We start from the raw sequence: 72,089 nt of genomic DNA, 5'->3' as shown, positions 1-72,089 counted from the left end.
GTGTATGGTTACAATAGACAGGATGTGTAGAAATCATGTTTCTATTTGTGAAGGGTGATAACAGTAACACAAGTTTTACAGGATACATGCTTGTTATGTAAGTACTCCAAGCTTCTATAATCAAGCTTAGATCAGACCAAACATATTTTATGTCAGTCTTACGCTTGGAAGGCCACAAGGTTCATATGATTGTTCTGAGTGTCTACAGAGATTACTTAACCATTCTTGGTTCCTATAGGTCTGCCATAACCTGTAATTTTTCTCTTAAGCAGGAATAAATTTTATAATAATGAGGGTATTACTCAAGGAGTATTTTTTTAAAGATATTATTTTGTCTTTGAGCAAATAATAATAGTGATAAGGAGAATAGTTAATTTTTACTGAGCAGTTCTATTTTCTAAATGATTGCCTGGAATAAGATTACATATTTCAATAAATATAGAAGTCAGATACTGTTATTATTGCTATATTAAAGATGTGAAAAGTGAGTGTTAGATAAGTTAAATGATTTGTCAGTTGTTACAGAAAAACTGTGGTGCTGGATTGAAAGAAAGGCTTTCCTCAGATATCTATATTTTTTTAAAAAATTATATTATCTTACTTCCACTATAACAGGTGATTACTAATAAATTTAATTAAAAATCTTGTTCAAAAATCAACTTTATTTCCAAAACAATTAGGGACTATTGGGTGATTTTTAATTCCTTTATATACTGGATGCAAGAAGCCAGTATAAATTATATTCATGCATATACTGGATCCACTTTCCAGGAAATTTAAATTGTACAGTAACTCAATTTATTTTTCAGTTATGCTTTTACAGATGAGATGGTTACTAACTGGAAATCAGAATTTTTTCATTTAAAAGTCTCAGTCAGTCATTCATTTGAATAACTAACATAGACTCTACTGTTATTATTAATTATATCTTTATTATAAAATAGGTAAATGAGACATTTTAATTTTTTAATTCAGAAATGGAGAAAAGTAGTTGAATTTAACTTGTCAGCAGCTTCTGCTATTTCTTTAAACTTAAGAGAGAATGATCAATGTTTTTTCTAAATCAAGTCAAATTTCAAAAGCATTATTTAAAAGCACTCATTTGCAAATTAGAGCTAATTCACTACATTCATTAAAGCTACACTTACCTAAAATTATTTTACTTGATCATGAATATTATAATTAAGTGAGTTAGTATGCAAATATCACTTAAGTTCATTTACATATGTTACTTAAATCATAAAGTCTTATAATCACAGTAAAGTAACTCAAAATACAAAGACTTCTACTATATTTAGACTAGAAATTACCATCCTGCAAAATGTATAAACAGAAGTCATTTTTACATAACTTACTTATCTGCCTTACCTTAAAATATAAACATACAATAAAACTTTTAAAAAATTATTCCCTCAAAATTGTAATAAGACATATAAAATATATGTGTCTGTGGAATTAAAAATATATATGTATATTTATGTAGTCTAACAGAAAAATTATAATAAAACAATATATTTAAAAACTAAAATAATGATGATAATAATAAGACAGTAGAGTTTTTCAAGCTCATGGTGGTTATAATCCTATTCTTCTTAAGGTCATATAGAATAATACTAATAGCTACCATTTTATATCATTTAATATATAGCAGGTTTGATAATAGGCACCTATCTGAACATGTCTAAATCCTCACAAAACTTCTATCAGTCTGATGTTATTGTTGTCCTACAATAAACAAATGAGTAAACTCAGGTTTCAGAAACAAGTAATTTTTGCAGGATTACATGTGTGAGAAGGGGATAAGTAGGAGTCTGACTCTAAAGTCCATGCTTATAATCTCTGTGCATTATTTGCTTCTATCACAGAAAATAGTAACTGGCAAATTTAGAAACTGAACTTCTTTATTCATGTCTATATTTAAAATTGTTTATGTGAAAATTCAAGTGTATGCTCATTCTGACACCCAATTAAAAACCATGGAGATTCTGATATATGAGTAAATGTGTAAAAATGAAAACATAAATCTTATTAATAGTTTATCTCTTTTTTACTTTTGTGTGCTTTGCTCAACAGAATACTCATAAGAACGGGTGTCACCATATGGGAAATGGACATCAAATATCTGTTTAATTTTATCAGTGATGTAATCACAACAAAGTTTTAACTATTGTCTAGTTTTAAGTCTATGTGAGGCTTACCAGGTATTCTGCAATTGTGTACAATAGAATAATGTGATTGTCCAAAGGCACAAAACAAATAAGTTACGATGTGAGTATATAAAATCTCAAACTGTTTCCCAATTCATCACAATATTTACTAAAGTGTTCATGTAAACGGTAAGTTCTGTTATAGACATTGAAAATATATTATGATTTATTGAATACAATCAATTTAAAACCATTTTTTCAAGTATGCATCTATTGCTTCAACTTACGTAAACTTGATTTCTGAAGAAGCCATGACAATGGCTTGAAAAAAGCACCAATGCCTGACACATGTACAATAAAGCCTGTGATTTCATGTACAATAAAGCCTGTGATTTCATGTTGCTAATGGAAAAGAGATGACACTCTCTGTTTTCCAGAGGACCCAACCCTGCCCCATCACAGCACTTCCAAACTCTTAGACGAGTATCCTTGTAAAACTGAAACAGCACTTAATGCATTAAAGTGCATTTGATGGGTTCACCTCTTATAAAGCCTTTTTCAGAGAACAAGAAAATTGCAAGTTTTGAAATGGTGTTATTTAAAAATAGTTTTCAAATTGCTTTTTGATCACTTCCTGTACTTCCATCCTCCTCCTCTCTGTAATAGACTTCTATTTGAAAATAAGATAACGTTTGAAAGTGTCATTTTACAGATTTACTCCACATCCTCTTGATTTCTTTCATCCATAATTTTTCATGCCTTCCTAAATGAAGAAAGGAAAACATATTTTATTTCTTTGAAAAACATAAGAATATTGTAAAACTCGAGCTGGACTTAATTGGCACTTAATATTTCTTTCAGAAGCAAAGTAACTATTTTTGAGCTTAATCCTAGGAAAAGTTGTCATGACACTCTTCACATCAAAAACGTCAAGATTTTCAGAGTTCTTCACCTGAATATCTGGGTTTCCTTCTTGGGATTAATACAATCAATAATAACTATAATGATAGCAAATGCAAAACAATGAATAATCAACTACTTACCGCCTTGCTATGTACTGTCCAAAGTGATTTATGTAAGCTATTTATTTTAAACCTCACCACAACCTTGTAAGTAGATATTTATGTCGTAATGTTACAAGTAACAAAAACTAAATGAAAAAGTCAAGCAACTTAATTCACTCTTAAATATGTACTATAGAGCACCTTTGTTTACTTGTTCACCTCTACAGCAGCCAACAAATCAATAAAAAATATCTAAGAGAGATTACAATGTAATGGGGGAGACACACACACACACACATACACACACACTAGGGTGGCAAGAAATATCTTAAAACATACAAAATTCCTAGTTAAATTTAAATTTCAGATGACATAAATTTTACTGTCTCAGATACTGCATGTTTAAAGGATGTCACTACATGTCATTTTTTAAAGTATATCCCGTATATCACATATTAAAATGTATAATTAAATATAAATTTCCGATAAATGACAATGTTTTTATGATACATATGTTGCAGGCTGTGTTTGGTCATACTTATATTTAATTTCTAACTTAACTGAAATTTCACACACACACACATACACACACAAATCTATATATATTGGACCATGACAAATGCTATGGAGAAAAAATGTGCTTGATAATTAGAATAAAAAATATCAGGGTGAGAGGACTGAAATTTTATATAGGATAGGTTAGATAGGGAGAGTTTACTGGGAAGATTTGAGCAAAGAGCTAAATGAAGTAAGTGAGAAAGCAAGTCAAGGTTAATGTAGAAAAAACTTTCTTGGCAGAGGAGATGGCAAGTACAAAAGACTAAACCAGGACTAGGTCAATTTACATGGAGCTCAAAGAGTGAAACAAAGAGCTGTGTCAGATGAGGTTACAAGAATAATAACTGCTAAAGCAAGAATATAACTCAAGTGGATTTTTGCTAGAATTCTTAAGCACTGTGATGGATAACAGATACATAGATATATATCTACTAGTTTCTAATGAAAGTTTAATAACTTTCTAAGAGCGAGATTCAATCCATGTTCATATCCAGAAACACAGATAATATCTGTAGGTAGAAACCAAGACACAAATAATTCATGTAAGTATCCCTATATTTCATTTAGTTTTAATATCATATGTATATATATACACACACACATACAATTTAATGTTCTAGAAAAATCATTAGAAAGATCAACAGATAAATCATATCCATGAATTATTTACTTCTAAAAACAACTAAAATATTGCACAGCACATGTATACACTAAGTGCCTCACCATACCTTAAAGTACAAATGGGTTTATAATATGAGACACTCTGTTTATTAATGTAATTTCCTTTCTCCTTTTCAGAAACCTTCTAGTTGAATGTAGCAAACATCTTCATGGAAAAATTAGACCTCTGATTAAATTATGTTGTGTACAAGTACTGTACATTATATAAGAAGTGCAATTTGTAATTATCTGGTGGGGTGGCATGAAGGAGATCTTCTGAACTTCAGAATGAAAACCAAAACACCAAAGAATAACTGATTGAAAAATTATGGGAAAAATTATGTCCTTCATAGTTCATGGTCACATTGAGAGAAAGAATCAAAACACAGGGGAAGAAGATCCTACTCGAGTAGAAGAGGCATAGACAGTGATGGTTTACTCCTAAAGGAACTATATTAATCCTTATAATAAACATGTTGAGCAGAATAGGAACTTCTCATGAAATGAAATAACTAGAGGGCTGGCCAAAGTGACTTACTGTAAGCTTTCAATTATTTACTGGAGAATTTAGCCGATTGAATCATTTGAAATTTTAAACCTCAGTTTTAGTAATGTTAGTGCATTGATATATCAGTCATCCACTGTAATTTTTAACATGGAACTCTCTAAGCAAGAAAATTAGTCTACATATTACAGACATATGTAACACTGCTAAATGATGTAAATTATAGAAAGCTTTCTAAAAGTACCCTACTCTATGAATAAACAGATAGAATAAAGGTTATTCACCATATATGTTGAGCTGTCTAATGAAATCTTGAAGTGTTTTTAATTCTATGTATATAGTTTTAATATGATTGAACTTCTTCCAAGTATCAAACTAATAATTATTACTCTGTTGAAAACACCAACTCCCATTTTAAGGGTACATAGCATGGGAGATGGGAGAAGTAGTAGTTCATGGACAGATGTAGATTATGGTCATTTCTTGTGGATGCCAAATATGAGTCTTCTGTATATAGGAGTGATTACAATTCTGATAAAACAATCTTATCATCCTGAAAAACTTAAATGATAGAAAAGGTGACACTAAGTAGATAATAAAGTTTATATCACTGATTTACTTAATATTTCAAATGTAATTATAAATAAAAGTATTTTAAAGGGAAATATTACTTGTTACAATTATAAAGCAAGAATTGTAAAAAAAAAATAACAAAAATATACCAATTTAAAATGGTTTTAGTTGCCTTTAATTCTGAAAAAAATCAAATAATAAATTTAATAGCTTCGCAAAGAGATAGTAACATAATCTAGATGTATATACAAGTGAATATCTGCTAGATATATAAGTGTTTTGACTGAAAATAGCCAATAAGATCATAAAAGCACAAGAGGCAACTAAACGGATACACTTTTAAAATGCATGGTAATTTGGCCTATTTACCACTTCGTTTTTCCTAGGTACTTTAAGTGTGTGCACGTAGCTATGGGACTCAAAACAATCTTTTTTAAAACAATATTCTTTTGAAGAAAATTGTACAATGTTATGGAGGATGAACAAGGGAAGAATAAACTTAGGACATTAATTACTTTTTTTGAATTTATTAATATGTTTAGTTTTAGCACAGTTCTTCAAAAAGTCAACGAGGAAATACAACTTTTCTCCAGTAATTTTTATCTTTTCTTATGGCTTCTAGATGATGGGCTCAGGCTACACAGAGTTCCGTGGTCCATTACGTATTCTTCCCACAAATACGTGTTGAGTGCTCTTTGTGAAGATTGAAAAGTAAGAAAGAGAGAATCTAGAATTTTTGAAAGTATACAATAGAATAAATGTCTGTGTTTAAACAGATACTGATATCAGACAAGATATTTGCTCCAAAGCCATGGAAACTCATTAGTATGCCTAGCATGTAGATGCTACCCTTGGAATGAAGGAGAGGGAGGACAAATGTATGGGAAAAAAACCCCTATATTTTAAATGTAAACAAATGCCTCAGATACTCTCATTTGACAAGTTACACTTATCTGTCCTATATGAATTGAGAGTTCTAGTACTCCGAGTACAATCAAGAGAGAGAAGCCACACAGTAGGCTTACCAGAGGAAATTTAATATAAAGAATTATTAACTATGATTTAGTAAGTAATTGTCATTTAGAGGGAAACTCCAGAGTAATACATTTATTTGTAAATAATGTGTTCAGAGAATCAGTCTTTGGTGGTTATTATTTTTTAAGAAGTATTGCTTGTTAAAAGAAACAAGGTGTTATCATGGAAAATTATTTCAAAAGGAGTCAAAAGAACTAGATTAATGTTTTTCTTTTGTTAGTATTTCTTCGAGAGCTTTTGCAAATCTAAAAGGCTGATTCCCTTCCACATTTAAAATAAATTTTCTTTATTTTCTTAGGGATATGATGAAAACCTAATGAAATAATGTGGGGAAAAACACTTGGAAAGAATAAAATGTTAACAAAAGTGAGATTTCATTAATGTCATTGACCAAATTGGTCACTTACATACTATCCCCAAATAAGTAAACGTCCCAAATCCCTCTGCCTGTGAAGTGACAATGAGAAGACATATACCAAAAGTAACCATTTCATAAGAACTCTTGCTTTAGTATGTGGTAAGCATTCTCTTACTAACGTTGTATGGCAGTTTCATAAAAGAGGCACAGATGCAACTCCAACAAGGAGGATAAAGAACAATTCGGGAAGAAAGGAGATCCATGTGGGAGCAGTGCTCAGTTTACATGTTGTATCTGGCTCTGGTCTGCTAAAGCTTGTAAGAGTTGAAGAAAAAAGAAAGAAACACAAAAATCTGCTCAACAGTCAAAGACAGGTTTCTTTTGGAGAGTAAACCTGAGAGGGGCTTCTGGCCAATTTTGGTCAGGAGCATTCTTTCTTACAGACTAAGGATATTTAAGGGTTTAGGGAGGGAGAGCTTATCGCAGGCTTGGAATGTTTCTGGGTGGAGGAGGGTTTTATTGGAGGGTTGGAGTGTCTCTTGTTGGAGGGGAGGTTATCTAGGGGTTGGCATGTCCCTTGTTGGAGGGGGGTTTATCTCAAGTTTGGAATCTTTCTGGTCAGTGGTGTCATTTGCGGTTTATGGTCATGCTGACATTAGCCATTATGCTGTTGTTTTTTGGGCTGGAGTTAGGCGATTTTTAATCAAGGGGAACTTAAAATGGAGGTGTTTATCCAAGATGGCGATGCTCCTGCTCTGTCAAAGCTGCACATCTGAACTTTAACTAACAAGTCTGCAAATGTTTTATTTTGCTTTGTTAAATAAAAAAGAAAAACAACTTTCATTTCAGTGTGAATTAGCCATTAATATAATACTGTGGGATTAATTTGATATTTAGTTCTGGCAATAATCAACGATAATTTTTCCCAATTGCTACGGAACCTGTTAGAAGCAATCAGTGGGTCATCCACATGTAATCAGTGCAGAAAGTAGGAGAAAAAGTCATTTTATTACAACCTGTCGTGCTCTTCCTGCTTGCCAGATTTCAGGTTGTATTAAAATTTAATATTATCAATTGCTGTTGAGTGTATCATCCAAAGGAAAAACTTACTTTTAGCTTTTTGTTATTTGCAATACTTAAAGTTGTATGTTAATCTCAACCTTCTGCACATTTGCATATTTAGAACTCAAATTTTTTCCATACTATCACAGTTACCTCAGCTTTTGTTGTAGTAGAGTTGTTTGTTTTTTGTTTTTTGTTTTTGTTTTTTTCTAGAGGCAGAGACTAGTTCTGTTGCTCAGGCTGGTCTCAAACTTCTGGCCTCAAGTGATCTTTTCCCATTGGCTTCCCAAAGTGCTGGGATTACAGGCATGAGCTTGGCCTAGTTTAGTTTTAATTCATTTTAACCAAGAGTCCCTAATTATTACAGAAAAAAATAAACAATAAGTTTAACAGGTAAGTTATAAAAATTATTCACAAGTTATTTGATTGTTTTAAATTTCAAATAACTTTTCTTTGAAATGGTCATTATTAGTTTAACTTCATATGCCAATGCCATACTTTAAAAAATATTTTGTCATTTTAGTCTACAATTCTGTGTGGATATGCATATGTATAAGTAAATGTGTGTATAGACAGAGAGTAACAAAGGGAGAAATACAAAGAAAGTTCTGATGTTTTCATTTAAAATATTCTGGAATATTGTATCAATTCTATAGATGCTGCAAATATGCAGCATTTTTATCTATTCATTTGCTGTTTCAGTTTTTTATAATAAGTACAAATTTAATTTAAAAGTTTCTTCAATAAATATCTTGAGGTCATGTGATAGACTTTTCCTAGAATAACTATTGTTTAATATGGTCTCCACTGGCTCTCTGTGTTTCCTTGATTCCCTTTCCAGAGAATAACAACATCAAAACTATTTTAATAATAATATTAATACATCATTTACCTGTTTCACCATGTCGATGTATCAGTAATGCAAAAGCAATTATGATTTAAACTCTTGATGCCTTAGTATGAATCAAGACAGTGGCATTACATATAGGAAAAGTCATCATATTTTTCACTGCTGCACACTTACAAAATAAGCCAATGCCACTTAGCAATAATTATGGCTAATAATTAATAAATAAATTTTATCAAATCTTGACTTGGATATCCTTTTGAAAATTTATGTGAGAAAATGGAAAAAGTGCTAAAACACTTCTATTCCAAACTAAAGTATAATAATTGTCTTGGCTGGGCATGGTGGCTCACGCCTGTAATCCCAGCACTTTGGGAGGCGGAGGTGGGTGGATCACGATCACCTGAGGTCGGGAGTTTGAGACCAGCCTGACTAACATGAAAATGTGACTGAATTGCTGTAATCTAATGATAAAACTTGAACAGATGACAAGTTGCTTCTTGTGGATGAGCCAAGGAATTTATTTCTTGAGACAAAATATACTCCTGGTGAGGATGCTGGGAATATTGAAATGACAACAAAGGATTTAAAATATTACATAAATGTATTTGATAAAGCTGCAGCAGGTTTTTAGAGGACTGACTCAAATTGCCAAAGAAATTCTGAATGTAAAATGCTGTCAAATAGTATCACATGCTATGGAGAAATCTTTAGTGAAAAAAAAAAGTTGGTCAATGCAAAAAAACATCATTGTTGTCCTATTTTAAGAAATTGTCACAACCACCCAACCTTCAGCAACCAGTACCCTGATCAGTCAGTAACCAACAGCATTGAGGCAAGACTCTCCGCTAGTAAAAAGATTACCACTTGCTGAAGGGTAACCAATGCTCAAATGATTGTTAGCATTATTTAATAAAAAAGTATTTTTTACTGAAGATATGTACAATGTCTTTATAGACAGAATACTATTTACCACTTAACAGACTACCATATAGAGTAAACACAATTTATATGCACTGGGAAACCAAAAATTTGTGTGGCTTGCTTTATTGCAATGTTTACTTTATTGCTGTAGTGTGGAACAGAAGCCACAATACTTCTGAAGTACACTTGTATTTCTTCAATCATTTTCTTAATGATTATTATTATTACATTATTTACAAGAAAAAATTAAAGCAAAAGCAAGTGAAGCCTTCTTCACATAGATCTTAAAGAATCAGAGATTTCAAACCAGAAGGGTGGGTAGAGAAACGATCTTCTTAAATTATTTCTATATACTCTTAATTCTGTGGGGTAGAATGAAGGACCTGGCAGAGATGCCTTACTTGTCTGCCATGAAAAAAAGTTTATCCTAATTATTATGTTTTCTTAGTTCTTGGTTTGCGGTGTTGTTTCCCATTTCAGTAGGATCTCAGCTATGTGTTCTTTACATATTTTCCTAACAAGTTTAATTTCTATAATTTTCTTTCCAGGGTTCCAAAAACTCCCATTTTAGATCTTTAAACAAAAATAATTAAAAAGAACCACAAAAATCTTCTCATTTTTTCGTTCATTCAAACAATATTTATTCAACATATACTCTGTGTGAGATTCCTGGTTTATTTCAAGGGACCAGACAGACCAAAAGCTCAACTATCAGAAAGCTTTTATTATGGAAGTGGAATACATAAATATTAGGATAATAAATAAGGCAAATAGTATGATAAAAGTTTATAACTGTTATACAAAAGCAATACAAGTATGGAAAGAGGATTGGGATTACAGGGTGGTGAACTGGAGTTGTGAAATAAGTGAGGTGAATCTAGACCTTATTTTGAAAGTAATATTTGAACAAAGATTTAAAGAAGGTATAGAAATAGGTGGTGTAGATACATTGGCAAAGTTTGTTCCAGGCAGAGAAAACAGCAGTAAAATATTTCTCAGGTACGAGTATACCTGTTTAGATTCAAAAATGTGTAGCAGTCAATATAGATAAAACAAAAGAAGTGAGAGGGAGGATGGTAGTCATACCTTTATCAAGAAACACTGTCCATTAGGCCTTCTAGGCACTTGTAAGAATTTTGACTTCCATCCTGGATCCTCCAAGGGTCCATTGATGGTTTGAGTAGAGATGTGACATGATCTGACTGATATGTTAATAATTTTAGCTACTATATTGAACATAGATTCTAGGAAGCAAACATGGAAATAGGAAGGCCCCTTAGAGGGCTTTTACAAGATACCGCATGATGAATGAGACTGGCTTGGTCAGGGAGTTACCATTGTAATTATTTTTCAGCCAACGCTTTCTGTAAGATAGAAGCTATAAATCTCATAAATCATTTTAAACTTCCTGATCAGCTACTTTTGGCATAATTGAATGAAGTGTTTTATTTCAAGACTATATTTCTCCTTGATAAAATTTCTTGATTATTTTTATCCAGAGCATTTATATTTTCAACTTTAAAGTTTTTACTTGTAAAAGTTTGTCCTTAGATTCTACATTGTTTTGCATTTCCTTAGATTCTACATTGTTTTACATAATAATGTTTCTCTATTTGTTAAGATCTTATGGCAAAACTCGTGACTTTTTGTCAACTTTTCTGGAAAACATACTATACAATTGTATCGTTTTAATACTATTACTGATATGTACTAACACATTGATTAATAGTGTCAATATGAAAGTAAGCTCAAATACTCTACTTAGTCACAGAAACCCACCACAAAAAATAAGGATAAGACATAATTTCAATAGTAGCACAGTTTTCTACAAGTGGCTGATGATTAAAGAAATCAAGTAAAAAACTGACAAAATATTCATGTATATATAAATGTATGTATGTATTCATGTACAAATGGGGGGTGTGTGTGTGTGTGTGTGTGTCTGTAGCTTCAGAGTTATTGTCTGGAAGGCCCTTTAGAAGGCTTTGACAATTATACTAAATACATTTTACGTTAAAAGTTAACACATCTTCTGTATTTCAGTTTTAAGACTATTACTAATAAATGAATATGCCCATTGCTGTTAATACATTAGTGAATTATTGTTTGAAAATGCTTAAATCTTTTTAATAAATCCAGGACAAGTGATGAAATTTGTGTGCTTATAACTCATGGTACTTTGAACTCTCCATTTTTGAATCTGTTTCTATGGAGTGATGGTTCTAGCGATATGCTTTATTATTATTAAGTAATATAATAATTGGCAAGCAATCTAAATGGGATGAATAACTGCAGGATCAGAGAAGGCTGTGCAGCTGCACCTACAATGTCAACTTTTGGGAATAGCTAAATTTTTAACAATTGTACATAGTAATTCTTGTATGTGAATAGTTTTAAACAATATTTAAGGTATTTAATATAATTTTAATATTATCCTAAGTTTTCAAAAATTACCTGAAGTTCACACTTTATTCAGATTTCCTTAGTTTTTACTTTACAAACTTTTCCTGCCCCAGTATTGAATCCAAGATAACACATTACATGTAGTTGTCAGCATCTCCTTAGGCTCCTCTTGGTTTTGACAGTTTCTTAGACTTTTATTGTTTCAGACAGCCATGGCAGTTTGAGAAGCACTAGTCTGGCATTTTTATGGAATGTACATACCACAATTGAAACTTGTTTGTTGTTTTTCCAGAATTATACTATGATTATGAGTTTTTAGAAGGAAAACCACAGAAGTAAAATGTCATTCTCATCACATCCTATCAAGAGCACATACTATCAACATGACTGATCACTGATGATGTTGAATTCAATTGTCTGACTGAAGTAATGTTTCTCGGTTTCTCCAATGCCACATAACTTTTCTTTTCCTCTATTTGACACTCTTCTCTTTGGAAGGAAGTCACTATGCTCAGGCCGTACTTAATGGAGACAGGCTTATGCCTCACATCCTTGAATACGAATATCTAAATAAATTATTTGAAAATTTTCCTCAGAGGAGATGTGCGTTTTCTCACCCATTTATTTATTTACTCAATAATTGATCCATGTAAATATGGACTCTTGCTGCTGAGGTTTTTCTTTAAGTATGATTGAGTTTCTGTGGATATGGATATTTTCTGATATAATTTAATCATAAAGTAGAAAAATAAATATAGGGTAATGAATTCTATACTCGATTACCCAGATCAGTATGTAGAGTAATATACAGTAGTTTGCTATCACAAGGAACTCATAAATTAAAATATCTGTGCTCTACTTGGTCTCTATGATCCCTGGGCCTTAGGATCAGAGATGCATTAATTGATTTGCTGACCACTATTCAATAGCTTGTCCTTGGCCTGGGACCTATTAGATTTCAAATTTAGGATTTTATTCCTTTACCTCAAGGTTTAAATTCTCTTATTACTCAGGGAAATATCTTATTTCCTTTTTAAAAAAAATTTTGTCATTTATTCCTTACTCTGAATGATTTCTAGAATCTTTCTTTCTTGATAATATATTGATAAATGGGTTGAAGGCTATTTTTCCATTATCATCTTTTAATATGAATTCTGAACACTTATGTCTGGATGGATTTTATTGCTGTTTCAAAAGAGTCTCCTCTACCACTTTGAAAGTTTTTGATTTGATGTTGGCCACTTTTATTCCTTTAATTTTCTAATAGTAATTATGAGGTTTAAGTTTTATCTCTCTGATCCCCTTCAGCAGCTGTTTCAAGATTGACCTTCTTTGACATCTTTATGCTTATGAGACCTTTGAAGTCCTTTTCTTTCTAATTATTTCTGAATGGCATTGAACTTAAATGGTAAAAGTGAATTGCTTATTGTGATAGTCACCTTGATTTCTCCTTTGAACTTTCAAAGCTCTATTTTTTCAATCTTTTGACTAATAACATATTTTAAATGATTTTTTTCTATCCCAATTACCACTTAACTAATACAAGCACATTAAATGTTGATTATTTGCTTGAAACAGAAGATGACTTTTTCTATTGCAATATTGTCTTCAGCAAGATTACAAATCAGCATCGGTCATATTGAATTTGTTGCTTTCACAGTCTACACATAATAGTATAGTGTATGATATTATACACGTCTAAAAGAGAAAAAGAAAACATTGTATTTAGAATATACATCATAATTAAAGTATGCATTGTATAAATGCTATGTTATTTATGCATATATTTAAAAACTTCATTTATATATGCACTAAAATATATACAATATTTTATAATACTTTTTACATTGAGAGATACGTGTTTTTCCACTTTGATTCCAGAAACACTCTCATTGTCTACAAAGAATTGTACTTACTAGTTATGCTGAATTGCCTTTTCTCTGTGCTATACTAATGGTTATATTTTATATTACTTTTTTTCCAATTATGCAGAATAGTTAGAAAAATAACTATTTTTAAAGTAAAATTAACTGGCTCACACAATTGTAAATGTTTTCAATATGAAATATTAATATTAGCATGAATTCTGGGTTGTTTAGCAATATGTTGTAAATATTGGAAGTTAAATTTATACTATTTTTTATGCCTAGCTATATTATCTTTTACATATTTGTTGAATAAATTTTAACATTTTTCTTATTGTCATTCTATACATGCTGTTCAAGAAACTAAAGCAACAAACGATTCTATCACATATCCCTCTCCCCTAGCTAAAAAAATGATCAAGGAAGCCAAAATCCATGGAGCATTACTATTTTTTCAAAAAGTAGTGTTAAGCATATTAGGGAAAGCTATACCATTTTAATGATATGGAAACTTCAAACATGTCTTTAAAGGCAACAGATGTAAATTTATTTTTGCTTATTTGTCATGTTTAAAGGAAGTGAGTTGGTAGGTGAATGTGTACTTTCAATATGCCTTAGGAACTCCCATCAATGCTAATGATCTGTTAATGGTCACAAGAGTGCTGAGGAGAGCAAAAAAAAAAAAAAAAAAAAAAAAAAGAAGGAAAAAAACTGCAGCAGCTCTGTGGTAGAATTATTTTATCTCTGAATCATATAAACATTAAAACATAAAACATGGATTGATATATCAAAAAAATTCTTTCTACCAGAAAAAAAAATTGCATTACTTTTTTTTCCAGGGGTGTCATTGAAATAATGTATATTTTTAAATGTATTATATTCCTTTAATGATTACTTATTTAGCTAAATATTCATCTTCTTATGATTTCATTACTGAAGCCCTACTGAGTATATAACAATCTCCATAGTGCTATAAAAAATAAAGATACATAAATAAAAAGACAAAAAACCTTTAAAAGTGTTTACCATATTCCATGCATTGATTGTTGTATAACATAACGAAAACTATATTATTGAAATAAAATAACAAGCTTAGAAGCGTAAATTATTAAACCAGCATCAGACAAGTTAACTTAGGTCATGAAATTAGTGGTACAATAAAAATTTGAATCAATATATACTGTCAAGGAAAATGTTATCATAATGATGATAATAACAGTTATTGTTATTATTCACATTTATTAACTTTTCTATATGCTAGATACGCCACTTGTTTCACATGTGTTCCTTTATTTACTAACTTCAAAAAATCTTAGATTTAAGGCCATTATTTCCATTTTATAGGTGAAATAATTGGGCCTGAACAAATTAGCTAAATTATTAGGTAATAAAATTTGAGTTGGGATTTAAATCAAGATTCGCCTGAGTCCAAACCATGTGCTATTAACTTTCATGACCAACATCTCAAATCTATTATATTTTTGCAGGAGAAAAATTCCATATGAGAAGATAGTTTGTTCCATGCAGTTAAGAGGAGTGCTTGCTGTTTTCAGGCAACCCATCCTCTTAACTTACGCTATTAGGTGATAGTATAACTAAATTACTTTGAAGGTACTGCAACATTAAAATCAAAATGTAGCAAATGTACAGTGACCTGACATAAGGGAATTCCCTGTGTGAGGTGGGTTTTCAAAGTAATCACATATTATGAAACTGTGCAAGATGCTCTATAGAGCTTAGGCACCTACCTAGAAAAGTTAGCTGATATTATCCTGCTTAATTTCAATGGTGTAGATGCATGGGTGGGTCAGCCTCATGCATTAAACAGCACATTTTCAACAGAAAGAAATGTGTATAATTGTGATTGAAATACTTGGATAAATGTAGGTTCCAATGATTTATGTGGAATGTTATATATTGCTATTATCACTTAATGTCTTCCGGGTTTCTGTTTTTGTTTTGTTTTGTTGTTTGGAAAGTAACTTGGTTGTTGTGGAAATTTAACATCATGTTAAAGATAAATATAGCCTGGGTGAAATAAAGAAAACTTTTTTGCTGGAGTTTTCATAATTGAATAGCTCATAAATTAGAAAAGTAGTATCTATCACATATACCTCTGAACCCACATTTTTCCACCATCCAATCACACCTGTATTTTCATGGGCACCTTTGTAAAATATCTTCAAGGATCCAAGGACATGGTGCACTTCTTCTGGGTATATAATTATTTATATTTCAAGTGTCTATGTTTGCATTTTTAGGAAGCATTTTATGGGTATAAAGAATTGAAAGAATTGAGAACTAAAGTAACAGTTTCTTAATTAACAGAGTTGGAGAAAAGGGATTCAGGTATTTTGAGTATTCTCTCCAAGAAGAATATACAATTTAATCAGTATAATTATGGCATTTCCAAGGTAATGTAGATAGAAATTTTAGGTTAAGGAATAAGACTTTATGAAACATATTATTTATAAAGGAGAGAACAAGGGTTTAGTCACAGTAAGTTGAAATAAGTCAGATTTTAGTAGACAAGGGATACAACTCAGCAAAAAAAGAGAATACCAAGAGCTACCAGGTACACTACATGCAGGAGCTCCTTAAAACTCACTTAAAACCCACTGAAAATCCTGGATAACCCTGTATAACCCAAACCACTTAAAACCCAGGCTACTGATGCAGATACCCAGCTACAAGAGCAGAGTAGGTTGGATAAATTATACATATTGAAGTATGGCCAAGATACAAAACACTTAGATGTGAAAACATGCCATCTGGACATTACAGAAGATCGTTGATTAACTATAACTTAAATCTGATGGACTTCAGCTGCTTCTTGTTATACTTCACAACCTACCTTTGCATCAACTCCTCTCTGACTGAAATGAGTTAAACTCAACAGAATAAGATACCCACTTCAAAATTGTGGCTAATTCTAAAGTTTGGACAACCCAGTAGAGATGCTAGTGCCATGCTCAGAGGCTGGCCATGCAAATGAAGTCATAAATAGTGCCATTCAGCCTGGTGCTTGACATTATACAACTCTCAAATTCTCAGACCCTAATTTCGTTATTTGTGGATAGAAATTGGTAATAGTACACAACCTTCAGATTTGTTCAAATTTGTTGTCAGGACTGAATTAATTTTTGCAGGTAGAACCCTAAGATGTAACTGGTGTTTATCATTATTCTTACTATTGTGAACAAGGAGGCCTGTGGGCATCCATAAATCATCTAAAATTTTGGTCATGGAAGATCTGCTCCTTTTTGCCTTGTCTAAAGAAAATAATTATTTTAGAAGGATTGTTAAATGCACCATGTTTGAGGCAGCATTAGTACTTAGTATTCTAGATGAGTTTAAGTAACTTGGCTTAAGTTACACAGCCAGTAAAATGGAAGAGATATTTAAAAGTTAGACTACCAGGGAAAGGCTCTGAGTTCAGAATAAAGAAATCATTGAAATCAATGAAAACTAGCCAGGAGTAGAGGCACTTTTGTTGGTCAGTGGGGTGTGTGAGAATATTCACATCTTATACTTACATTGAACCAAAGGCATTTATAATTTATTACAATGCCTTTTAAACAAATACTTTTTTATTTCAACAGGTTTTAAGGAAGCAGGTCATGCTTGGTTACATGAATAAGTTCTTTAATTATGATTTCTGAGATTTTGGTGTACCCATCACCTGAGCAGTTTATACTGTACCTAATGTGCGTAGTCTTTTATCCCTCACCCCCTCCCACCATTTCCCCTGGGTCCCCAAAGTCCATGTATCATTCTTATGCCTTTGTGTCCTCATAGCTTAGCTCCCATATATGAATGAGAAAAATAGATGTTTAGTTTTCCATTACTGAGTTACTTCATTTAGAATAAGAGTCTCCCATTCCACCCAGGTTGCTGTGAATGCCATTATTTCATTCATTTTATGACTGAGTAGCATTCCATTTTTTTTTATATATATATATATAAAAGTGTGATATATATATCACACTTTATCCACTCATTGACTGATGGGCATTTGGGTTGTTTCCACATTTTTTGCTATTGCAAATTATGCTGCTATAAACAGGCATGTGCGAGTATATTTTTCGTATAATGACGTCTGTTTTTCTGGGTAGATACGCAGTAGTGAGATTGCTGGGTGAAATGGTAGATCTACTTTAGTTCTTTAAGGAATCTCCACATTGTTGTCCCTAGTGGTTGTACTAGTTTACATTCCCACCAGGAGTATAAAAGTGTTTCCTTTTCACCACATCCACACCAACATCTATTATTTTTAGATTTTTTTATTATGACCATTCTTGCAGCAATAAAGTGGTATTGCATTGTGGTTTCAATTTGCATTTCCTTGATAATGTTGAGCATTTTTCAATATGCCTGTTGGCCACTTGCATATCTACCTTTGAGAATTGTCTATTCATGCCCTTAGCCCACTTTTTTTTTTTTTTTTTTTTGAGACGGAGTCTTGCTCTGTCACCAGGCTGAGTACAGTGGCGTGATCTCAGCTCACTGCAACATCTGCCTCCCAGGTTCAAGTGATTCTCCTGCCTCAGTCTCCTGAGTAACTGGGACTACAGGTGCACAGCATCACCCCCAGCTTATTTTTGTATTTTTAGTAGAGACAGGGTTTCATCATATTGGTCAGGATGGTCTTGATCTCTTGACCTCGTGATTCGCCCCCCTCAGCCTACCAAAGTGCTGGGATTATAGGCATGAGCAACCATGTCCAACCCTTAGCCCACTTTTTAATGGGATTCTTTGTTTGCTTGTTTTGCTGATTTGAGTTATTTGTAGATTCTGGATATTAGTGCTTTGTTGAAGATATAGATTGTGAAGATTTTCTCCTACTCTGTGGGTTGTCTGTTAACTCTGCTGGTTATTTCTTTTGCTGTGCAGCAGCTTTTTAGTTTAATTAAGTCCCATATATTTACCATTGTTTTCACTGCATTTGCTTTTGGGTTCTTGGTCATGAAGTCTTTGCCTAACCCAACGTCTAGAAGGGATTTTCTGATGTTATCTTCTAAAACTCTTATGGTTTCAGGTCTTACATTTAAGTTTTTGACCTATCTTGAGTTGATTTTCATATAAGGTGAGAGATAAGGATCCAGTTTCATTCTTCCTACATGTGGTTTGGCAATTATCCCAGCACTATTTGTTGAATAGGGCATCCTTTCCTCACTTTATGTTTTTGTTTGCTTTTTTGAAGATCAGTTGACTGTAGACACATAACAAACACCGAGACTGAAATGGCAATAAAGAAAATTGCCAAGAAAAAAAATGTCCAGGATCAGATGGATTTAAAGCTGAATTCTGTCAGACATTGAAAGAAGAATTTGTACCAATCCTATTGACACTATTCAAAATGATGAAGAGGCAATCCTCCCTAAATCATTATATAAAACCAGTATTAACCTAATATGAAAAACAGGGAAGGACATAACAAAAAAAAAGAAAACTACACCAATATCCCTGATGAACATTGATGCAAAAATCCTCAACAAAATACTATCAAACCAAATCCAACAGCATATCTAAAAGATATTCCACTGTGATCAAGTGGGTTTCATACCAGGGATACAGAGATGGTTTAAGATACGTAAGTCAATAAATGTGATACAACACATAAACAGAATTAAAAACAAAAATCACATCATCATTTCAATAGACACATGAAAAGTATTTGACAAAATCTAGCATTTCTTTATGATTAAAATCCTCAGAAAAATTGCTATAGAAGGGACATACCTTAAGGTAATAAAAGCCATCTATGACAGACTCACAGCCAACATTATACTGAACTGGGAAAAGTTTAAAACATTCCACCTGAGAAATGGAACAAGACAAGGATGCCCACTTTCACCACTCCTGTTCAACATAATACTGGGAGTCCTAGCCAGAGCAATCAGACAAGAGAAAAAATAAATGGCATCCAAATCGGTAAAGGGAAGTCAAACTCTGTTTGCTGATCATATGGTTGTATACCTAGAAAGCCCTAAAGAGTCATACAAAAAGCTCCTAGAACTGGTAAATGAAACAATGTTTCTGGACACAAAATTACTGTACACAAATCAGTAGCTCTGCTATACACCAACAGCAACCAAACTGAGAATGAAATCGATAACTCAGCCCCTTTTACAATAGCTGCAAAAAAATAAAATAAAATACTTAGGAAGATATCTAACCAAGGAAGTGAAAGACCTCTACAAGAAAAACTACAAAACACTGCTGAAAGAAATTATAGACAACACAAACAAATGGAAACACATCCCATGCTCATGGATAAGTGAAATAGTGAAATCAATATTGTGAAAATGACCATACTGCCAAAAGCAATCTACAAATTCAATGCAATTCCCATCAAAATACCATCACCATTCTTCACATAACTAAAAAAAGAAATCCTAAGATTCATATGGAACTGAAAAAGAACCTGCATAGCCAAACCAAGATTAAGCAAAAATAACACATCTGGAGGCACCGCATTACCTGACTTCAAACTACACTACAAGGCCATAGTCACCAAAACAGCATGGTACTGATATAATAGGCACATAGACCAATGGAACAGAACCAAGAACCCAGAAATACACTGCCTTTTTCCAACATACTATAGTTAAACTTTTGAGCCAGTGGTTTAAATTCTCTTAAAAGTATAAGAAAAGTGCCTCGTTTTTAGTAAATAAGTGTATTTTGACCCTCTTTGTACTTGTTACTTCTCTTATGAATAGGGAACAGAGGGCAAAGGCTCTCTACCTCAGAAATGATGAGGAGATAAAGGAATACTTTTTGCTGTTGATAGAAGGCAAATGCGCTCTGTTAAGTATACTCTGCTAAATCACTCTTTACATGATCTTAAAGAGTGTTTTAAAATCCATAAAATGCCTCAAAAACTACTGTATGAAACATACAAAATATTGTTATCATATGTTCTGCACATTTGAAATAATATTTTCTTAAGATGGAACATAAAAAAATTGCTATTCTAAGAAACTTTTCAAAGTAATTCCAGAGTCCCCAAGGGCAAAAAAAGTTATTTTCTCACATGAGAAAACTTTGACCAATTATGTATGACCTTTTCTCATAATATGACCCTTTTGGCATCACCAACTTCTCTTCACTGAACCGCTTTATTTTATGGTTTCTATTAGGTTGGTGCAAACGTAATTGTGGTTTTTTTCTATTACTTAATGGCTGGTGCAAACGTAATTGCGGTTTTTTTCATTAAAGTAATGGAAAAAACCGCAATTACGTTTGCACTAACCTAATATATAGTTTCAAATTATTTTCTTGTTTAAGCAGTTTATAGACACTTTAAACATTTTGCTAAAGGAAATATATTGAGAGGAATAAGAAGACAACATGAATAAATGTATATATGGATGCTAAATAAAAAATAACATAAATGGGGTATACAAACATTTTAATTAAGAACTTTGTCAGGCATCGTTATGTCAGGCACTGTAATATATCTGTATTTTATCTGTCTATCTACAGATGTTTATGTGTGTATGTGTATATGTATAAAATGTGTGTACACACTTATATAATTTTATCTCCAAACAATCATACAACATTATCTCTAAATTTAGGAAGATTAAGTAACTTTCTCAAGATCTCAAAGCTATTAATTTTGGAATAAAGATGTGTAATCCAGATGTCTCTGATTCCAAAGATCATTAGGCTCCAAAGCCTGTACTATTTTATGAACTTCCTAAATGATATATTCTAGTTCTAGCCACTTTTTTCTCCAAAATACCTTACTTACTACTACCAGAATAAAACATAAAATATCTTAAAATAATTATACACAAATTTATTTCTCAAACATCTTTTGTGCCTCTTATTTCATCTAAATAAGACTACATTCCTTCACTATAATTTAAAGATTGCATATCATCTGGCCTCTCTGTACTTCCCTATTTAACTATATTTTCTTTGCATGGACTGTGTGTTTTATTCAAACTGGTGTATTTATCAGCCACAGCTCATGCCTTGCATGTATGTGCCTCTCTGCTTTACTTCCAACATATCATCTCTCATGCATCATTTAATTTTACTTACCCATTTAGATCTAGCTCATGTTCCACCTTCTCCAATCCAGATTAGTTTTTTGTTTGTTTATTTGTTTGTTTGTTTTTGCGATGAAGTTTCACTCTTGTTGCCCAGGCTGGAGCACAATGGTGCAATCTCAGCTCACTGCAACCTCTGCCTCCTGGGTTCAAGCGATTCTCCTGCCTCAGGCTCCCGAGTAGCTGGGATTACAGGCGCCTGCTACCACGCTTGGGTAATTTTTGTATATTTAGTAGAAACGGGGTTTCACCATGTTGACCAGGCTGGTCTTGAACTTCTGACCGCAGGTGATCCTACCGCCTCGGCCTCCCAAATTGCTGGGATTATAGGCGTGAACCACTGCTTCCGGCCTGTTTTGCATTTATATCTTATTTTTAGGGTCTACACTGCAGGCTCCAGAAACTGATTAATTTTTTTTCTCTTGACTAGCTAACTACTATCTCACTTGATGTTTCCTCCTGCTTGGGATATGAAACAGTGTCTCCCAAGACATAGCTATTTATCTATCCCCAATATTTAGGAACCTCCAGAGGAATATGCTTGGGTTCCTTTGATTTTAAACATTTTATATAATTTTTCATAGAAAAAGTATTTAACAACAAAGTGGCATTTTTGTAGACTCCTGATTTGTGAAAAGTTTTTTGTAAGACCTAATAAAAATTCTCACACTTGCATCCACAGACTAGCATGTAAATTCTCACTCCTAACTCCTCTTTAGGACGGAAGTGCAATACAGAACAACTGATGGATCCTGCAGCGTTACACCATCATCATATTCAACATTTGAAGTTTTGCTTGAACAGAAACGATTGCTTTCTTATATCATGATGAACTATAATAGCTGGTTTTCTTTTACCAGTAATTTTCTCTTCAGGAAACTAACATTTACATACCCTAACATTTATCACTTCATTAATTATAAAAAAAATGGTGAATCGAGACAATGTCTGGGCTAGGAAACCATGCTGAGCAATAGGTTGTTCAAAAGTCAAGCAACAAACATGACTGCAAAGAAAACCATCCCAAGACAGCAAATATAATCACATTTCTACTTTGATTTTCTGTTTACTTCAAGCTCAAAATAAAGCTGAATGCATGATCCTTAAACAAAACCAAGCTACCATATATCAAGTCATGAAAGTTTATAACATTTACATAATATTTATATATCTGCTTTCGTCTGTATAAATGATCAATCTTGAAGTGTTTTATGTTCACTTTTCCTAATATAATCTACACCTAAAATTTCCTTTCTATCCACATGGAAACCACTGTGGTGCAAGACCTATCAATTCCATTCTAACCACCTAAGTAGTTTATTCATTCACTGAAATCCTGCGTTTTGCAGACAGATTAAACCACAATAAAACATTACTTTCTTCATTTCATTCTCTCTCTCACATACACACACACACACACTCACACACACACATACATATCGATAGCAATCCAATGTTTTGACAGGAAAGGTCATGTTACTCAGTTTAGAATTCAAGATAACTTTTAACATGTTCCCAAATTTTCCAAATTCTCTCTTTTGTTTTCCTACCTGAATGCTCCAATGATCACATTCAATAAGATCTATTTGTAGATTTCTGTATATGCAAAATCCATTTTCATTTATCCACACTTGCTTGTAATGTGCCTCCAGTCTGTAATGTCATTCCCTTACCCTCTATGTATATTTACCTTACTGATTCCTTTGTACTCAGTTCACCACCACACCACCACCGCCAACAACAACAACCCCCATTGCCCTCACATCCTTCATGGGTTTCCCCTCTGCTCTCTGTGCTATTGTCTGTAACTTTAATATTTCCTACTGATATTTAGTTATAATTGTATGGATATGTGTATAATTCCCTTTCTACTTAAAATTATAACCAAATATCTCTGTAAGAAGAAATGGTGTATTTATTTTATGCTCTTACTGAATTTTATATCTAATACATCTTTGATTTCCCCTTTACAGCGTCTGAACAAAAAGCCACATTAATATAAGAAAATCTACCTTGAATTATTGACAAAGGAAAATTATGTTTTCAACTACTCTGAATGACAAAATTCTTCCAGGATTTATCATATTTCTTGTATATCAATGTTGTTAAGTGAATTAAATATATACTTGAATCAAATGTCAGCATTCAAATGATTATAGTGGCTAGCATTCAATACTGTATATGGCCAATAATTAATAACTACAGTTAAAATTTTATCACTGTATGAAACTTTTGATTTATGTGATATATTACATTTTAATGTAATTTATTAAAATTATAGATGATGAAATATTTTGTATTATCAGGTAAAAAAATCTTGAAATATATACACATATTTGCACTATTAAAAGTTGTCACATTTTTATTTATCATTATATTTTAAAGTAACTAAGACTGGAGAGAATTTATATACATACATACTTTCATATGTATGTATGTATGTATATGATAAGCCTTGTATTTATTATGCTGTGAATGAGGATCCAAGTGACAATGCCAGAGTTCTTCAATTTAGTTTTGATGGTCTTGAATCTGTGCAAAAAGTTTATTAAGAATGAGGAATTGTAAAGAGAGATTTTAAAAGACTTCTAGGTGTGCACACTGTATTTTTTTTTTTTTTTTTCTATCTTCATGACGAAGGATGTCTTGACCTAGCTTTTCTGGAAAGGTCTGCGTCTAATACCCATTTGCATCCGGCCCTTTTATCAGTGTCTATCTCTAAGGATTTCTTTTTAAGTTGCTGCACAGCAATGTCTCAGTGGTGCCACATCGTTCTCTCCTTGAACTGTGTGAAGGACGGTAATCATACAATATTCATAGAGATACCAACAATGAGAACTGTGCTGAAAATAAGGGATAATGTTTTAAAGATACAATATATCTATTTTATGTTCATTTGGTGCCAAGATTCCTGAAGCCTACTTACAAATGCTTTTCTTTGTCACTATACTGACGCTCAAAGTACCTATTTTCAGAAAAGCAGAAATAAGACAGTGAATGTATTATGCAATGGTCTGACCTCCTGTTTTTAGAATGGGCTATATATGACCAATAAATAACTCTCATCCTGCTGCCTAAACAAAAGGCCTTCAGGGGTACCACCATTTAATTGAAAGCAATCTATTGTCAGTATTCTCAAGTCACCTGAAGTTTATTGCTGTTATTATTCAAAATAAAGTGGTTCCTACAATGTCATAGCATTTATTTGGGTCACAATTAAATGTTCAGGAGCAATAGTCCAGAGGGTGAAATGGTGCTTCAGGTTATACAGAATTACATTTTAAATGTGTAAAATTTGAAGAATTTTATCATTTGAAATTGAGGTTATTTTTGTTTTGAAATGCTTGAAGAAGGAATAAAGCTTCTTGGTAGTGTTTTTGGCATTATTTTTTCTTCTGACTTCAGAGTAAACTTTCCAAAATTAACTATTTTTTTAATAGGTGAGAAATTTCATCTAAAGGTAGTAATAGGTATTTTTTAATTCATTAAGATAATAATTTCCATTAAAAAAGATTTTATTTTTTGTGATATCAAATCAAAAAAATGTGGAAAATCACCCTATTGATTCATTTGACTTTCAGTATTCATAGAGCTTCATAAAATGATTTTTTTATACTATATGCCCAAAGGATTATAAATCATTCTACTATAAAGACACATGCACGTATATGTTTATTGCAGCACTATTCACAACAGCAAAGACTTGGAACCAACCCAAATGCCTATCAATGATAGACTGGATGAAGAAAATGTGGCACATATACACCATGGAATACTATGCAGCCATAAAAAAGAATGAGTTCATGTCCTTTGCTGGGACATGGATGAAGCTGGAAACCATCATTCTTAGCAAACTATCACAAGATCAGAAACCAAATACCACATGTTCTCATTCATAAGTAGGCGTTGAACAATGAGAACACATGGACACAGGGAGGGCACATCACACACCGGGGCCTGTTGGGGGGTGGGGGGCTAGGAGAGTGATAGTGAGAGGTGACACCGTGCTGGCAGTCCTCACAGCCCTCCCTCGCTCTTGGCGCCTCTTCTGCCTGGGCTTCCACTTTGGCGGGACTTGAGGAGGCCTTCAGCCCACCGCTGCACTGTGGGAGCCCCTTTCTGGGCTGGCCAAGGCCGGAGCCCACTCCCTCAGCTTGCAGGGAGGTGTGGTGGGAGAGGCGTGAGCAGGAACCGGGTTTGCATGCGGGGCTTGCGGGCCAGCTGGAGTTCCGGGTGGGCATGAGCTTGGCAGGCCCGGCACTTGGAGCAGCCGACTGGCCCTGCGGCCCCGCGGGCCCTGGCAATGAGGGACTTAGCACCTGGGCCAGCGGCTGTGGAGGGTATACTGGGTCCCCCAGCAGTGCCAGCCCACCTGCGCTGCGCTCGATTTCGCACCGGGCCTTAGCTGCTTTCCCGCAGGGCAGGCCTCGGGACTGCAGCCTGCCATGCCTGAACCTTCCCCGGCCTCCGTGGGTTCCTGTGCAGCCCGAGCCTCCCAGACGAGCGCCACCCCCTGCTCCATGGCGCCCAGTCCCATCGACCACCCAAGGGCTGAGGAGTGCCAGCACACGGCACAGGACTGGCAGACAGCTCCACCTGCAGCCCTGGTGCACGATCCACTGGGTGAAGCCAGCTGGGCTCCTGAGTCTGGTGAGGACATGGAGAGTCTTTATATCTAGCTCAGGGATTGTAAACACACCAACCGGCACTCTGTATTTAGCTCAAGGTCTGTGAGTGCACCAATCGACACTCTGTAGCTAGCTGCTCTGGTGGGGCCTTGGAGAACTTTTATGTCTAGCTCAGGGATTGTAAACACACCAATTGGCACTCTGTATCTAGCTCAAGGTTTGTAAACACAGCAATCGGCACCCTGTGTTTAGCTCAAGGTTTGTGAGTGGACCAATCGATACTCTGTATCTAGCTGCTCTGGTGGGGCCTTAGAGAACCTGTGTGTGGAAACTCTGTATCTAACTAATCTGATGGGGACATGGAGAACCTTTGTATCTAGCTCAGGGATTGTAAACGCACCAATCAGCGCCCTGTCAAAACAGGCCACTTGGCTCTACCAATCAGCAGGATATGGGTGGGGCCAGATAAGAGAATAAAAGCAGGCTGCCCGAGCCAGCATTGGCAACCCGCTCGGGTCCCCTTCCACACTGTGGAAGCTTTGTTCTTTCGCTCTTCGCAATAAATCTTGCTACTGCTCACTCTTTGGGTCCATGCTGCTTGTATGAGCTGTAACACTCACCGCAAAGATCTGCAGCCTTCACTCCTGAACCCAGCGAGACCACGAGCCCACCGGGAGGAACGAACAACTCCAGACGCACTGCCTTAAGAGCTGTAACACTCACCGCGAAGGTCTGCAGCTTCACTCCTGAGCCAGCAAGACTACGAACCCACCAGAAGGAAGAAACTCCAAACACATCCGAACACCAGAAGGAACAAACTGCAGACGTGCCACCTTAAGAGCTGTAACACTCACCGCGAGGGTCCACGGCTTCATTCTTGAAGTCAGTGAGACCAAGAACCCACCAATTCCGGACACAATAGCATTAGGAGGAATAAAATGAATTATTTATAAATTATTTTTGATAACGAGATATGCAACTTGGAATAAACAAATCACTAGTTAGAATTAAATTACCATTGTAGTTATCCAAAGGCATTTTATTTGTCATCTATTTCTTTACCTTTAAAGTTTTTCTACAGAATCTAAAATATTGTAACCTCACAGAAAATGGACTCCCCCCAACCGTAACGAATTTGTTTACAGACACATTTTATAAAATTTGTTCTTTACCTGATTATTCCATCAGCACAGTCTTAATGAAAATATAAAATGAACTTATGCTGCTCAAATATCTATCCGTAAAAAAACATAGACCATATATATTGTATTAATTAAGTATCTGGTCTCAGGATGGGTCTGAGTTCAGCAGTGCTATTTCCTCACGAGGTAAGTTTTGGCAAATCACTTAATCTCTTAGGGTTTGAGGCTTCTGATCTATTAAATGGCTGTCATAATATTTAAATAAGGTTATGCCCTGAAAAATGATAAGCAATATATAAAGCGACTATTAATGTTATAATGCTCTGTGGGTAAATTGGTTAAAATATGTATGAGGCTACATTCCATTTCTTGGGATACATAATTGGCAGTGAATTGTTTTCATTTTAGATATTTTCATTATTTTTAACTCCATGAGTAAGTATAGTCATTCCCAGTTTAAAAAATAATATTGGCCCATGGATGATTGAAAAGGGATTAAATATAATACACCTTTAAGTTGAATAAAGTGTTTTATATATTTAGTATATCCATATTTATATTAAAATTGTCATAAAACATAATTTCTAGTATTTCTAGGAAGACAGAGTTCCAGGAAGTTAAAGTGCCTATGAGTAACCAAAGTCAAAATGCAGCTTCCATTGCCAGATTTGTAAAGCAAACTAAGATTTTCCAAATGGTTAGGTGGATAAGTTTACTCTATAAATCCAACATCAGGTCTTAATATTCAGATTTTGGAGTAAACAGCAGACAACTTCATTTTGGCCTTAGACCCTAAATAATATTTCTAACAAAGTATCCAAAATCTTTCTATTTGCAAGGCAATAGGCACAATATGACCGCTAATAAAACCAATGCTATTATTTGACCCTTTTCTATTTTGTTGTGACATAAGCCTGAGGGAGAGAATTAATAAATGATTAAGTCCTCCACGCTTTCATAATTACCATGATGTGGTAACTGTAAATTCTTGAACCACTGTAGCCGATGATTAAGTATATACTGTGACACTAAAAAGTATTATGATATTGTCATTTCTGCCACATCAGAGATATGATGATTAATTTTATCTGTCAACTTGAGTGGGTTAAGGGATGCCCAGATCACTGGTAAAACATTATTTCTGGGCGTGTCTGTGAGGGTGTTTCTGATGGAAATTAGCACTTGGATTAGTAGATTGAATAAAGGAAATCTGCCCTTTCCAATGTGGACAAACTCCATCCAGTCCATGGAAGGCCTGCCTGAATAAACAAAAATGATGAGGAAGAGTCAATTTCCTGCTTCCTTGTGCTAGGACATTTATCCTCTTCTGCCCTGGTGATCCTGGTTTTTGGAACTTTGTCCTGGGACTGGGACTTAGATCAGCACCCACTCTCCCCACTGTAAGTAACACCATTGGTTCTCTTGGTCCTCAGGTCACTGGACTCAGACTGAATTAAATATTGGCTTCCCTAGTTCTCCTGCTTGCGGAAGGGATATCATGGAACTTTTTGGACTCTATAATTGTGTGAGCCAATTCCCATAATAGATCTTCTTTTTATACCTCTCTATATCTTAATGGTTCAGTTTCTTTGGAGAATGCTGACTAATACAGAGATTTATATTCATTGTGAACACATTCTAGATCTATTTATATTTTCTTCTAGGAACCAGGATAAACCAGATTAATCCATAATAGAACAGTGTTCTTTCTCTTCATGACACCCTACACAAATATGTACAAATATGTGTGCTTCATACTATAGCAAGGGAATAGAGAGACAAAATTCCAAAGCAGCTAGGAAAAGGTAAGACTCTAATGAAATATAGAGAGAGTAGCAGGTTAATCACAAAGAAAAATAAAATATTTCCCTCATAAAATACGGTAAGCAAGACAGCAAGACATGGCAGGTGTTGAACAGGATAACTGAGAGAGCAAAGCCTTCTAAAAAATGCAATTGATTAAAAAATAAAATAATTAAGAGTGTGAAGTCTTAACGCACACAAGATTTTAAAAATAATACTGTGATTAGTAATAATGGTCCTGCAATAACAACAAGAGCAAAACAACAACATCTATTTTTGCATAGAGTAATATGTAAAAAGGAACTCAGAACCTAAAGGAAAGGCAGAGCAAACATAGCCTGAATGGTACAAGAAAATAAATCTAACCCAGATAGATAATGCTTTTAACTATATCTGATTTCATGTCTAGAAGTATGAAATTAGAAATTGGTACATACTACTTGCAAAGTGGAGGTGGCAGGATGACTTGAGCCCGGGAGTTGGAGACCAGCGTGGGCAACACAGTAAGATCCTGTGTCAAAAAGATAAATGGAAAGAAATTGACATAAGCAACTGAGGAATACTTAGAGTCTGTGATAAAATAACTATACTTATGTTAGTAGAGGACAAAACAATTATATTAATTATTTGGTTGTTTCTGTGAAGTCCAAAATTAAATAATTTGAGAAGTTGAATTTTGATACATGGAATGTTGCTACTCATACAGAAAATATCCATAATAGGAATTACTTTAGAAAAAATTTTAAAACCTCCTAAAATGATTTCTATTTTTAAAGCAAATTGACCACAGAAAAATATTACAAATACGGTATTTTTTCCTAGATATATAATCTCACTTTGAATGTCCTTGAAAGATACTTTAAAATAGGGAACAAATTCATCCCCATTCACTTTATTTCTTCAGTTCCTCATTAGAAAATGTATAACGTGAGCTGTTCTCAATGACTATCACACACACACAAACACACACACATGAACACACACAAGCACAAACACATAAATAATAAAACTAGTTCCATTTGGATCTCAGAACATATATCTATGCATAGTGGCAGCTGATCTTTGGCTTTTGACGTCGGTGACTAATTTCTGCTTATTTATTACTTGCTGTTCTGCAAATGCACAAAGACAAAATAAACATTCAGTAAACACTTGGTAAGTAGCTAAGTATTGAGTAACCACCATAATCTAATGTACTCATGAGATTTTGCTAAAAAAGTAACACAAAATATTTTGCCTTGTGTATCCAGAGTTTTTTTCCAGGTATAGCTCTCTCACTAATACAGAGTTCAGACCTGTAAACCAGCATCTTATAGAACTCACTGAGTAATTCCAGTAGTTTGTCAGTGATCTTCATTAGCATATAGTTTTTTGAGAAAATTATTATATTATCTGCCAATAGTGACACCTGTAATGCTTCCTTTAAAAAATATCCATGTCTCTGATATACAAATGCAACTCTAGGGTCACGTGTCACATTTTTGCTCATGGAAGATTTTTAAATTTTTGTGACAAATTTTAAGCAAGTGACGGTAGGTGTTTTGAGGAAGGGGCTGATTTTCCTTATCTATCCAATTTGTTTGAGGCTGGTCTGAATGATTGGGTGGGTTTAATCTCTTTTTCTTATTTCCCTCTACATTTTATTTGTACTATTTCATAGCTTTTATATTCTTTGAGTGATATTTATTTGTGAACTTTTGATTTTTACTTATAAACTGGAAGTTTGAGTGTAGAGTTTGTGTTTTACTTTCCTCTATATTCCGTGAAATCTTAGTGACATCAATTTTACATTTTGCAGGTAAAAAATTTGGATAAGCATAATTGAGTGCATTTCAGTTGAAATGGATGTTGGTTGAGAGAAAGCAATGCATCCTATTAGCTACAGCCAAACCATTTTCTCAGATCAGATTTGTTTCCAAAGCTCCCTCATTATTCCCTTTTCCTCTCTCTGCAAGATAAAGAGAGGAGCTAATGAACCCTTAGCAGTCAAAAGACAAATTTCCTCCTCAAAAAGGATAGCCCTGCTTATTCACAGGGGCACACTGTGTGAACCAACCCTACTCAACCCACCAACAACTTTGTGGACTGGAAATACCTCTGTTCATTAACACATAGGGAGACTTGGGCCAGTGCTGTTACTGGCACAAGCATTCCCATAATGATGAACTTTCTTATTCTCACAGCATCTTTTCAGTAAAGCTTGTTATTTCATATATTTTTTTTATTTTCAAATTAGTTTGTTGGTCAAAGCCTCAGAACACATGAGTGTTCCAACAGTGGCTGGCAGAGATAGTTTTGGATTAGAAATAAGTGAGGTATTTTTTATGTGCAAAAAATGTTTATTTTCAATTCCAGCAAGTACACATGCTGTAGTCTATTTTATACTCACATTTATTTCAGATCAAAGTGTTATCTGATGTAGAGCAGTTCAGTGGGCTGTGCTCTTTTCAGCCTGACAAACAGCAATTTGGTGCAGAAGGAAGTTCTTATTAAGCTGTGGTGGGTTAGGGACTCCAGGGATAAGAGAATTTTCCTAAAAGATTGGCTGAAGCATTTGTGTTAGCTTTATTGTACATTTGCCCTTTGACTAAAATTAGGGATTAAGTCCCCTGCCTGGGAACTGCATCTTAAGTTAGTAAGAAGCTAGATGGCACATTCTAATTAGATCTTTTATATTTCATACTGCCATGAGGTTTTTACCTTGACAACAGCACACCGTTCCATTATGCTCCGTTTTAGAAAAGATTTTCCCTTCATACTTTACGTAAGGCTGCCTCTGTCTTATATTAATAGTGGCTCACCGGTTGTGACTATACATTGTGTAGGAGGTTGGCTAGCAATTGAGTTGTGGTTATGCTACATAGAACCTTCCCCTTTCCCTTATTTCATTTTGTCAACTTCAACACAGCATGGCTTTGCTTAACAAAGAACTTTCTGAGGGTCTCAAAGCTGGTCAGGTGGCTCATTAATAATGTCTCTCAATGTTTGCTTGATCCAGTTTGGGCAATACTTCAGAATTCTCAGCATCACCTGAAAACATCTTCAATTTTTGCATTGTTTTGTCAAAATAACATTCTTGAACAGAAATATCTGTTACCATAGAAGCTAAGATTATATGGTGCAACAGCATAAAAAGAACTTAACTAAAAAAAATGGTGATGGTATTCAAAACTGCATATAATATTGTGTTCCACTGTAATATATGTTTTTTTCTTGGTGAACAAGAGAGTACTGATTATTAAGGATTATTTGTGGGAACAGTACTCATTTTGTCTTTTTTTTTCCTTCTCTAGGAATTTTTATTGTTGCTGTTGTTCTGGATCCTTTGTAACCTGTCCCCGGGAGAAAAAGGAGAGCCACATTCTCATTGAGTCATAATCTCATGTTTCCTGGGTCCCCAAATCCTCCTGCTGATGCTTGCTTGTACTTCATGACTGAGAAATGAGTCACCTATACACATAACTAAGAAAATGACATGGTGTTTTGCAGTTAGGCAAAGTTTCCTGCATAATGGTCATGTAGAAACAAGAAATTATTTCCTTCTGCAGAAAAGAATTCTATATTTGTTTTTAGTTTAATTTCTTTTGAAACAGGGTCTCACTCTGTTGCCCAGGCAACTGCAGCCTTGACTCTTTGGGCTCAGGTCATCCTCCCACCTCAGTATCTTGTGTACCTGGGACTCCAGGCACGTGACACCAAGCCCAGATAATTTTTTGTAGAGATGAGGGGTTTCACTATGTTGCCCAGACTGGTCTTAAACTACAGGGCTCAAGTGATTCACTAACCTTGGTCTCCCAAAGTGCTGGAATTAAAGGTATGAGCCACCACTCCTGGCCTAAAGTAATTCTTTAACTTACAATCTGTAAAATAAGGAAATGAGAAAACTAAGTTCTAAGAGCCCATTTGGAACAAACATTATATGAACCTATAATTATGTCTTTCTCTAAAATAAGAATATATTACTAAATTGTGTTTTTTCTAGGAAACAGGCAGCAGGCTGAAATCATAGAAGGAAATAGAAAGAAAATATAAAATGTCTGCTTAACTATTAATTAAAATGAACACTTAAAAATCTTTAAATTAGACTTTTTCTTAAATGTGTGAAGGCAGCATATATCTCATTCTCTTTCTTGAGGCTTTCTATGGCAATTCTCCTCTATGAGGGGCAATGTGAAATGCATCAATGCTGCTAAACCCTTTAAGCCTGTTCCCAAATGCAGGGCTTATCTTCCAACCAGGCTATGGAATTATTTCCCTTTGTATTATAATAATTTCTATAGAAAATTTTATCTCTTTGAGTTTTAATAAGTTGAGTTTATGACTGATATTTCAGACTAAAATAGAATGCATTTTATGGCCTTCAGGCACAGTTCTTATACAGCAAGATGAATAACAAAATCAAATACTTGTCATACATTAAAGTTGAACACAGTTAAAAGTGCTTTAGATACTCAAAACTTACCAGAACTGAAGTTAGCACAACAGTGGAAGTAAAAAATTGCATTCCTTTAAATTCTTATTTGTGACATTAAGATGAATCTATATTTCTTAACTCTCTCATACCCTTTTATATCGAGGGATTTTGCAATATGTCACTTATATAGTGATGGAGGTCTCAAGAATTTCCAATTGGTAAAATAATTCACATGTTATTACCTAGAATTGCAATCTTCTTATCCAATTTTGTACAATTCCTTAAAAATCTATGTAAGAAACCATCATAATAGGTTTACTGTGACTTACAGAATAAAAGAAAAGTAACCCAACATGTAAAATACTTCCAGGAATGCTACCTTCTTTGCAATAGTATTTTTTTTCCTTTTCAACTGTCAAATGGATCTAGAATTTTGACCTGTCCTTGAATAACTGCAGTTCCAGATGAATGAAATTATGATAAGAAAAAATAACATTTTAAAACATGTTTTTAAAAAATGTTTCTATAACTACTCAAATAATAGAGGAATACAATGTGGGAAAAATGTCAAACCTTCCCACATTGTAGTGGGAAGTGAAAATACCATTGTACCTTCATATAATCCTATTTTCCTCCCTAGAAATAACCACTGGTATAGCCTAGTTTATACATGTCCAGAACTTACTGTATTAATTAACAAACACCACACACACATAAACACACATGCTTTTTGATACCCTGTTTCCAGTAGAGATTTTAATGAACCAAATTAGATACGTAATTTTCTCTGAATTGCATTTGATGACAATATGACTTAGAGATTTTCTTGCGTCCGTCTGTTTAAATTTACTTATTTCTTTTAAAATATTAAACAGAATTCTGTGGTATATGTGTACTTTATTTTACTCAACCATCTTTTTTTGATGGCATTTTGTTTGACTTCAAGTTTTTGAAATTAAAATGTATTTTTAAATCTTAGAGTTCTAGAAGTATTATATTTTATTTTTTTCTATTTCTTTGAAAATATAGCTTTTCTTGCATTTATTACTGAAATTTATGTTTTTAATATTGCTTGAGAAATATTTCTGACTTTTAAAATGAATATTCAATTTTCTTCACACCATTTATCAGGTAGCCCATTTTTAACTAACTATTTGAAACTTCATCTCCATCCTACACTATTTTTCAATGTACACGAAAACCACTTTTGGTCTTGCTGTAAACCTACTAACAAAAACTCTTTAACCTAAATTATCATTAGCTATTGTCAAAACTCCATTAAATGCTGTGCAGGTATCAATGTCTCAGTGCCACATGAAGAATATACTTTCTTATAATACAGGTCTTAAATTTATCTCTTTATGGTTCAGCTACTGAGACCTGCCCCCCTCAATTCTTTCAGATATTTGAAAATGATTTGAACGTGGAGATAAGCTTAAGGTAATTAGGCATCCAAGAGCAGTTTTCTTTAAGGCCTGTACTTTGCTTTTTTGAGTCTTCTCAGCATCACTTCCTCTCTCAGAAATTAAATGCTCTTCTACTGCCCCCAGCTATCTAGAAATATGTGTGAAATCCATAGAGACCTCCTGCAGGCTGAGTTCACTTGTCCATGCATCCTTCATTTAATTAAACATGTATTGTTCTTATGCTATGTCTAAGGCACTTCAAAGTAATAAATGTTATATGACATGTTGATGCTACACTGCTACACTGGTGAGGAAGAGAATTAAAGGGCAAATGAGAAAGATAGAGAAGCAAGGATTGTAACACTCCTGGGTCTAGCAGCGTATCTAATCATTACTGCATTGTTAGGGTTGGCTCGCCAAGGAACAGAAATTACAGAATCCCTTATATGGGAAATAAAATAAATTTTAGAAAGGAGGAAAAAACGCACAAGAAAAATAGAAAAATAATATCCACGATTGAGTATTAGAGAAAGCACATGTTAATTACTTATTTTCAGGATGGCAGCTCTGCCTTTAAATCTCAGGATTACTAGAAAGATGAGATGTAAATGCTAATACATACCAGTTTAGGGGGAGAAGATGGGATTCATCAAAACCAGTTAGAAAAACTGACTAATAATTATGTTGTAAAAAAAATTCAAAAGGATTGTAATGGAAAAAAAAAATGAGGGTTCTTATCTCTGGGAGCCCTTATATTCATTCTATTGAAGGTTTAAAACATAATCTAAATTAAGGAACATGCATTCTATACATATTCTTCTGATTTTCTCTAACTTTAAAAAATGCCTTTAATTATCCTGTAAAATTTCCTGTGATCACTTTCCACATCTTGTCAATTTTACCAAGGGGAAGGGTAATTATAAGAAAAAGAAAGAACTGGAAGAAATTGGAAGGCAAGAAATGACAATTCTACAACCTGATTCCCTCTGACTAGAGACATTCTCATTTATGCAGCAAATTTATGTGTGTGTCTATGTGTATGCATATATACATAATTAGTGGTCTTCTTGTGTTAGGACTAATTTAATGCTCTAGTTTCTGCTGATATTGGAATGGTTACTATTCATGTGTTATTTCTCATATTTGCTTTCCTATATTTATTTGAATTTTTTTCTTATCATTGAATTTTGAGTTTTTTTATATTTTGATACAAATCCTTTTCTAAAATATATGATTTGCAAATAGTTTATCCTAGTCAGTAACTTATTTTTTATTTTCTTAACAGTGCCTTCTGACAAGCAAAGTTGTTAGTTTTTATGAAGTCTAAGTGGTCAGTTTTTATTTTTAATTTATTCAATGTGTATCAACAGAAATGTATTCAATTTAAATAACTTATAGAACTGAGCTTATGATGTATTATCTAAGGTTTACATACAAAGCCAAAGGTCATAAATATGTTCTCCTATGTTTTACTCTAAAAGTTGGGGTGGTTTCAGTTTTTGCTTTGCTTCTAAGCCTATAATGCATTTTGGGCTCATTATTGTACATGCTGTAATTTTGGGACGAGCTTAATTTTTTGAATATGGATATTCAAATTTTCAGCAAGATTTTTTGGTAAAAACTATCCTTATTTCACTAAGTTGCATTTGCAACTCTGGAAAATAGACTTACATGGTTGTGTCTATTTTTGTTCCTTTGACTTATTTGTCTATTTAGACACCCATACCATCCTTTCTTTCCTAGAGAAGCTTTAGAATAAGTATTGAAATCAGGCAGTGTAATTTATCCAACTTTGCTCCTTTCTTTTCAAAATTGATTTTAACTATTCAACTTCCTTGTCATTTCCACCTGAATTTTAAAACCAGCATTATTTTATTAAATATCTGCTGCAATGTTGAATACAATTGCCTTTAATTTATAGATTGATTTGGGGAAAATTGATATCTAAATAATATTAGTCACCCAGTCCATAGACACATAAAGTTCTTCATTTATTTTTCTTCAAATTTCTCTCTGAAACATTTTTCAGTTTTTACTGTATATGCTTTTCAAATATTTTGTCAGCTTTATCTCTAAGTATTTCATTTTTTGATGCTCTTGCCTATATATATAGAAAGAAATTAAAATGTCTCCATGTGTATGTACACACACACAAATATATACACACACATAGAAACATTTTCATTTCCAATTGTTCATAACTAGTATATAGAGATATAGTTCATTTCTCTATGTTACTTTTACATAGGTTTAAACTCCACGATAGATTATTTTGTTTCAATACATTAATTGTATTTATAACATTTCATATAACAGGGAAAGTGTTTTTATATTTACCTATGTAGTTTCAATTTCTGGTGTTTTTCATTCCTGTCTGTGGATCTGAAATCCCATTTGGTATCATTTTCATCTGTCTTAACGTCTTTGGCAGTTTTTTTGTGACTATATGGGGCGTGGCAAAACCTTCATCAGGAACTACCATCTGTCCCTTGATGTTGATTCACACCGAAGAAAAGCCATTTCTGCAACTATTGGCTGTGGTCAAAAATGCCAACGTCTTTGGCATTTCAGGTAACCTAGATCTGTTGGTAATACAGTCTTTAAATATTTGTATGTCTGAAAAGTCTTTATTTTGCCTTTAATTTTAAAATGAATTTTTATAGGAGACATAATTTTAGGTATATCTCTTTTTTCCCCCTCAACACTTTAAGGAATATATCTGATCCATTGTTTCTGACAAGAAATCACATTTGCTGTTTGTTTGTTTTTTTACTGTAGCCCATAGCTGCTTTTAAGATTTTGTCATCACTCTTTAGGAAATTTGCTTATGATATATCTTCGTGTTTTGTCTAGTTTTGATTTCAGACTTGTGCTTGAGGTTCTTTGAGCTTCTTGGATCTGTGAGTTTATAGTTTATATCAAATTTCAAAAGTATTCAGCATTATTTATTAAGAGTTTTAAAAATTCAAAATTTATGAATAGCTTAATTTCACATGTTCTCAGTCCTGTAGAGTTGTTCCACAGTCCACTGATGCCCTTTTATTTTTTCAGTCTTTTTTCTGTCTGTGTTTCATATTGGATATTTTTAATTATTTATGTATAAAATTTATCAATTTATGAATCTTATATTCTGCAATATCTAATCTTATGGAATCTTTTGCTGTGTATTCCAAATTTCAGAATGTTTTTTAGATTCTCTAGAAATTTCCTTTGGGTTTTATTTTCTACATCAGTGATTTTATTTTTATTTACCTATTTTTTTGTTTTTTAGAGACAGGGTGCAGGGCAGGGGCGGATGTCACTCTGTCACCCAGGCTGGGGTGGAGTGGAAGAATTATTGCTCACTGCAGCCTCAAACTCCTGGGCTCAAGGGATCCTCCCACTTCAGCTTCCCAAGTAGCTGGGTTTAGGTGTGAGCCACTGCAATAGTGATTTTATAAAGGAAAAAAACATGCTTCTGACAGGAAATAGCTAAGCTCCTCAGTCTATAGTTCTTTAAACAAAGCAATCTGAGATTTAGCTGGGGGTAAGTATCACAACTATGCAGAACACTTTGTCGTCGTACGATTCAGTGACTCTCCATTTGTAGGCAAAGATAAGCCTTGTTCTTGTTTTGTTTAGGAGGGATATATGCAATGACATGAGAAGCAAAACTATTGTCCATAAGATTGTTTTATTTCGGTCATTTTATTTTCCTGTCAGAATCATGCACATGCATGACTACTGAGACTTTGTTTCATTGCAAACCTTTGCCACCACCAGCGTGTTCACACATAAATGAATGCTCCACTTCATGAAAAGAGAAAATATGGTTCTGGAGTTTAAACAGTTGTGAAGGTTTTACCACAGCCTTCTCTTCGCCATCAGCATACATCCCTTTTGGAGGCATGAATTTTCATGTGCTGCTTAAGACAATCTTTGCATTTGAGTGTTTTCAGAGACATATTTCACGTTTCCTCTCATGCTTCGTGTGATACTGTCTCTTTGGGTTTCTCTCACATTTCAAGAAGCTCTATCCATGGTTTTACCTCGGAGGAAAGTCTTGTCTGACACACAGAACCCTCTGAACCTTTCTCCTTGCTTTCAACCTGCTGGGTGAAGCAAAGTGTCTCCCACATCCTCCACGGTTTTCTTGAAGAGTGTTTCACCAGTATACTGGCACTGAAAAATTTTCAGCTGCTAACGTTTCTTAAAGCTCATGTTCCAAGTTCAAAATTACGTACACATTATTTTTACTGATTTGATTCTGTGTTGAATTTTTTACCACAGCCAATAGCTGCAGAAATGGCTTTTCTTCTGTGTGAATCAAGATCAAGGGACAGATGGTAGTTCCTGATGAAGGTTTTGACACACCCCTCATAGTCACAAAAAAACTGCCTCTTCCTCACCCTGTGTGTTTGCCCAGCATGCTTTTAGCTTCTAGGTCTTGTAATTGGCAATGGCATTGGGGAAGGAGGGGAACATCTCTCAGGAACTGCAGAGGTGATACAGGGTAGGGCTGGGCTCTCACAGTCTAAGGGGAACTACACTGCCTGGATCGCCCAAGCAGACAGCTCCAGGGCAGTAGCTTCTGCACCAAGGATGAACACTGCCTGCTCCAGCCCTCAGGACGAACTCCAGATGCAACCTGAGTGCACTTTCAGGAGTGGCCCAGGGTTGGGTGTGTGAGAGTTGAGTCTTTTTTATATCTTCCCTAATTCTACATAACATAAAGTTTAATTCGGCCTTTCCTGTAGCTTGTTAAACATATAGAGTACAATTATAATACAAGATAAAACATTCACTTATAATATTCCATCTGTGTCTTTTGGGGGTATTTTTCTATCAGTTGATTTTCATTTTATCGTGGGTTGTACTTTTCAGCTTATTTGCATGACTGTAATTTTTCATCAGAAACAGACATGAGGAATTTTATCTCACACTGCAAATTTTTGTATTCCAATAAATACTACTGAGCTTTGTTCTGGGGTGCAGTTAGATTTCTTGGATATTGTTTAACTCTTCAGGGCCTTTATTTAGAGCCGTTTTAGGTGGAGGCAGAGAAGCCTTTAGATTAGGACTAATTGTGACTCCTACAGATTCAAAATCTTTATTGATATTATTCTGAACAAATTTTGAAGCTTTCTAATTTAGTTCTTGGGAATAGGATTGATTCCCAGTCCCATGTGAGCTTGAGGCTTTTTCTCCTTAATCCTTTCATAAATTTCTTACTAGGAATTGTTCCTCCTAATCTTTTTTGTTGTTGTTGTTGGGGAGGTGTTACCTCCCCTGGCCTCAGATCATTTCCCTTTGTGTATAGATTATGCAGTATTCAACTCTATCTTGAAGGGAACCTTTTGTCATTATCTCAAGATGATTCTCTGTGCCTCTCTCTTCTCTCTCATATTCTGCCTTGCTAACAATTGCTGCCTTGGTCTCCTTGGTCTCCTAGATTTATCTTCTTAAAGAGACAAGAAAACTATGTTCCACATGGATTCTCCATCCTCGGATCGCTGGCTGGGTACTTTCTCCATGCAGTAAGCTGGGCCAACATATGACTCACTTTGTTCAATTATTTTCTCTCTCAGATCACTAACCTTAATTGTCTGATAACCTATGTCTTAACAACTATGGTTTCACATGTGGTAATGGTTTTATTGCTATTTTGGGGTAAAGGATAAATCTAGTCCTATTATTATATCTTAGCTAAAAACATTTAAAAAGTTTTTAATTTGTTTGTTTTAATTAATTTAAGTTCATCTGTCTTTTATCTTTTATTGTTTATAAATATTGTGTCCTATCAAAAAATATTTGCTTACTACAAATATTTCTGCTCAGTTTTTTACATATTTTTTGTAGTTGTAACCCTTACACTTAGATCCATTATTCATACTGATTTAGTTTTGTGTATAGAGTTTGGTAACAGGTAGGTTCATTTTTATGCATTTAGATATTTAATAGTTTCATCAAAATGTCTTGAAAGTTCATCCTTTATGCATTGAATTACCTTGGTAGTTATACGAAAAATTAATTTACCCTATGTGTGTTTTTCTATTTTGGCCTTCCTATTATTTTATACTGGTTTATATTTCTGCCATTATATCAATACCACACTGCTTTTGTTAATATAGCTTTGCAATAAGTCTTGAAATCAGGTAATTTTAGTTATCCAACATTGTTTTTCTATAAAGTTTAAGAGAGGCTTGCTGATTTCCATTTTGGTTTAGATGACTTTAAAATTGTAAATAAATTTAGAGAGATTTGAAATCTTTACAATATTGGATCTGATCCATAATGATACTACTGTTTTTAATTCACTTAGGTCTTCCATAATTTCCCTTAGCAATATTTCATACTTTTCATTGTGCAAAACTTGCACACTTCCTGTTAAATATATCCCTAAAAATTTCTTAAATTTGATACTGTTATGTGGAGAGTTGGTTTTCATTCATTTAAATATTCATTTGTTTATTGCTTGCATTCATCAACATGATAAAAGTATTTAATAGTTCTCAAAGATTTTTCATAGATTTTTTTAAAGATTTTGTACATAGAACAACATATCATCTGTGATAAAAAAATTATTAAAGCCCTTATTTATTCAACTTTTGGTACTCTCCTACTTCTTCTTCTGAGACTAGTAGACAGTATTACACAATTTCATGTCGTCACACTAGCCAACAAGGCTCTGTTTGTTTTTAACTATTATTTTTCTCTGTGTTTCATTTGGATATTTTATATTGTTTTGTTTTCAATATCACTAGTCTCTTCTGCAATGTGTAATATGCTGTTAATCCAATGCAGTGTATTTTTCATTTTAGATATTGTTTTAAATGGATGGAACTTTATTTGAGCCATTCTACATATATCCTATGCCTCTCATCATTGTATTCATCTTTTTCTCTACTGTCTTAAATGTGGTACCTATTTATAAAATTTTTTTTAACATCTGTGGTTGATAACCCTATTATCTTGAAAATTCTTGGTTCTGTTTCCAGTAGTTTATTTTTTTCCTGGGTAAGAGTCATGTTTTTCTGCTTCTTTGCATGCCTGTTGAATTCTTGATTGGGTAATGAACATTGTGGTTTTACATTATTGGGTCCAGAGTTTTATTGTATTCTTTTAGTGTTGGACATTGCTTTGGTATCCACGTAAATACTTTGTCACCAGTTTAATTGTTTCTAAGCATGCTTTTAAGCATTTCTCTCAGATGTAACAGTTTTTTGCTGCCTATTGTTTACTGTCTGAAAACTGTGCTTTCATATTTTTTGCATACTTTTGTTTTTATTTTTTAATTTTAAGATTGGAGGGAAAATCTATTCTCTCTTACTCTAGGAGAGGTGCAATTTATTGTTGTTTTAAAGCATTTTTTTCACTTAATATGGGATAAATATTGCTTCATGTAAATGTGCATTTATGGCATCACATTCAATTAATGATTACATCAGAATGTCTAGGTATTTTAACAATTATCAATTCAGAATTGATTTATCTCTAGGTTATTTATAATTTTCCAGAATTAAAAAAGTTTCAAACAGCATCATCTACTGAGAATGAGTTAGAAGTTGTTATGACTTTGTAGATATTTAATTATTTCCTATTTATTTAAAATTCTAATAGCACAATTTGATGTAAATAGTCACCGTCATCTTATTTCTATTTTCAGGGTATTCAGATAGCACATTGGTAAAACTGGGTAACTAATACATTGGCTAAAAGGTGATAACCGAATGAGTTAAGTAACGTACAAAGTCTTAAAATGTACCTAAAGCCACTAACATCAATTAAGAGCATAGAAATAAGAGGAAATATTTAAAAATATATTTTTTAAAATTTTAATTCAGCTTTTACTTGACTGAGTATATGACACACAGATATTAGAGAAAAATTTAAGACCATTTACTGACACCATTATTTAAGTATTCTTTGTTCCTTTCTGTCTTTAATCTGTGATGTCAGAAGCCAGGAGAGAGCCAAGAAAATATCTTGTAAGTGTAGATTATTCTGAGGATCAAGTCACCACAGAGATGAAAAGAGAGCTAAGTTTAATACTTCCTTCCTCTTTTTATAGCACCTCTCAATTACTTCCATGTGCAACTGATACTTGAAAAACTTTTACCTTCAAGTACTCACTTCTACTTTAGCTTTTGAGATTTGAAGTTGCTGCAGGTCAATTTTTAGGCACCAAGAGGCTAATAGTAGAGGAATAAGAACATGATGTAAATGAAGGTCATATTTCCCAGATGTGTTATTATGTCATCTCCAAATTCAAGCAATTTTTATAGTTTCTTACAGTGAATCTGTGGTAAGGCTGAAAAATAGAATTTTATAATCTGGGCTCCAATGTCTGTATGGCTTGAAACAGATACTGCAAATCTTGCCTAAGGTTTTAAAAGGAAAAACATAACCCAGAAATGAGATAATAGTCTGCAGTTATCGCAGCATTTGAGTAGCTTTTCTTATTTAAAATATAAAGAATGCAATATTGACTTGCATATCACAGCTAAAATTTTTTCTGTCAAAAGACACCCAAACAATAAAGCAAGTTAACAGGAAACTTGCTTAAACGAAAGCCTTCAGAAAGATAATTGACTAGGTGTAAAGAAGAAAATTAAGGCAAGAATGGAATACTAAGGTATCAGGGAGGTAGCAATTGCAGAAAACAGCCACCATCTCTAGGGGTAAGGAGAACAAGTGAATAAGTTGAAATTATTAAAATTGAGAAACTTAGAGGAGGGACCTCCACTATTGAAACTCGTATCTCTGAGCACGGAGTATAATTCATCTGATACCGTGAGCTTGGAGGAGGGACCCGCTGGGGCTGCGACCAGACTTCTGGCAGGGAGCACTGGTTGGCTAGTGATGGTTCTCTGAGGGAAGAATAATCAGGCTCAATCTACAAGTGGTGGAAAAACTGCAAACTGGACTCAGCTGCTTCAGTGGCTAAGAACTGATGCTGCAGGTGAAAGAATTTGCTGAGGTGAAATTGACAGGAAGAGGAAGCGGACAGGGAGGAATAAGTCCCTTTTTCCTCTTTCAGCTTTCCTCTCTACCTCTTGTACCTCGCATTGGCTGAGCCTACCGTGGAGCCAGATGGCAATGATGAATGTGGGGTGCAGAGTGCCAGCACCAGCATCACAGGTTCAGAAGGTGGGATTGGAGCTGAGGGACAATAACCCTAAAACTGGCAGAGCAATCTAGTGAATTCTCAAACTTTTGCTCTTTGATAATGCAATAGATGAAAACGTACAGCTCATTGTAGTTTTGATTGATATTTTTAAAAAATAAGAACTGAGATTGAATACCACTTAATTTTTATAATTGCTTGATTTTCCTTTCTACAAATTATCTTTTTCTATTTCTTCTTCATGTTTTTCTTTGAATCATTGATGTTGTTTCTTATTCGTTAAAGAAATTAAGCCTTTGAATATGAGTTGCAAATACTTTTTCCCAGTCTGTCATTTATCTTCTGATTTATACTGGATGTTTTATGTATGCATTTTTATTTCTACAGAGTTGGATTTATCAATATTTTCCTTTGTGACTTCAGGGTTTTCCTTCACGTATAGAAAGACCTTTCCAACTTTGAGATTAAACAAAATTCTTCCATTTTTTTCTTAGTGCTTTTATGGTTTTGGTTTTAGGATTCAGATATTTGATCAACTTGGAGTTTTTCTTGATATATAATATAAAGTATTAATCCAAACGTGTTTCTTTTTTCCTGCTTTATTAGTCAGATGTTTCAATACCATTTACTGAATAATCCGTATTTTCTCCATTGATTTGAAAATTCATTTTTTATTATAATTCCTGTATGGTTTTTTTGTGTCCATTCCTGGACTTTCTAATCTGTTTCATTGATATGTCTATTTATGTGATAGCAGCACAGTGTTTTAATTACATTCTTTCCTTATTATCTTCCCTGTTTAGAATTCTATATTCATTCTTGAATTTTCTTTTCCCCATAGATACATTATAATCAGCTTGTCTAACTTTAGTTCCTGTTGGCCGTTTTATCAGGATCACATAAAAATAGTAGATTAACTAAGGAAGAGCTGACATTGTTATACTGAATTTTACTATTTAAGAACACTATATACATTTCAATATGTTTTTCTTCTTTTATATATTTCTTTTTATTATTATTATTATACTTTAGGTTTTATGGTACATGTGCGCAATGTGCAGGTTAGTTACATATGTATACATGTGCCATGCTGGTGCGCTGCACCCACTAACTTGTCATCTAGCATTAGGTATATCTCCCAATGCTATCCCTCCCCCCTCCCCCCCAACCCACAACAGTCCCTGAAGTGTGATGGTCCCCTTCCTGTGTCCATGTGTTCTCATTGTTCAATTCCCACCTATGGGTGACAATATGTGGTGTTTGGTTTTTTGTTCTTGCGATAGTTTACTGAGAATGATGATTTCCAATTTCCTCCATGTCCCTACAAAGGACATGAACTCATCATTTTTTATGGCTGCATAGTATTCCATGGTGTATATGTGCCACATTTTCTTAATCCAGTCTATCATTGTTGGACATTTGGGTTGGTTCCAAGTCTTTGCTATTGTGAATAATGCCACAATAAACATACGTGTGCATGTGTCTTTATAGCAGCATGATTTATAGTCCTTTGGGTATATACCCAGTAATGGGATGGCTGGGTCGAATGGAATTTCTAGTTCTAGATCCCTGAGGAATCACCACACTGACTTCCACAAGGGTTGAACTAGTTTACAGTCCCACCAACAGTGTAAAAGTGTTCCTATTTCTCCACATCCTCTCCAGCACCTGTTGTTTCCTGACTTTTTAATGATTGCCATTCTAACTGGTGTGAGATGGTATCTCATTGTGGTTTTGGTTTGCATTTCTCTGATGGCCAGTGATGGTGAGCATTTTTTCATGTGTTTTTTGGCTGCATAAATGTCTTCTTTTGAGTAGTGTCTGTTCATGTCCTTTGCCCACTTTTTGATGGGGTTGTTTGTTTTTTTCTTGTAAATTTGTTGGAGTTCATTGTAGATTCTGGATATTAGCCCTTTGTCAGATGAGTAGGTTGCAAAAATTTTCTCCCATTTTGTAGGTTGCCTGTTCACTCTGATGGTAGTTTCTTTTGATGTGCAGAAGCTCTTGAGTTTAATTAGATCCCATTTGTCAATTTTGGCTTTTGTTGCCATTGCTTTTGGTGTTTTAGACATGAAGTCCTTGCCCATGCCTATGTCCTGAATGGTAATGCCTAGGTTTTCTTCTAGGGTTTTTAATGGTTTTAGGTCTAACATTTAAGTCTTTAATCCATCTTGAATTGATTTTTGTATAAGGTGTAAGGAAGGGATACAGTTTCAGCTTTCTACATATGGCTAGCCAGTTTTCCCAGCACCATTTATTAAATAGGGAATCCTTTCCCCATTTCTTGTTTTTCTCAGGTTTGTCAAAGATCAGATAGTTGTAGATATGTGGCGTTATTTCTGATGGCTCTGTTCTGTTCCATTGATCTATATCTCTGTTTTGGTACCAGTACCATGCTGTTTTGGTTACTGTAGCCTTATAGTATAGTTTGAAGTCAGGTAGTGTGATGCCTCCAGCTTTGTTCTTTTGGCTTAGGATTGACTTGGCAATGCGGGCTCTTTTTTGGTTCCATATGAACTTTAAAGTAGTTTTTTCCAATTCTGTGAAGAAAGTCATTGGTAGCTTGATGGGGATGGCATTGAATCTGTAAATTACCTTGGGCAGTATGGCCATTTTCACGATATTGATTCTTCCTACCCATGAGCATGGAATGTTCTTCCATTTGTTTGTATCCTCTTTTATTTCCTTGAGCAGTGGTTTGTAGTTCTCGTTGAAGAGGTCCTTCACATCCCTTGTAAGTTGGATTCCTAGGTATTTTATTCTCTTTGAAGCAATTGTGAATGGGAGTTCACTCATGATTAGGCTCTCTGTTTGTCTGTTATTGGTGTATAAGAATGCTTGTGATTTTTGTACATTGATTTTGTATCCTGAGACTTTGCTGAAGTTGCTTATCAGCTTAAGGAGATTTTGGGCTGCGACAATGGGGTTTTCTAGATATACAATCATGTCGTCTGCAAACAGGGACAATTTGACTTCCTCTTTTCCTAATTGAATACCCTTGATTTCCTTCTCCTGCCGAATTGCCCTGGCCAGAACTTCCAACACTATGTTGAATAGAAGTGGTAAGAGATGGCATCCCTGTCTTGTGCCAGTTTTCAAAGGGAATGCTTCCAGTTTTTGCCCATTCAGTATGATACCGGCTGTGGGTTTGTCATAGATAGCTCTTATTATTTTGAGATACATCCCATCAATACCTAATTTATTGAGAGTTTTTAGCATGAAGGGCTGTTGAATTTTGTCAAAGGCCTTTTCTGCATCTATTGAGATAATCATGTGGGTTTTGTCTTTGGTTCTGTTTATATGCTGGATTACATTTATTCATTTGCGTATATTGAACCAGCCTTGCATCCCAGGGATGAAGCCCACTTGATCATGGTGGATAAGCTTTTTGATGTGCTGCTGGATTCGGTTTGCCAGTATTTTATCGAGGATTTTTGCATCAATGTTCATCAAGGATTTTGGTCTAAAATTCTCTTTTTTTGTTGTGTCTCTGCCAGGCTTTGGTATCAGGATGATGCTGGCCTCATAAAATGAGTTAGGGAGGATTCCTTCTTTTTCTATTGATTGGAATAGTTTCAGAAGGAATGGTACCACTTCCTCCTTGTACATCTGGTAGAATTCGGCTGTGAACCCATCTGGTCCTGGACTTTTTTTGGTTGGTAAGCTATTGATTATTGCCACAATTTCAGCTCCTGTTATTGGTCTATTCAGAGATTCAACTTCTTCCTGGTTTAGTCTTGGGAGGGTGTATGTGTTGAGGAATTTATCCATTTCTTCTAGATTTTCTAGTTTATTTGCATAGAGGTGTTTGTAGTATTCTCTGATGGTAGTTTGTATTTCTGTGGGATCGGTGGTGATATCCCCTTTATCATTTTTTATTGCATCTATTTGATTCTTCTCTCTTTTTTTCTTTATTAATCTTGTTAGTGGTCTATCAATTTTGTTGATCCTTTCAAAAAACCAGCTCCTGGATTCATTAATTTTTTGAAAGGTTTTTTGTGTCTCTATTTCCTTCAGTTCTGCTCTGATTTTAGTTATTTCTTGCCTTCTGCTAGCTTTTGAATGTGTTTGCTCTTGCTTTTCTAGTTCTTTTAATTGTGATGTTAGGGTGTCAATTCTGGATCTTTCCTGCTTTCTCTTATGGGCATTTAGTGCTATAAATTTCCCTCTACACACTGCTTTGAATGCATCCCAGAGATTCTGGTATGTTGTGTCTTGGTTCTCGTTGGTTTCAAAGAACATCTTTATTTCTGCCTTCATTTTGTTATGTACCCAGTAGTCATTCAGGAGCAGGTTGTTCAGTTTCCATGTAGTTGAGCAGTTTTGAGTGAGATTCTTAATCCTGAGTTCTAGCTTGATTGCACTGTGATCTGAGAGATAGTTTGTTATAATTTCTGTTCTTTTACATTTACTGAGGAGAGCTTTACTTCCAAATATATGGTCAATTTTGGAATAGGTGTGGTGTGGTGCTGAAAAAAATGTATATTGTGTTGATTTGGGGTGGAGAGTTCTGTAGATGTCTATTAGGTCCGCTTGGTGCAGAGCAGAGTTCAATTCCTGGGTATCCTTGTTGACTTTCTGTCTCATTGATTTGTCTAATGTTGACAGTGGGGTGTTAAAGTCTCCCATTATTAATGTGTGGGAGTCTAAGTCTCTTTGTAGGTCACTCAGGACTTGCTTTATGAATCTGGGTGCTCCTGTATTGGGTGCATATATATTTAGGATAGTTAGCTCTTCTTGTTGAATTAATCCCTTTACCATTATGTGATGGCCTTCTTTGTCTCTTTTGATCTTTGTTGGTTTAAAGTCTGTTTTATCAGAGACTAGGATTGCAACCCCTGCCTTTTTTTGTTTTCCATTTGCTTGGTAGATCTTCCTCCATCCTTTTATTTTGAGCCTATGTGTGTCTCTGCATGTGAGATGGATTTCCTGAATACAGCACACTGATGGGTCTTGAGTCTTTATCCAATTTGCCAGTCTGTGTCTTTTAATTGGAGCATTTAGTCCATTTACATTTAAAGTTAATATTGTTATGTGTGAATTTGATCCTGTCATTATGATGTTAGCTGGTTATTTTGCTCGTTAGTTGATGCAGTCTCTTCCTAGTCTCAATGGTCTTTACATTTTGGCATGATTTTGCAGTGGCTGGTACCGGTTGTCCTTTCCATGTTTAGCGCTTCCTTCAGGAGCTCTTTTAGGGCAGGCCTGGTGGTGACAAAATCTCTCAGCATTTGCTCGTCTGTAAAGTATTTTATTTCTCCTTCACTTATGAAGCTTAGTTTGGCAGGATATGAAATTCTGGGTTGAAAATTCTTTTCTTTAAGAATGTTGAATATTGGCCCCCACTCTCTTCTGGCTTGCAGGGTTTCTGCGGAGAGATCCGCTGTTAGTCTGATGGGTTTCCCTTTGAGGGTAACCTGACCTTTCTCTCTGGCTGCCCTTAACATTTTTTCCTTCATTTCAACTTTGGTGAATCTGACAATTATGTGTCTTGGAGTTGCTCTTCTCGAGGAGTATCTTTGTGGCGTTCTCTGTATTTCCTGAATCTGAATGTTGGCCTGCCTTGCTAGATTGGGGAAGTTCTCCTGGATAATATCCTGCAGAGTGTTTTCCAACTTGTTTCCGTTCTCCCCGTCACTTTCAGGTACACCTATCAGACGTAGATTTGGTCTTTTCACATAGTCCCACATTTCTTGGAGGCTTTGCTCGTTTCTTTTTATTCTTTTTTCTCTAAACTTCCCTTCTCGCTTCATTTCATTCATTTCATCTTCCAGGGCTGATACCCTTTCTTCCATTTGATCGCATCGGCTCCTGAGGCTTCTGCATTCTTCACGTAGTTCTCGAGCCTTGGTTTTCAGCTCCATCAGCTCCTTTAAGCACTTCTCTGTGTTGGTTATTCTAGTTATACATTCTTCTAAATTTTTTTCAAAGTTTTCAACTTCTTTGCCTTTGGTTTGAATATCCTCCCATAGCTCGGATTAATTTGATCGTCTGAAGCCTTCTTCTCTCAGCTCTTCAAAGTCATTCTCCGTCCAGCTTTGTTCCGTTGCTGGTGAGGAACTGCTTTCTTTTGGAGGAGGAGAGGCACTCTGCTTTTTAGAGTTTCCAGTTTTTCTGCTCTGTTTTTTCCCCATCTTTGTGGTTTTATCTACTTTTGGTCTTTGATGATGGTGATGTACAGATGGGTTTTTGGTGTGGATGTCCTTTCTGTTAGTTTTCCTTCTAACAGACAGGACCCTCAGCTGCAGGTCTGTTGGAGAACCCAGCCGGCCATGTGAGGTGTCAGTCTGCCCCTGCTGGGGGGTGCCTCCCAGTTAGGCTGCTCGGGGGTCAGGGGTCAGGGACCCACTTGGGGAGACAGTCAGCCTGTTCTCAGATCTCCAGCTGCATTTTGGGAGAACCACTGCTCTCCTCAAAGCTCAGATGGAAATGCAGAAATCACCCGTCTTCTCCGTCGCTCACGCTGGGAGCTGTAGACCAGAGCTGTTCCTATTCGGCCATCTTGGCTCCTACCCCCTCTTTTATATATTTCTTATTAAGTTTATTACAAGATGTTTATTCTGCCTTTTTAAAAATTCTTATTTGTAACCACATGCATCTTAACTTGGTACCTTCCCCGTACCCCAATTTAAAAAAATCTTTACAGGCACATATTCTCCGGACCTCCTTGAGGGCTGTGTCACCGGCCATGGTCACTCATATTTGGCTCAGAATAAATCTCTTCAAATACTGGAAAAAAAAAAAAAAGATATGTTATGCAAAACTCTTTTTCATTAATATAAACAGCTCAGTTAAGTACATTGCGTAAGATAACAGTTTTGACAAATTTAGCTGTTGATGAAAGTAAAGCCTTTGAGGTACAGAAAGCTTATCTCAGGATAAAAGACAGAGAGACAATCACAGACACATTCTCTCTTTCAGGATTTTAAGATTTAAGGCTATTAGTTGGAACAAAATGTGATGTATCCAAATGCAGTAACAGCCCTATAGATGATTCTAAATAATTTCCTTTTTCGGTTATCTATGGATGTAAAACAAACTATACCAAAACAGTGACTTAAAACACTAGCTATCATTTATTTTGCTCATGAATATGGAAGTTGCCTACACTCAACTGCAATTCTCATTTGTTAACTCATACATTTGCATCAAGAGGTGTCTGCAGTCCTCATGAAGGCTTCTTCCCTCACATGTTTTGCACTAGAATGAAAAGATTCAAATATCTGGACACTAAAACTAGTGGAATTATTGGGTCTCTCTCTCCTTCTCTTTTTGTAGTCACTTTCTGTGGTCCTTTCATATAGTCATCATTTGGTAGCTGGCCTTTGTACATTGTAACAGAGACTCCCAGAGAGAACTACTAGAAGATCCATGGCATGTTATAACCTAACCTCAAAAGTCACTCAGAGTCATTTGCACAGCATTTTATTTGAGAATACAGTCATAAATACCCATCTATTTTAAAAGAACAAGCTTTATTTAAATGTCTTTATGGGAGGAGAATTAAAGGATTCATAGACTAACTTGTTCCCCAGTTGGATCAGTAAAAAAGAAAAAAAAATTAACAGACATATTTTTAAACCAAGAAGTTCACATTGAAATTGTTTTGCCTTAGAGAAACTTTATGGTGTTGGGGAAAAATATAGTGCATGTAAGCAAACAAACATATTCACATTGTCCAGACAACCAAAAAATGCTAAACTTTTAAAGATAATGAGCATATACTTCTGTAGCTAGCCTGCACTTTACCAGCCTAATCACCTAAAGTGTAACTAACAATCCAGTAAGAGAAAAAAAGTTAAAGTAGAAATTATTTCCCAGAAATTTATATTTTACAAAAATAAAGTACTTTATGAAATGTTTCTTACATGATTTGGGCCTTTGGGTCATATGTTTCAAAGCATACAAATTTTAATCAATGAACATCAGTTTACCATTATTTCAGTCTATCTTAATAGATAAAAAGAGTATGCAGTGTTATATAAGGCTTAGGAAAATAAAAATATATTCCACATTTCTAGAAGAATATGGAGTGTATGTATTTTTTAATTTTTTTAAATTTATTTGTATACATTTAAGGGGTACAAGTGTAGTTTTGTTATACTACACAACATGGATATATTGTGTAGTGGTGAAGTCAGATATTCTAGTGTAACCATCACCCAAATAATGTACATTGTACCAATTATGTAATTTCTCATCTCTCACCCCTCCGCCACCCTCCTATGCTTCTGAGTTTCCATGTCTAATATTCCGCACTCTATGTCATGTGTACACATTATTTAGCTTTCATAAATGAGAACATGTGGGATTTTACCTTCCGTTTCTGAGTAGTTTCACTTAAGATAGTGCCTTCAGTTCTGTCCAAGTTGCTGCAAAAGACATGATTTCTTTCTTTTACATGACTGAATAGTATTCATTGTATACCATAATTTTTTGTCTAATAATTTGTTCATGGAAACATAAGTTGATTCCATGTCATTGCTATTGTGAATAGTGCTGTGATAACCTGCAAGTGTAGGTGTCTTTGTGATATAATGATTTTATTACCTTTGGGTAGATAAATAGTAGTGAGATTGCAGGATCGAAAGGTAGTTCTACTTTTAGTTCGTGAGAAATCTCCATACTGTTTTCCATAGAGCTGCAATAATTTGCTTCCCCAACAGCCATGTATAAGTGTAACTCTATCTCCACATCCTCACCAACATCTATTATTTTTTGTCCTTTGAGTAACAGCCATGTTTACTAGTATAAAGTGGAATCTCCTTGTGGTTTTAATTTATACTTTTCTGACGATTAGTTATCTTGAGCATTTTTCTATATAATTCTTGGCATTTGTATGTCTTCTGAAAAATGTTGAACATGGAAAGGTGAGGATGTGTAGATTTTTTTCTATTTATTCACTTTTTGGTCATTTAGATTTTGTCTTCATTTTAACTATTTATTTTGAGATTAATTTTAGATTACAGAAGAGTTGTAGAAATAGAGGGAAGTACCTCTATATATCCTTCACCCAATGGCTCCCTATGTTAACATTTTACATTACCATGAGTATCAACACAAGAAAATAACTCCGGTACCATACTCTCAGCTAAACTAGAGAGTTTATTCAAATATCACCAGTTTTCCCACTCATTGTCTTGTTCTTTTCTTGAATATAATTAGTTATTCCACAATACATTTAGTTATCATGTCTTCTTAGCCTCCATATTTGAAACAGTATTAATTTTTCCTTATTTTTCATGACCTAGTGTATTAATCCATTTTCAAACTGCTGATAAAGACATACCCAAGACTGGATAATTTATAAAGGAATAAAGGCTTAATGGACTTACAGTTCCACATGACTGGGGAGGCCTCACAATCATGGCAGAAGGCAAGGAGGAGCAAGTCAAGTCTTACATGGATAGCAGAAGGCAAGGAGGAGCAAGTCAAGTCTTACATGCATGGCAGCAGGCAAAGAGAGAGCTTGTGTGGGGAAACTCCACCTTATAAAACCATCAGATCTCATGAAACATATTCACTGTCAGAAGAATAACACAGGAAAGACCCACTCCCATGATTCAATTATCTCCCACTGGGTCCCTCTGACAACATGTGGAAATTCAAGATAAGATTTGGGTGGGGACACAGCCAAACCATTTCATTCTGCCCCTGGACCATCCCAAATCTCCTGTCCTCACATTTCAAAACCAATCATGCCTTCCCAACAGTCCCCCAAAGTCTTAACACATTTCAGCATTAACTGAAAAGCCCACAGTCCAAAGTTTCAGCTGAGACAAGGAAAGTCCCTTCCACCTATGAGCCTGTAAAATCAGAAGCAAGTTAATTACTTCCTAGATATGATGGGGTATAGGCATTGAGTAAATACAGCCATTTCAAATACGAGAAATTGGCAAAACAAAGGGGCGACAGGCCCCATGCAAGTCTGAAATCCAGTGGTGCAGTCAAATATTAAAGCTCCAGAATAATCTTTGACTCCATGTCTCACAGTCAGGTCACACTGATGCAAGAGTTGGGCTCCCACGCCCTTGGCAGCTCCACCACTGTGTCTTTCCAGGGTATAGCCCCTCTCCTGGCTGCTTTTATGGGCTGGCATAGAGTGTCTGTGGCTTTTCCAGGCACACAGTGCAAGCTGTCAGTGGATCTACCATTCTTGGGTCTGGAGGATGGTGGCCCTCTACTCACAGCTCCAGTAGGCAGTGCCCCAGTGGGGACTCTGTGTGGGGGATCTGACCCCACATTTTCCTTCTGCACTGCCCTATCAGAGTTTCTCCATGAGGGCCCTACTCCTGCAGCAAACTTCTGCCTGGGCATCCAGGCATTCCCATACATTCTCTGAAATCTCGGCAGAGGTCCTCAAACCTCAATCCTTCACTTCTATGCATATGCAGGATCAACACCATGTGGAAGCTGCCAAGGCTTGGGGCTTCCACCATCTGAAGCAATAGCCCAAGCTGTACCTTAACCGCTTTTATTAATGGCTAGAATGGCTGGGAAGCAGGGCACCAAGTCTCTAGACTACACAGAGCAGAGAGACCCTGGACCCAGCCCACAAAACCATTTATTCCCCCTAAATCTCCAAGTCCATGATGGGAGAGGCTGTGGAGACACTTTCCCAATTGTTTTCGTGATTAACACTTGGCTCCTAGCTACTTATGCAAATTTCTGCAGCTGGCTTGAATTTCTCCTCAGAAAATGAGATTTTGTTTTCTATCCCATTGTCAGGCTGCAAATTTTCTGAACTTTTATGATCAGCTTCCCTTTTAAAATTGAATGCCTTTAACAGCACCCAAGTTATCTCTTGAATGCTTTGCTGTTTAGAAATTTTTTCCACTAAATTCCCTAAATCATCTTTCTCAATTCAAATATCTAGGGAAGAGGCAAAATGATGACAGTCTTTTTGCTAAAACATAAAAAGAGTCACCTTTGCTCCAGTTCCCAAAAGGTTCCTCATTTCCAACTGAGGCCACCTCAGCCTGGACTTTATTGTCCATATCACTATCAGCATTTTGGGCAAAGTCATTCAACAAGTCTCCAGGAAGTTTCAAACTTTCGCAAATTTTCCTGTCTTCTTCTGAGCCTTCCAAACTATTCCAACCCCTGCCTGTAAACCAGTTCCAAAGTTGATTCCACATTTTCAGGGATCTAGGACAAGACACAAACCCTCTTGGAAGGCCGGGAGGTTTTGCAAAGCTTCGGGAGAGAATAAAAGCTGAATGCAGCTAATTCCCTTACCCTGATGCAGAGGGTGAGAAGTAGATGCAAGGGAGTGTAAAGGAGTTTATCTAGATAAGTTTATTTACTTATGGTGTCCAGAAACTGACCTTTGATCATTGCCATGCAAGACTGCTCCTTGAAAGGGCGGATAACAATGTTAATTATCCACAGGTTGTGTTAGCTCCAAGCCTTTGTCATAAAATCTGTACTGATAAAGACTTACTTGAGACTGGGAATAAAAAGAGGTTTAATTGTACTTACAGTTCCACATGTCTGGGGAGTCCTCAGCACCATGACAGGAGGCAAAGGCACTTCTTACATGGCAGCAGCAAGAGAAAAAATGAGAAACATGCAAAAGTGGAAACTCCTGATAAAACCATCAGATCTCATGAGACATATTAGCTACCCTGAAAACAGTACGTGAGACACCACCCACATGATTCAAATTGTCTCCCACCGGGTCCCTCCCACAACACGTAGGAATTATGGGAGTACAATTCAAGGTGAGATTTGGGTGGGGATACAGAGCCAAACCATATCATTCGGTTTCTCCCATAAGTAGTATCTTTTCCTATTTCATTGGATTGATTATATTCTGGCTTGTGTGGTATCAGACCATAACTTATATATTTGTTTATCTGTATTTAATTTGCCTTTTTGCCATATTTGCTTTATTATTCTTTGTCTAATGTTTTCACCAGTTTGAACATAATGTACATACTTTTCTTTAAAAAACACCAGTTGTTTTGTTCTGAGATTTGTGTTTTTATAGTTTGATGGTTGTCATTAATTCTGAAATATTCTCAGCCATTCTTTTTTAAACAATTTCTCTTGCCCTATTCTCTTTTATTTTCCTCTAGAATTCTAATTACACTAAGTTAGACCATATGGTATTTCCAGACAACTCTTGAGTGTTTTATATTTTTCTTTTTGTTTTTCAATTGGTATAATTTCTATTGTCTGATTTTCTGATTTGAGTTGATTATTCCCTTAGGTGTGCCAAGCATACAAAGACAGTCTTTATGTCTCTGTTAGTATGTTTTTAATTTCTAATATTTCCATTTGAAATTTTTTCTTTTGTTTGAGTTGTGTCCTGTACTTGTATTCTTTCAATAATTTATTTTTTTATTGGTATAAATTTTTCTACTGAAATTCCTAATATGATCCTGCATATTGTACACCTTTTCCATGGGATGTTTTAACATATCAATCATAACTATTTTAAATGCCCTAGCATAAATTCTAATATCTGTGTCATTTAAAATATGGTTTTAATTATTACTTGGTCTCTTAGCAGTGTGCTATCTCAGATAATTTTGTTTGTCTTATAGTTTTTGTTGAAAGCCACCTGCGATCTGTTTAGGACAATACACACTGAAGTAAACAGTTTTTTAATGCTGAAAATGGTTATACCTTTTCTCTTGAATGCCTTCAGTGCAGGAGTTTAAGCTAACTAATTAATTAATTCAGGTGATGAGCTGAGAAGAAGTATATTGTTGTTATAGTTATTATCAATGCGCAATAGGATGCACATTCCTGTAGCAATACCATGTGTTTAGTGTGTAGATTGGTTTGACCTGAGTATTGGCCTTCCTTTTACATTGTGCCTCAGAGAGTGTTATTTTTTGCATGTTCTTATTCTTTTCTTATCCTGCTCTCTGCAGTTCTCAATCATTACTTGTGTTTCAAAGCTTGGCAGCTTGGCTGCCAGTACCTGAGAAGCATTCTTAAATGGTTTGATCAAGCTTTAAGTCTTAGGCAGTCACAGTATCCTAGGTTTGGGGAATGGCTCCTACTTATTTCTTTTCACCTCCATTAGCTTAGTTCAGAGTCCAGTTCATAGATCTTCACCTGATTCAGGAGTAGATATTTTTCCCATGTTTTATTCTAGATGCAATAAATTTTCTCCAGTATCCTAAAGGCAGTGGTGTAAGTTGCCCACCTCTGCATAAATTAAGGCTTTTGTTCTATAGTGGATTTAGAGAAGGGCTCAAGTGGGAGTCTTCCTTCTCTAACAGAACTGCTATTGCCCTCCTCTACATTTGATCTACAATGGAAACTTTCTTAGGACTCATTTTGATAGTTTTTATGAATACTCAGTGAGATTGTTGATAAACGCTTTCCAAAGAGTGTAAAATACCTCAATATCTATGACACCCAGGGCATTACAATGTCCCACCAACTCAAATGCAGCCTTCAAAAATTTGCATTATATATGCTGAGCTCCTGTTGCAAGTACCCATTTATGTCTTCAATAAGTAAGCCAGCGCTCACTTCTCTCTCCCTCCAGGTTTCTCTGCTCTCTCTGCAGGTTGCTGTCTCTAATGAAATTTTGGGGCAGTGGGTTGATCTGAATGAAAAACATGCAAACTGTTTTTCCTAAACTTTCACTCCAGAATCAACATAGAAGACTTCTGTGACTAAATGTGTAGGTGTTTTTCCCCCACATGCCAAGAAAGCAATAAATTCTGCAACTGGATGTGTTCTAATTCAAATCTGGCACTGTCTCCCTGGAGATATCATCAGATCCTACAGGTTGAGGGCTCAGTCCTACAAAATTGCCTTCCACTTCTGATGCCAACCATAAGCCCCCAGATTTTTTACCTGTGTTTATGATTGACCCACTATAAATTGGGGCTTTCACAGCACTTCTCTGGGTTCAGTTAATTTGCTGGAGTGGCTCACAGAACTCAGGAAAATGTAACTCAAGTTTATCAGTTTATTATAAAGAATAATACAAAGGGTACAAATGAAAAGATGCAAACAGCAAGGCATGGGTGAAGAGGCATGGAGCCTTCATACATTCCTCATGCATGCCACTCTTCAAAAACTTCTACATGTTCAGCTATCCAGAAGCATTCTGAATCCTGTTTTTTGAAGGGTTTTATGGAGGCTTTATTACATAGGCATGATTGATTAAACCATTTGCTGTTGGTGCTCAACTGAACTTTTAGCCCCTCTCTCCCCGCTGAAGGTTTAGGAGTGGTACTGAAAGTCTCAGCCCTCTAATCCTGCCTTAGTCTTTCTAGTGACCAGCCCAATTCTGTGGCTACCTAGAGGTTGTCAGCCACTAGTCAAGTCAGTAGCATAGAAAATTTTACAACACTGGATATTCCAAGGATTTTATGAGTTGAATGTCAAAAAGTGGGGACTGAAGACTAAATATACGTGTTTCACAATATCACAGTTGCTCTGTCAACTTAGCTTTATAATGGGTTCAAAACTGGTCATGAATGTACAGTTTGTTGCATTGTATTTTATTGTAAATATGGGAATAAAGTACCTTCAACTTCTCAACATCGAGAGATGAAGACAGAAGTCTCATTTATTCACTCTTGTATGGTTTAGAATTTTAACAATAGCATATATGACATTAAAATAGCCTAGATATGTTTAAAAATATATACCTACCATAAATGCATCTGCTTAATCCTTTGTAAAAATTAAGGTACAATAATCAATGATATTTCTTGATTTATAATGAGAAAAAAGTCGTTTAAAAGGATAAATAAAACAAATATTTTAAGAGAACTCCTAGTGATGACAGTGTTTCTGACTAAAGCATGATGCAAACTAGTACATGTGTATGTGTACCAAGGGTAGGACCAGATAAAATATGTCTGCTTAGGTTATTGCTACATTTTGTGTAGATTTTCTATGAGAAAGTTTCCTGAACTTTGCAAAAAAAGCATCTGGAGAATGGAAGAGAGATGAAAGGACAAGTTGGAGAAAAAGGGTGAGTTTCCTGATGAAAGGAAATGTGTGTATTGTTAAGAGTAAAGGATGGGAATGGTGGCTGCAGAATTTCAAGTAAATTGTGGAATGAGAAGAACTAGAGAAAGAGGGTTTTCAAAGTGTTGTGAATTACAAGAAAAAGAGTAATAAAATGTTATTTCTGTGTAAATATCTTTTGGCTGATGGATTGATGTTTCTTTGACTGTAAGATTGCTTGCTGACTAGGCAATAGAGATTCCAGGATCTAATTTCAGAGTTAAGTGTTTATGTGTAAATCCACCAAACATTTACAGTTCTTTTATAGAGTGTTAATTAGACTTTTCATTTCTTCATTTTACTGTTTTTATTTAATAAATTTTCTTGAGATAAAATATAATATTTTTATGATGAGAAAATCAATAAGAGCTATTTTCAGAAGTCGGTCTTTAAATTGAAGCCCTGCATAGTGTAGAAAATTAATAAAGAAATAAAAGAACAATACATACCAAAGTGAGAGGTCTGCCACCATCTATCTGGATGACCGTATATAAGAGAATAAAGTTCTTTAAGCTTCAGTTTTCACACAAATTAAATAATAACTTTAAATTGGGTTTGTTATTTTTCACAACTGTGTATCAAGAAACTTTAAGACCTAGAGGGTGTCACCAGGGGCCTCACCAGAAAGCCCCTCAGGACTGCTTCCTTGTTTGTTGGTTTGTTTGCTTTAACATTAAGGTTCCTGTTAATTTTAAAGTAATGCTACTAATGTACAAAATTAAACATTGAAAATTTGTGAACTGAAGCAATTTTAAATCCTAAATTGATGAAACACTCTGAGACATTTTGTTAGTTTCCTAGAACAGCCATAACCAAGTACTACCACAAATTATGTGGTTTAAAAACATATATTCTCTCAAAGTCCTGTAGGTCAGAAGTATTAAATTAAGGTATCTGTAGGCCTATGATCCCTCTAAAGTTCTTAGGTAAGAATCATTTCTTGCAACTTCTTAGCTCTGCTGGTTGCCACTAATTCTTAGCATTCTTGGACTTGTAGATTCCTAAATTCAATCTCAGACTCCATCTTCACATGGCATTCTTCCCTCTGTGAGCCTGCGTATATTCAACTCTTCCTATAAGGGCTTGAGTCCTACTGGATTAGGACCCACCTTAATCTAATATCACTTTATTTTAGCTTAGTTACATCTGCACAGACCTTGTTTCCCAATAAAGTCACATTACAAATATGAGGCGTTAGGACTTCAACATATCTTTTAGAAGGACACAGTTCAACCCACAGCAGACAATAATGGGGTAAGAATAACATAGCATGGCATGGCATTGAATGGCATGGCATAGCATAGTATATTTGTTTTGAAAGACCAATAGTAATTGAGATGTTTAAAAGATATATTCTTATCTGAGCCTGACACCTTTTAGCTATATGACCTTGAGCAAGACTCTTAATTTTTCCAAAACTAATACATTTATCTGCAAAATGCAACTAATAATTTTACCTGTCTCATAAAGTTGCCTGGAGATTTCATGAATTTATATATGTAAAACACTTGGAACTGCGAATGATGCATAGCAGATGCCCTGTAACTATTTATCATTATTATATTTGTAATATATAATAAGGCTGTATAAATTAACTGCCAAGTTAGAGACTAACTCTTTAAAAAGGAAGTGAATTCAAGTGGAATGAAGTAACACAGATGTCCTCGAATAACACTGAGCTTGAGCCTTCAACTACCACTGGAGATTGGATAGATGAAAAGAAATATTTCATTTTTGTGAAGTGACGTAGATGAGCAAAAGTAATTATTTTCTGTTCTCTTTCCCTCTGTATTCAAAAAGAAACAATTATTTCTACTTGATTTCAATGTTTTTCAACATGAAAACATTTACTAGTTCTTGTTAGAATTTGTCTTTAAAATATGTATTACAAATCATGAGTGTTTTATTTCTAATGGTATGTGAATATACTCTGCAAAAGAAAATAATGAGCTGGATATTTCTTGCCCATTCTTTAAAAAATTCTAGAAAATACAGGGTGGAGTCACAAAGATAGTCAGCTTTATAAACTAGTGTAGTATCACAAGTGTTGAGTAAATTAATAATTATTACATATGAATATAATTATGATATAATGTACACATACTTATATATCATCATATAATATAGTCTACATATATAATTTCTATTATCTAAAGAAAGATTAGGAGTAATTGGTTGTATACAATGACTTAATGTTTTTCCATTTTGAGATTTAAGCAAATGCTCAAATTTTAAATTATTTTTTGAATGTTGATCAACAAGTGCTCAGAAATGTGCTAGCAAATATGAGACATGGTTGTGTTTCCAAATCTTATATTCAAGTAGAGGGATATTTAAAAACATGAAAATACACGTCACTCACGAATTCAACAGCAATGCAAATACTAACTGGAGGCATCACAGGGCAAAACAGCACTTCATAAAATGTTTAATGAGAGTCTTAGGAATTTCTATCAAAATCGTATGAACTGCTTTTTCTTTCTTTATCATGGTAAAATACATATAAATTCTGCCATTTTAATTATTTTAAGTGTATTATTAAGTGGCATTAATTACATTCACAGTGTAATTCCAATATCATCCAACCATGTCCAACAATCTATTTTCAAAACCTTTTTAACACTCCAAACAGACACTCTTTAAAGAAGTAAGCACATATTTCCAATTCCCCTTTCCCCAACTCCTGGTAACTTCTAAACTACTTTCTCTCTTTATACATTTACCTATTTTAGATATTTCAGATAGACTGGAATATACAATATTTGCTCTTTTGTCTCTGTGTGATTTCACTTACTGCAATGCTTTCAAGGATAAATCATTGTAGCATGTATACAAATTTTATTTTTTATTATGGCTGAATAAATATCCCATTGTATGAATATATCACATTTTGTTTATCTGTTAGTGGAAAGTGAGTTGTTTGCTTCTTTTAGTTACTGTGAATACTGCTGCAATTAACATTGGCATGGAAATATCTGTTTGAGTCTCTGTTTTCAATTATTTTAGGCATATATCTAAAAGTGGAATTGCTGGGTTGTATGGTAATTACATGTTTAAATTTTTGAGGGAACGCCAAACTGTTTTCCACAGTGGCTGCTTTATTTTACATTCTCACCAGCAATATAAAAGGGTTTTGACTTCTTACATCTGCACTAACACATATTTTTTATTTGCTTTTTAATAATGGCCATTCTAATGAGCATGAAGTGACATCTCCTGGTTTTAATTTGCATTTCCCTAGTGATTACTAATGTTCATGTGCATTTCTCTGTTGATTAGTGAATATTTGAAAATCTTTTCATGTATGTATAGCCCACTTTTATATCTTCATTGAAGAAATTTTTATTGATTTACATTGCCCATTTTTAAATTGTATTGTTTATTTTTGTTCTTGAGTGTAGGAGTTCTTCATATATTCTGAGTAAAAGCCTTTCTCAGATACATGATTTGCAAATATATTTTCATATTCTGTAGGTTTTTTTTTTTTCTTGACAATGTCCTTTGTGACACAAAAGATTTTAGTTTTGGCAAAGTCCAACTTGTCGATTTTTCCTTTGTTTTTATTTTTTGTTGCTTTTAGTGTCATATATGAGTATCTGTTGCCAAAACCATGAACATAAAGACTTATTCATGTTTTGTCTCAGGTATTTTATAATTTTAGCTCTTAACATTTAGGTCACTGATACATTTTTAATCAAGTGGTCTAATCGTGTTCTTTTGTATGTAGAAATTCAGTTGTTTCAGCACCATCCATTCTGATAAACTATTTTTTTCACCATTGATGGACTTAGCACCATTGTCAAAAATCAGTTTGTCATAAAGACGTGGTTTAAACTCTTAATTACATTCCATTGGCCCATATGTTTATTCTTCTGCAAGTATCAGACTGTTTTGATTATGGTAGCTTTGTAGTAACTTTCCACAATAGAAAGTGTGTGTCCTTGAACTTTGTTCTGTTTTTCAAAATTGTCGTGGCCTTGAGGGGACCCTTGCAATTCTGTATGTATTTGAGAGTTGGCTTTCCTGTTTCTGCAAATAAAGGCTTTTGAAATTTTGATAAAGAGTGTGTTGAATCTGTAAATTGATTTGATTTTTTTTGAATTGCTCATTGCCGTTTTAGGAACCACAACTAGATTTTGTGTGCTGATCTTGTGTTATATTTTTTTAATTTTTAATTTTTAGCTCAAATGCTTTCCAAATTCTGTGGAGTTTTTTTTTTTATTATGTAAGATCAAGTTATCTCTGACTACAGGCAATCTTATCTTTTCCTTTCCAATTTCAATGCTTTTTATTGCTTTTGCTTGTTTAATTTCTCTGGCTATAATTTCCAGTAAACTGTCAAATAACAGCAATGAAAAAAAGCATGTTTGTCTTGCTCATTATCTTAGAGGGAAAGCTTTCAGTCTTTACAATGGCATAGATGGTTATTAGTGTGAGATCTTATAAATATTCTTTGTTATTGTTTAGGAAGTTCCTTTGTATTCCACTTTTCTGTTTTTATCATGAAAGAGTGCTGAGTTTTGCCATGTGTTTTTTCTGAAACAACTGAGATAATCATTTTTTTTCTTTTTTTTTCTACTAATGTAAGATATTACATAGATGGATTTTTCTATGTTGAACCACCCTTGAATTCCTTAGATAAATCTTGCTTGGTCATAGTGTATAGTTCTTATATGTTGTTTGATTTGGTTTGCTAACGTTTTCCTAAGGATTTTTGCATATGTATTTACAAGAGATATTGTTCCATGTTTTCCTTTTCATGTGATGTTTTTATCTGATTTTGGCATTGTTAGCCTCATGAACTGAATTTTAAAATATCTCTTTATTATCAAGTTTTTTTGGTAACAGTTTGATAAGTTTTTTTTTTTCTTTTTTCAATATTTGTCATGATTAACTACTGAAGACATCTGGTCCTGGACTTTTCTTTTTTAGGAGATTTTAGATTACTTATTGAATATCTTTAATTGTTATAGGTCTGTTGAAATTTTTTATTTCCTTTTGAGTCAGTTTGGAAAATGTGTATATTTTTAGGATTTTGTAAATTTCATCTAGGTTAACTATTTGTTGCTGTACAATTGTTCTTAGCATTCTCTTAACATTCTTTCCTCTTTCTATAAAGCTAGTAGTAATGTCTCTATTTTTATTTTGGTTTTTAGTTACTTGCACTACTTTTTTTTCTGGTCAAACTAGCAAAAAGTTTGCCAATTTGGTTGATCTTCTCAAAGACCCAACTCTTGGGTACCTTGATTGTATTGTTTTTCTATTCTCGGTTTTATGTCTCCAATTTAGCCATTATCATTGTCTTGTTTCTGAAAGCTTTGGCTTTAGTTTTCATTTCTAGTTCCTACTTTGTTAGTATTTTCCCTAGTTCCTAAAGATGTAAATTCCTTTTTTTAATTCCTCAAGATGTACATTTGGGTTACTAATTTGAGGTCTTTTTTTTTAAATGTAGGTATTTGCAGCTATAATTTTCCCACTGAGCACTGCATTTGTTACATCTATTAAGGTTTTACATGCTGTTTTATTTTAACTCATCTCTAAGTATTTTCTAATTTTTTGCAATCTTCATTGACACATTTATTGATTAATATTCATAAACAAAAACAAATTTAGAGTTATAAAACAAAATTACAAAAATATTAGCTTCTATATTGTCCATATATTTACCTCTATTGGTGATATTTTTATCTTTGTATTGCTGTGAATTACATCCAGTTTCCTTTCATTTCAACCTAAATAATTCTTTTTTACATTTTTTGTAAGGAATGTCTAGTAGTAATCAACTTTCTCAGATTTGGTTATCTGAAAATGTCTTAATTTTACTTTATTTCTCAAGAATAGTTTTGTCAGGTATAGAATTCTTGGTTGGCATTCTTTTTTTATCATTCAGCATTATAAATATATAATACCCATGCCTTTGGCCTTCAGGTTTCACTTGAGAAATCAGCTCCTAATCTTGTTGAGGATCCTTATATATGATGATGAGTCATTTCTCTCTCACTTCATTCAAGATTATCTTATCTTTGGCTTTTAACAATTTGACTATGCTGTGTCTTAATGTGGGTCTGGTTAATTTTTATTATACTTGGATTTTGTTGATCTTCTTGGATTTGCATACACATGTACTTGATAAAAATGGTAGTATTTTTGTTTCTATTACCTTAAATATTCTCTCTGCCCCTATTTTCTATTTCTTCTAGTTCTGAGACTTTCATAATTTGTATATTCTTGAATTGATAGCTTTCATCAGGTCACTTAGGCTCTGTTAAGTATTCTTTATTATTACTTTTTCTTTCTGCTCCTCAGAGTCAGTAATTTTAACTGTCCTATCTTCAAGTTCACTGATTCTTTCTTCTATCTCCTCAAATCTGCTGTTGAGCCCATATAGCAAAACATTCACTTCGGTTATTGATTTTATCTCGAGAGGTTTTGTTTGGTTTCTTTGAAGCTATTCATCATTTTAATATTATTGTCTTTTTGTTTAGACATTGTTTTGTTAATTTCTTTAGTTTTTTATTTCTTTCTGTCTCCTCTCTTAGCTGTTTAGCATATTTAGAAGAGTTGTTTAGAGATTTGTCCAGTCAATCTCATGATTGGGCTTTCTCAATCAGTTTCAAATGCTGTAAGAGAAAACCACAGAATGGACATCTTAAACAACAGAAATTTATATATCACAGTTCTGGAGGCTGGGAAGTCTGAGGGTAAGGGCCTGGTGGATCCAGTGTCTTGTAAGGGTCTGTTTCCTGGTGGATCCAGTGTCTGGTGAGGGTGTGTTTCCTGGTTTGCAGATGGCAGTTTTCTTATTGTATCTTTCATTTTAACCTAAAGAAATTCCTTCAGCATTTTTTAATAGGGCTAAAATTGTGAAGAGCAGAGAGAATGAGTGAGAGAGAGAAAGAGAGAGATCAAGCTCTTATGTTTCTTCTTGTAAAACTTGTAATCCCACTCATGATGGCTCCACCCTTGCGACTTAATCATCTTCCAAATGCACCACCATTTAGCTCCATCACATTGGAGGTTAGGATTTCAACATATACACTCGATGGAGAAACAAACATTTAGCTCATTGCGTATTTTGTCAATTTAATATTTTTTCCTTTCAATAGGCAGGTTTTTTTCTGTTTATTTGCATGTCTTGTGATTTCATTATTGTTTTTAAAAAGTAGACTTTTGAATGCTTTAATGTGGCAACTCTGGAAGTCAGATTCTCACTCTTACTCAGGATCTGCAGCTTTTTTATTGTTGAAGGTTTAATAGTCCATATGTTTAGTGACTTTTCCAAATGATTGTAAAAATTGTATTGTTTGTCAGATGTGGTCCCTGAAATCTCTGATCTTTTATCTTGTGTTTACTTAATACTTTGACAGAGATTTTCTTGTTATGAGCTAAAAATAAGTAAATAAACAAAACAACAACTATAGAACAGAAAAAAAAAAGCAAACCAAAACAAACTCCTCTATCAATCATTGCAGATTGGCTCTATGCTGGGGTACTTCAAATCTTTGCCAGGTTTCCAACTTAGTCTAGTTCCCAAGGCAAAATATTAGGACCTTCTCAGTTTTTTCTGAGCATATATCTTGCCCTGGTTATGCATGTGAAATTCTAAATTCTCTTGTATACACAGATGTTCCTAGTTTTCCAAAGAATCTATCACAACTTTACTTATTGAACTTTAGATGGTATATAAAAATGAACAGTTTTTCCGTACTACCCACAGAGGGGTCCATATGGCATTGTTCTGTATTCCCGTCAGTCCTAACTTAAAGTGAAACCTTCACAATATCCGGAGCCCTTCATGTCTTGCAAATAAAGGAGGAGGATGTCCTTAAGTTCCTTGAAGCAAGAACACACTTAGGAGGTTTGTTGTATTTATATCAATAAAATATAGTGAAACAGTTTTTAAAAAGAATATATATATATGTATATATGTGTATACATATATATACACACACATATGTCTTAAAACATACACACACACACACAAACACACACACATACACACTGAAAGTTGAACTAATAAACAACAAGCATCTGGGGCAAAAGTTTCTCTCTCTCTCTCTCTCTCTCTCTATATATATATACACATACACACCATATATATATATATATATATACACACACTATATATATAGAGAGAGAGAGACAGAGAGAAACCATATATATGGTGTATATATACATAGAGATATGCATATATATTGCATATATAAATATATATATATGGATATATATATATGTGCAATATATGCCACTTTTTTTGGTCTGATTAGGAAAAACAGAGACAAGTACCATATGTTAGTTCTTCAGGTGGCCCATTTGACAGCTCAGAACAGATAAACAGAATGCTTTATATCTAAGGTTTGCTCTGCTTTTTCAGGAACTGGAGACCAAGGTCCCACACTGAAAACACCAAGTTGCTACCACTTCAAGACTGCTACTGTACCAGGGAGGTGGTGTGATAAAGGCAAGTAAAAAAACTGAGAATTTTTTGTCAATTTCAACTTGCCTTTTCTTAATTTAACATTCACTTGATTGACACAAACATTTGACTGTTTTTTAGAATTTTGTCAAAATTGTTTCTAATGATTTATGCTTATTTGTTGCTACTTCTGGGGATGAAGGAGAGATTGGTACTGCCTACTCTACCATTTTGCTGATGTTACTCTGAGATATCATAAATTTGTTAAAAATAATTTTTTGCTATATTATGCCTACTTAAAATCTAGTGGGTGAAGATAAATCCTGCTTGGTCATAGTATATAGCTCCTATATGTTGTTTGATTTGATCTGCTAATGTTTTCCCAAGGATTTCTGCATACGTACTTATAAGGGATATTGTTCCATGTTTTTCTTTTCTTGTGATGTTTTTATCTGATTTTGGCATTGCTAGCCTCAGAAACTGAATTTTAAAATATCTCTTTATTGTCAAGTTTTTTTGCTAACAGTTTGATAAGTTTTTTTTTCTTTTTTTGATATTTGTTATGATTAACTACTGAAGACGTCTGGTCCTGGATTTTTCTTTTTTAGGAAATTTTTGGCTCTATGTTTCCATGTATATATACAGATAATAACTATATATTTGTGGAATGCAATGTGACATTATGATACATGTATACATTGTGGAATGATAAAATCAGGACAATTAACATATCTATCCCTTTAAATAGTTCTTTTTATTGTGGTAAGAACATTTGAAGTCTGTTCTTTAGCTATTTTGAAAAATACATTACATTATTAACTGTAGGCACCATGGTATGTAATAGGTCCCCAGAATTTATTTCTCCTAAGAAATGATTCCCTTTCTTTCATATAGTTGCCAACACTTGTTATCTTTCATTTTTTTAATGGTAGCCATTCTAGCAGGTGTGAGGTAATATCTTGTTGTTGTTTTAACTTGCATTTCTCTGATGACTAGACATGTTGAACATTTTTTTACGTCCCTGTCAGTGTGATAACAACTCACTGCAGCCTCAACTTCCTGAGCTCAAGTGATCCTCCCATCTCAGCCTCCCAAGTAGCTGAGACCATAGGCCTGTGCCACCATGCTTAACTAACAATTTTGTCTGCTTTGTATAGAGACAAAATCTCACTATGTTGTCCAGGCTTGAACTTATAGGCTCAAGTGATCCTCCTACTTTGGCCTCCAAAACTTCTGGGATTATAGGCATGAGCCACCATTCTCAACCCTTTTGTCCATTTTCATTGAAATTCTTTTTCTTGTTATTGACTAGTTTGAGTTTCTTATATATTTCGGATATTAGCCCGTTATCTGATGTATGATTTGCAAACATTTTCTCTCTACCTGTAGGTTGTCTCTTCACTCTGTTAATTGTTTGATTTGCAGTGTAGAAACTTTTTAGTTTGATGGAATCCCGTTTATCTATTTCTGCTTTTGCCATCTGTGCTTTTAGGGTTATATCCCAAGAAATCACTGCCTCGTCTAATATCATGTAGCTTTTCTCCTATATTCTCTTTAATAGTTTTACAGTCTCAAGTATTACATTTAAGTCTTTAATTCATTTTGAATTGAATTTTGTATGAGGAGTGATATAAGGGTTCAGTTTTATTCATATGCATGTGGATATTGGGTTTTCCCACAACTATTTATTGAAGAGACTGCCTTTTCCCCATTTTGTGTTCCTGGCACCATTCTGGAAAATCAATTGACCATAAATGTCCATTTTATTTATTGACCCTCTTTCCTATTACATTAGTGAATGTTTCTGGGGTTTTTTGTTGTTGTTGTTGTTTATTGTTTTGTTTTATTTGTTTGTTTTTTTGCCTGTACAATGCTGTTTTGATTACTACAGTTTTGTAATATATTTTGAAAGTTGGAAATGTGATAGCTTGAGCTTAGTACTTTCTGATGAAGATAACTTTGGCTACTTGGTGTCTTTTGTGGTTCCACACAAATGGTAATTTTTTTCTATTTCTATGAAGAAAGACATTGGAAATTTGATAGGAATTACATTGAGTCAGTATATCACTTTGAGTAGAATAGACATTTTAACAATATTAATCCTTCCAATACATGAGCACCAGACATCTTTCAATTTGTTCATGTCATTTTCATTTTTTTACATTAATATACAAGTTTCAGTACACAGTCTTTCACCTCCATAGTTAAATTTACTAATTTACTGATATTTAATTTTTTGATGTTATTGTAAATTAAATTTATATTTTTTCAAGTCTTTTTTTCTTAGTGTATAGAGACACTACTGAATTTTCTAAACTAATTTTGTATCCTGCTACTTTACTATGTTCCTTTATTTGTTCTAACAGTTTTTTGGTGTAATCTTTGAAATTTTCTCTATATAAGATTGTTATAAGATGTGTGGAAATCAGAGAAAATTTTACATCTTTCCTTTCTATTTAGATGTTCTTTTTCTTACCTAATCTGGCCAGGACTTCCAGTACTACTTTGAAAAGAGGTGATGATAGTGGGCATTTTTGTCTTGTTCCTAATTTTAGAAGATATGCCTTCAACTCTTTATCACCCAGTATAAAGTTAGCTTTGAGCTTGTCATGAGCTAAGAAAGGAGAAAAAGAAGGGTAAAATAAGTAAAATTTATATACCAAGAAAAGAGTTTACATTACAAAGTGATACATGAGACAAAAAAATAATGAGGACCTTTATTGTGTTGAGAAACATTCGTTAACTTATCTTTATTCTTTTTTATTTTTTTCTGTATGCTCTTCAGATTGGATGATTTCCAGGGACCTGTCTTTGAGTTCGCTGATTCTTTCTGTTGCTTGAGCTAGTCTTCTGTTGAACCCCTCTACTAAATTTTTCAGTTTAGTATAGCAATTTTCGGCTCTACAATTTCTGTTCAGTACTTTTTTACGGTTTCTATCTTTTTGTTGAAATCTTCAGTTTATACATGCATCCTAACCTCAATGAGCATCTTTATGACCATAATTTTGAGTTTCCTGTTAGGTAAAAAACATATCTTCACTTCACTTGGGTAAGTTTCTAGAGATTTATCTTGTTTGCTTATTTTAAATATATTTTCCTGTATATTCATTTTTTTTTCACTATCTTGGTCTCTGTGAATCAGTTAAGACTACTGCCTCTCTCAGTCTTGTTAGACCTGTCTCTTGTAGGCGAAGCATCTCACCTATCTGTCTGGCTAGAGATTTTAACGTACCTTTTAAATTTTTGTGTTTGACCAAACTACTGTCTATGTTTTTGGTGGCTCCTTGGGGATTAGAATAGGCCACATCCTGTCAGTACCCTCTGATAAGTAAGGTAAAAGCCAACCCCTCTAGATGTAGCTGGAAAGGTTGGAGATGTATTTCAGTTTTATCTATCCTCATGGTAAAGCTGAGCACAGGCTCTTATCTCCCTCTCTTTCTGTAGTAAGCCTGAGCAAGGATCTTTGTCAAATGCCTGTACTCATATTCAGTTTGTATGCTCTGATCTTGGGCAGATAGCTGCTGGACGTGGGCCCATTGTATATCTATCTCTTTATTTTTTGTGGTCTAGGGCCACTCGCAAACACAAATATCCATTGAATCCCAGAGTTACGTTGTTAAGAAGATAGTCCCTTGAGCAGAAGCTATGGGAGTTATGGCACTATGTGCTTCAACCATTTCTTTTCAGGATGAAAAAGTAGACCTGGATATATCACTGCAGCAAGCAGGAGGAAAGGCTCAGGAAGTTTCAAGCCCTGGCTAAGGGTTACTATTTGTCTATTCTGTTAGCTCCTTGATACAAATTTATTAGAAGCAGGACATTAAGAAGACACTGAAAGAGAATACAAGAAACCTCTTTCAGAGAGAAAATAGAAACTATACATTCCAACCCTATATCTGCACTACTTTAAGGGGACATAGCCACTAGAAGATATTGCACATCATTTAAAAACTACCTCTTTGTTCTGTGATCCAGACAGCCTTGGATATACCTAGTTCTTTCTGCCCCCAGAGATAAGATGCTTAGGAGACAGCCCATCTGGTGGGATCCATAAAAGTTGGGGTACTTAAAGTGTGGCTTAAACCATTTTCTGGGAGAAGAAGGAAACTTCATTTTTAAAGCCCCATTATCTTCAGCACCCTTGAGAGATGAAGCACCTGGAAGTACTTGAATGAT

At 34.4% G+C, this 72,089-nt stretch overlaps 1 long non-coding RNA gene across 1 annotated transcript; it reads left to right on the top strand.

The window, feature by feature from the left end:
* The first annotated feature begins 37,899 nt into the window (after nucleotides 1-37,899).
* Nucleotides 37,900-67,953, top strand: LOC129036996 (uncharacterized). Its single transcript, XR_008502713.2, has 3 exons — nucleotides 37,900-37,971; nucleotides 40,832-40,916; nucleotides 67,872-67,953. It is a non-coding gene; the product is annotated as an uncharacterized LOC129036996 (long non-coding RNA).
* The last annotated feature ends 4,136 nt before the right edge of the window (nucleotides 67,954-72,089 follow it).

Source organism: Pongo pygmaeus, chromosome 4 (genome assembly GCF_028885625.2).
Source record: "Pongo pygmaeus isolate AG05252 chromosome 4, NHGRI_mPonPyg2-v2.0_pri, whole genome shotgun sequence".
NCBI classification, from domain to species: Eukaryota; Metazoa; Chordata; class Mammalia; order Primates; family Hominidae; genus Pongo; species Pongo pygmaeus.
Note: the sequence above shows the minus strand (reverse complement) of the source record. Positions and strands in the feature narration are given on the sequence as shown.